This window comes from Euprymna scolopes, chromosome 36 (genome assembly GCF_053919585.1).
Source record: "Euprymna scolopes isolate OS-2025 chromosome 36, ASM5391958v1, whole genome shotgun sequence".
NCBI classification, from domain to species: Eukaryota; Metazoa; Mollusca; class Cephalopoda; order Sepiida; family Sepiolidae; genus Euprymna; species Euprymna scolopes.
Genome location: NC_136517.1, coordinates 90,280,940 through 90,353,028, shown reverse-complemented (window position 1 = coordinate 90,353,028; position 72,089 = coordinate 90,280,940). Strand labels below are relative to the sequence as shown.

Here is a 72,089-nt window from a genome sequence, read left to right as displayed (position 1 = left end):
GGATTCAAGCCTTTACGATTGCATTGTTGTCTCTTCCTCCTCTCGTTTCTAAGAGGGTTTCAGCTCCTAGTGTGGCCGGCTCAACTCTAAGTCGCTCTCTGACTGTGTTTCCTAACATCGACCCTGTCTCAATATATTGCAAATCTCCTTTCTTTGTGACGTCAGAGGTGAAATTAATTCTCATGGATTTCACCTATGTATGTCCAAACACACTTTTGGCAAACAAAGAATTCCCAATTTTAATTGTTCAATATCTAACGTATTTTAATCATCATTTATAATCTCGCATTGCTCATTCTTGTAACTGACATATTAAATATCCAATTGTTTCTAGAAGAATGAATAATCGACTGAATTCCTAAATTAAATATCTATCTCTAACATAAACAATATTGAGTTATTTGCGAGAACAATGATAATCCTTCCGCATTCCTAGGATTTCAATATATATATATATATATATATATATATATATATATATATATTAACTTTCTTACTGTGTGACGTGATCATTTTAGGGTGCGATTTGCCCCCAATTAGGGAGGTTGAGACCCCCCTAATTCCTTAAGGAGGCCGGGAAATATGCTAAGATATGCTGAGATTGTCTGTTGAATGTTAATTGAATCCTTGAAAAAGAAAACAGACATATATTTTATTGTTAAAATCAACATATATTTTATTGTTTGAAAACGGAGAGACCGGAAATGTCAGAACAAGGTGGAAATGAAGCCAGGCCTATGTTGGTCTCGAGGACACCTGTTCAGACGAGCGCTTTCTGAATGACGGGTTTGACCCCTTGGGATCGTGTAAAAAATTTTATTGCTGGTCTTAGATTTTCAAAACGTGAACGGTTTGCTGAATTGCGCACACGCAAAATGGCTGGGGATTTCCCAGAAAACGTATTGAACTCTGATTGGTAGAGTGGATTTACGCCGAAAATCTCGAGAAGAAACAGCTCCCAGAAACGCCCGATGCCCTCCCTCTCCGCCTATCCTGACCAGCCACCCAATGAACGAAGAAAAAGATTTGTGAGAGTTAAAATGTTTTGATGAACTGAACAATTTTCATATGTAAAAATTATGTAACTTTTGTGAAATTTTAACAGCTAGAAACCAAGTACGGCCAAGGATGGAATACTGTTGCCATATCTGGCCAGGAGCTGCCAAAAACAGCCTATCATGCCTTGACAGAGTACAAAATAGACTTCGTGGCTTAGTGGGGGATGCCCTTTTCTCTACCCTGCAACCCCTCTCCCACAGAAGAGACGTTGCGAGCCTATCCTTGTTTTATCGTTATTTTCATGGCAGGTGCTCGTCTGAACTCCAATCCCTGGTCCCCCCTCGCCAATCTTTCACGAAAAACACCCGTCTATCTGAATCCACTGTGAAAAATTTCCCCCACTCTATATCTGTGCCTAAATCAAGACGCGGATTTTATGAACAAAGCTTCTTTCCTAGAACTGCGCGCCTGTGGAACTCTGTTCCGTCTGCCTGCTTCCCTCCGGACTACAACTTGGATGTCTTCAAGTCTAATGTTAACAAATTCCTAATGAACCGCCCCCCCCCTAATTAAACACTTCATCAAATCTCCTCACTAACGTAATGTACTTGCAATAACCCTTATCCCTGAGTGGCTTCCGGCCTTGATAAGTGGTGATCTCTGTGTAAAAAACAAAAAAAAACAAAAAAAACCCTGATTTTGTCTGTCTTTTCTTCCCGCGCCTGCAAAGCTTTGCTTTTGCTTTTCAGCAGAATTCAAACTAGAGACGCCGAGAATCCATGTGAAGGATTCCCAGTATACTTGACATCACGAGCCACAGTTTCCGAAGAAGTTAGAAGTCAGTTGCTGACCTGAGCACAGGAGTCCCGCCACAACTGGATTCTTTTCTAACTTTTTCCAAATATCATTTTCAGTTTATCTTTTTGGTAAACTGAACGATGTACATGTGTAAAAAATCTGTAACTCTTGTTTATCTAGTTTGCTTTTTTACTTACTGGAATATGTTCCTTTTCATTACAATGTTACATGACTTTCAGTATTTCAAATATTTCCATACATTCCATAGAAAAGCTATCAGGTATCACAATGTATGCTTTGAGTTTTCTATACATGACATGCATATAGGAATATATGGGGGCCTGGGGTGCTTAGTGTGGTAAACTTTGGGTCAGCAAACATCCTGGGAGCAGCAACCAATGTAATAATATACGTTTGCACTCCTCTTCTCAACCTGTGTTACAAACGACCGTTTTCCGGGGAGAGCCACTTGTTCCGTCATGCGAACGACCACATGCCTCACCGGTTTTAATCAATTATTTCTGTGTGGTCACGTTGTTTTTTTTTTTTTTTTTTTTTCACAGATTAGAAAGAGTTGTGCTTTTTAACAGGTGTATTTTTACGTGTTTGTCTTCGTTTAAGGATCGTCTAGAATATTTTTTACCTTCGCAGGGTCGAGCTTATTCTTATGCGAGAGATAATCTTGGTTTTTACGGCATCCATATGAGAAGATATGGAAGCATTAATTGGTTTACTTTGGGTCATGAAACGTCTTGGGAACGGCCACCAATATAGTAATATATGTTTGCAGGCAGGGTGTAACCTAGTGGTCATTGGCACTCTGCTGCTTCTCTGGTGTTACAAATAATCGTTTGTTTGGGAGAGTATCTTGTTTTTTTTTAGGCGGACGGTTCCAGGCCTCGCTGGTTTTAACAAACGGTAGAAATGGAACCGCCCTCGCTCGTTTCAATGCACTGTAACGTCAAGTGTTTACGATCTGTGCAGCGAAAAACTCTCCCACTCCTCCAAGCGACCTGCTTTATATTACATTCACCCACGTGAGTCTCGCGTGACCTCGTGAGATCACATGATATAATTTCTGTTAAATATCGCACACACCATCTTGGTTTCTCTTTTTCCTGTCCGACGCGCATGGCAGGCAGACAAGTGGGCGCTTCACAGGTAGGCCGTGTGTATGCCCGTTTCTATTTTCCCCACACAAACGGTATTCCAGAAAACAATAAAATAGTTAGATTTCTTCTCATTCGTTCTTTTCCGTCGATAGTCGTAATGGCATCAGTTTCTTAGGGGAAGGAGAGATTTTCTTGTTTTTTTCAATAAGCTCCCGTATGAAAGTCTTTAAAAATCAAATGGAGACGTACCTCTTTTGTCGGGCTATCGGTGTTGGTTTCTGGTTGGAATGGCTGCTGGCACCAACGTACTCGACGAACAATAACACGCAACACAGTATATAAAAGAATTTTAGCTATTCATTTTACAAAAAAAAATACGATATATTACAATTGAAAAATAATTAATGACAATGAAACTTCTAACGGATTTAGCTACTCTTATTGCGTTTGGGGGGAGGGGGAATTATATCTGCTTACCCCATGCTGGCCGGGTGAAACAAACTGAGTAAAGCAAAAGGGGATCCGAGCAAAAACCACTGTATTTCTATGCAGCAGTACATTCCTACGCACGAAAAAAGAACAAGCCGTGGCAGAAAATAGTGCCAAATGCATAGATTTGTGAATGTTCTCTTACAACCCCTAAGTAATCTCCTATCAATAAATAATTGATCCTTAACCCCTCTACTAAGTCGTCTCCATCACTTTTGACCCTAAGCAAGATCTCGTGCTCGTCACGATATTGATAGATCTCATTTGCCCAAATACCTGTGAACAGTTTCCACATAAGTAGATTGCAGGTGATGGGCCGAAATTTATTCACCACAGTGGTCTTTGAGTATCCTTTGGAACACGTATATCAAATCAATTGCCAAGGTCACTTGACAAATGGTTGGATCCTTCTACCGCTCTAGTAGATATCTCACTCCTGATGCAATCCTCTACCTGTATAAAAGTCAGGTACAGCCAATGATGGAATACTGTTACCACATCTGGGCAGGAGCTGCTAAAACCAGCTTATCGTGCCTTGATAAAGTTCAAATTAGACTTCGTAGCCGACTGCAGGATGCCCTTTTCTTTTTCCTGCCACCACTTTCCCCGCAAAAAGGGACATCGACAGCCTATCTCTGTTTAATCGTTATTTTCATCTTAGCTTCAATCTATGGTCACCCTCCGCAAAACTTTCACGAAAAACCCTCGTTTAGCCAACACCACTATCAATAATTATCACACTCTTTATCTGTGCCTAAACCTATATGTAGATTCCATGAACAAAGTTTCTTTCTTAGAACTGCACGCCTGTAGAACTCTCTTCCGTTTTCATGCTTTCCAGCTGACTACAATCTGATTGTCTTCAAATCCAATGTAAACAAGATCTTGATGAACCGTCCCCCTATGTAATCCCATTTACAAAATTCCCACTACTTATGTTTTCTACGTTATAATCACATTGACTAATGTATACCCATCTACCCTTATCCTCGAGTGGTTTCCGGGCCTTGATATGGGGTGATTCCTGTGTAAAAAAAGAGCACTATTCTTCAGCAAGTGCTCTAAAAGAAAAGAATTGCATCTGTTAAGATGGCGTCAATTTAAGATGGAATCCTTTCATGCAAGGTGGTGAAATATTAACGGATATACCTCTGTATCTCCTCTTTGGAGTTTTGTTACATTGTTTGCTCACTTTCTCCTTGATCGATTTCACTGCATCTTGTGGTTGATTTAACTTACTTTGCATTTCATTTTTTAAAAAATATTTTCAAGCTGCAAAGCACTTCCATTATGTTTCTTTTTTTTTTTTCACTCCAAATACCACTCCAAAACTTTGAAGATACTTCTGACTTTGGTACTTCACTTAGATAGCATTACAGTCTATTATATACTTCATAGAACTTTCTTTCACTCTGTACTATCTTTTTCTTTTGTTTACATAGGAGTCACCACTTATCAAGGCCCGCAGGCCACTCGAGGATGAGGGTTAATTAGTCTACACGAGTCAATGGGACAATATCGTAGTAATCGTTAGTAGTGGAAATTTGGTAAATCGAATTACTTAAGAGGAACGGCTCATCAAGAACTTGTTTACATTGGACTTGAAGATGACCAAATTGTAGTCAGCTGGAAAACAGGCCAACGAAAACGAGTTCTACCGGCGTGCAGTTCTAAAAAAGAAGTTTCGTTCATGAACTCTATGTTTATGTATAGGCACAAATAAGTGTGGGAGACATTGATATTGTTTTCAGCTAGACAAGTATTTTTCGTGAAAGTTTAGCAGGGGGGGACCAGAGATTGGAGCTCAGACGAGCATTTATAAAAATAACGATAGACAGGCTATCGACGTTTCTTCTGTGGGAAAGCGATTGCAGGGAGGAAAAAAAGGGCATTGCCCAGTAGGCTACAAATTTTATTTTGAACTCTATCATTGTAGGATGAGATCTTCGTAGCAGCTCCTGCCCAGATGTGACAACAGTACTCCATCGTTGCCCGGCTCTTATATGTGTAGAGAATTGCATCAACTGTGAGATATCTACGGGAACGGTAGAAGGATCTTACCATTTTTCTAGCGACATTGGAAACGGATTTGATGTACGTGTTTTATTTCAGATCAGGAGTAAAAGTCAGTCTCAGAAGTTGGTCAAAACATAGCGCCTCTCAAAGACGAGAGCCATTCATTTCAATTCATGCCAGACGTTAAATTTCTCTGTCTTTCTTTCATTCAATTATTCTGACAACTTTTCGGATAACTTTGTAGTAAAGGATGGCACAATAATAATAATAATAACAATAATAATAATAATAATAATAATAATAATAATAATAATAATAATAATAAAAATAATAATAATAATAATAATAACAATAATAATAATAATAATAATAATAACAACAACAATAATAACAATAATAATAATAACAATAAAAATAATAATAATAATAACAATAAAAATAATAATAATAGTAATAGTAATAATAATAATAACAACAATAATAATAATAGTAGTAGTAGTAGTAATAATAATAATAACAACAATAATTATAATAACAATAATAATAACAATAATAATAATAGTAGTAGTAATGATAATAATAGTAGTAGTAATGATAATAATAGTAGTAGTAGTAATGATAATAATAGTAGTAGTAGTAATGATAATAATAGTAGTAGTAGTAGTAGTAGTAATGATAATAGTAGTAATGATAATAATAATAGTAGTAGTAATGATAATAATAATAGTAGTAGTAATGATAATAATAATAGTAGTAGTAATGATAATAAAAATAGTAGTAGTAATGATAATAGTAGTAGTAGTAATAATAGTAGCAGTAGTAATAATAATAGTAGTAGGAGTTGTAATAATAATAATAATAGTAGTAATAATTTTAGTAGTAGTATTACTACTAATAATAATAATGATAATAATAAAATAAAATACGCCTCAAGTGCGCTTGAAAGCCAAATATTATGAAAATAAAAAAATTCTACATGTTTTCTTGTTATGTCATTCTTTATTTTTATTTTTTACCTTGGTTCATTTCTATTCTAGTGTACTTTTTTATTCCATTTCTCCTCAACTCGAACGGTTATTTTTTTCTGTGGCGGTCCTGCATTCCACATACTTCATTGCTTAATTTCTTTTGTCTTCAGAGTTTTTTCCGTCTAGTTTTATAAATATGATCCTATTATTTATTTTCCCTATTATTATTGGTCCTGTTATTTCTTTTTTCCTTTTAACAGAATGTCTTTCAATCTTTCAACGACCCCTCTCACTTCCTCAGTTTCCTAATCATTAGTTTCCTTATTATTTCATTGTTTCCTAATCATTTCCTGCCCTTTCATCCACATCTTCCACTTCACGTTATATCCTTAAATTCTTAACTCCTCAACGTGCACATTTCCTTCGTTTTCCTTCTGCGGTCACCTGTCAATACCAGCTATGATAATCATAAATAATTTCGAATTGCTTTAGCCTGATATTACGCGTGCTGTTCTGTTGATTTAAACATTTCACGTTCTCTACATTTGCTAACTTCTATATTCTTCGACGAGCTTCCTAATTTCAACATAAGGAATGCTTTCAATGAAGCATTCTATGATCACCTTAAAAGGATGACGGCTGGGTTCTCACTGCTGTTCCAATCAATACTGTAGTTTGTCAGTTAGATTACAGAACCACAAGCGTTTCGTCTTTTTTATTTTTGATGGGGGACACCATCTCTAGTTATTTTAAATCAAACTTCTACTTCCCTTAAATGGTAAGTCTTATCAGACTGTCGAGCACCAACTACAGAGTACTACTAGTGTAAAAATTTTTTGACACGTATGAGACGAATGGATTCGCCAATCATTTTTATAACCAACGACTGTGCTAAACAACCAATCAAAACGTCGCAAAATTATTATAAAAATCGTCGAATTTTCGATTCAATCAGTTCGCCATTTGCTACGTCACGGACCGAATTTAATTCTTCACCGCCATCTTGGTTACTGATCTGAACTATGCTGCCATCTTGGTTACTGATCTGAACTACGCCGCCATCTTTGTTCAACATAATATCTCTGAACTTAAGAGGTTAACTACGCGACGGATCGCATTTGATTCTTGGTCGCCATCTTGGTTACTGATCTGAACTACGCCGCCATCTTTGTTCAACACAATGTCTCAAAACTTAACTAATTTGAAGGCGCCAGTTATATATCTGATACCTCCCACTTATCAGTAACACAGGCCCGTTGGGCTTAGAGAACAAGCAGTGCGAGAAGGACAGGGGTAGGACTAGATTGTTGGAGGCTATAGACTTTAGCCTTGGGAGTACTTTATTGAAAAGTATACATGGTTTTCGATGCAGGTTTCTGTGTGTTTGATGTTATTTTCTGTTTTTAATGAACATGATATTATAAATTAATTCCCCTATTACTACGTTAAAAATACTAAGGAGACTGACTCCAAAACATTTCTCATCTCATAACAAAACATACATCCATTCTTATCGTCTACCAGTATTGTATTTTCCTAAGCTAGCACGAACGTCTGGCTAAGCCCGATCGGAAAGACACGTAAATATGATATTTAAATTCTTGGAGATTTCGTATATCTTTATAATTATAAAACTCAAATTACCTTGTAACGGGTGTTGTAACCCAACATTCGGGTTACGACTTCCGGTTGCGCATGCGTGCATAAACATAACCCCTTAACAGCGTAAACAAATAAACACAAATCGCTGGACCCGTTTCATTGGAACAAACGGACGTCCTTAGAAAAGCGAATATCTTCAAATTATTGAATAAAAATCTTGAAAATATGCGGAGCAAACGCAAAACGGGATTACAAATAATACTTATAATCATCGACCTGTTTCATATATACGATATATATTATACTAAATAATCAATGCGACAATTAAACGTATTGTTTTTCCTGGGTACGTTTTCAGCGTCCCATTTTCCCCCCGCATTAAAATTATCCAAATAAACAATTGTTAATACTTTCTTTTTTTTACATCGTTCATTTCCGTATTACGTTTTAGTTATTTCAATGCAATTTTTCTTGACGCCATACATAATTTCCACAGCTAACGTAACATACTGACCCAACGGGTCAGGGGTAGTCTAGTATTATTATAAAGTTAATGTTCTATCGATTTTGATATATGGATTTGTGATTTCCAAAATAAAACAATATTATTGACTTGAGTGCATTAGCTTAAATCGAAACCGAAATAAAATCTTATGAATATATATATATATATATATATATATATATATATATATATATATATATATATATATATATATATATATATATGTGTGTGTGTGTGTGTTCGTGTGTGTGTGTGTGTGTGTGCGCGTGTGTGTGTTTTCAAGTATTCTTTAAAAGTTTTAGTTTCGGTTTTGATTATGCTAAATGAACTCAAATTACACACACACACACACACACACACACACACATATATATATATATATATATATATATATAGTTGGAGTTCATTCAGTATAATCGAAACCGAAACTAAAACTTATGAAGAATTCTTGATAAAATTATTTATAAAGAAAATAGACGACTTAAGTGCTATCAGCTATATTCCTAACCGAAATCAAAACTTATGAATTCTTCTTCTTCTTCTTCTTCTTCTTCTTCTTCTTATTATTATTATTATTATTATTATTATTATTATTATTATTATTATTATTATTATTATTATTTAGTAAAAACTTTTATGACAAGAAATATAAGTACATAACAATTAAACGACCCGGATGTGAGTGTGACGCAGAAAATAACACACGCGCTATCGTATTAACATATAGATAAGGTAATTTTTTGTACCTTTGAAGTTGTTCAAGTGCTTACACGTTTGGCAATGACATGTAAATTGCTTTTTGAATAAGAGAAGAAAAGCGGAAATCAAGGAGCCCGTGATCAATCAACTTACTTAAATTGAACTAAGTTCGTGTCGTAATAGTGTTATACCAACCTGAACGATTATTATTACAATCGGATTTGATGTTAGGAGACTCCCACCCTCCCCATGCTTACGTCCAGTCTTGAACGACAAAGGATACCCCTTAGGGGTTGTAGCGCGTGTAATTGTGAGGCAAGGGTTGCGCAATCCCAACCACCCCTTTCCTGAATCGGCACTGTTTTAGTCCAGTGGAAAGGAGTAGACCAGGACGACTGGAAACAATGCCGAGATAAGCGGAGAGCACATACATCACCTGAAAGTCCCCAATGGTCACTCATTTAGTACTGGCCATGTTCAACATTGCTTAACTTCGGTGATCCAGCGCGAACCGGTGTGTCAACGTGATTATGCCGTATATTAGAAAAAAAATGTTTAGAAAATATGCCATGAGATGAAAGGTATTTTACAGTTAAAATATGTTAGAAATGTGTACCGGAAATGTTTACAAATGAATGTTAAAACAAAAACAATGTGTATTATTTAGTGATGACATCATTAAAGCTACGTGCACGAATGAACTAATGAGATAGTTTAGAAGAAACACATACAGTTTACTTTAGAGTTTGGAATCATACGGGAATGGTCGGACTAGTTAGCACGAAAGATATCGTCTCCGCGTTTGGAAGCAGGGAGAAACGCGACTTTAACATAGTGTAAAAAGTGCAACGTTTGCAGCTCCAACGGATAATAAAGATCCGTTAATAAAGTTATATAAAAATATGACTTCGATTTATTGTTTTCCTCCGGAAAAATAGCTTCAATTGCAGACCAACCGAGAGGAAAAAGGTATGTGTCCAAGGGTTTGTTATGTGTTGCCATGTAGTAAATGAACGGTATTTTTATGTGTAGTCATTCTCCCGCAGACGGCCACTTTATTATCAAGAACTTATGTTTTACAAATCGGTCACCGCACATCAAGAATCTGAGGACACTTGATGATAAGAGTTAATGTGTGTACAGAGATCATAGTGTAGTATTTGTTTGTGATCATTTGTATAATTAGATTTTTCACGACGACGGTTCAAAAAGAACTTGTTTTCGCTGGACTTGAAGACAGGCGCACAGTTCCATAAGCTTTGTTACTGGAATCCACGTTTAGGTATATGCACCGGTATAGAGTGCGGGAAATTATACTGATTTTGACTAGACGAGTGTTTTATTTTTGTGAAGGATTAGCGAAGAAGGGGCATACATTGGAGCCTAGTCGTACACGTACTATGAAATGACGATAGATCTGTGTGAAAGAGGTTGCGGAGAAAAGAAAACGGCATCAACTAGATTACGAAGTCGGTTTTGAACTCTGTCGGAGTAAAATGTTCAAAGCGATTGAATGTATACATATATATATATATATATATATATATATATATATACACACATTATACTCACTATATGATACCAGAGACATATATATATATATATATATACACAAACATTATGTACGTAAATATATATAAAAACATTTTATAGAGACCAGTATAAAACAGTAGTACCAAGTCAGAGAGGCTGATATAAATAAATTAATGACATAAATGAAGAAGTTGTTTATTAGTAATAGCAAAACTGACATGGAAACGAACATTTTTCTCTTTTGTATTCATGTTTATATTTTGTATATCTCTATTATTTTTCTTATTATTTAAATGCATTTAAAACAAGCTTTTCTCCTTTAACCATAATCGCTCTGGCCGCCATATTACCTTAATTGAAATGAATGGCTCCCGTCATGGGGAAACTCCATATCTTTAGAAACTTCTGGAACTTACCATCACTCCTGATTTGAAATGGAACACACATATCAAATCCGTTGCTGAGATCGCTGTAAAATGGTTGGATCATTCTACCCCTCCAGAAATGATATAATTTCCGATGCAATACTCTATCTGTATAAGAGCCAAATACGTCCTAAAATTGAGTGCTATTGCCTCATCTGCGCGGGAGCTGCTCGGCGCGCACTGTCCTGCATTGTTAAATTAAAAACCGGCTTCGAAACCTAGTAGGCGATGCCCTTTTCTCTTCCGTGCAACCTCTTTTCAACAGCAGACACATTGCGAGCCTGCCACTTCTCTATCATCATTTTCACGGCAAGTGCTAGAGTGAGCTTCAATCTAGTGTCTCACTAGCCAAACCATCATAAATACATTCGATTAGCTTAAAAAAGTATGTACTATTTCCCCACCCTGTATCCGTGCCTAACTCTAAACGCAGGTTACATGAAAAAAAAATATTTCCTAGAACTGAACGCCTGAGTAACTCTATTCTGCTGATGTGCTTCCCGGTTGACTACAACATGGTTGTCTTCAAGTCTAATATAAACAAGTTCTTGTTGAACCGGCCCCTTAAACAATCAAATACGACACAATATTCGCTATTATCAAGTACTACATTATCACCTAACATTTATTAATCCTTATCCTCGCGTTGCCTTCGGGCCTTGATAAGCGTTGTCATCTATGAAAAAGTATACTTTGCACTTTTCTATACTCAGTAACTACAGAGTTATGAGGTGAGTACGTTTCATAACGAGAGAATTTATACGGTTCATTAAGTTGCCGGTGAATATGTTAGCGCAGTTTATTTATATGTTGTTGAAACATTGGAAGTGCACTAAAATTACTGAATTCATACTCGCGGATTATTAACTAATAATCCCGTTAATCCAATGTTATTAAGTGCAGACAAGTGCCTTTCTTCCTGTTGGATGTTAATGTATAAAGCAAATGAACTAACTGATCTTGAAGTAAGGAGTGTTTGGGGGGGGGGTATTTTGGAAGATGTGTCCACTTTGGATCGGTTTCTCGTGTATAAGTCGAAAATAAAATTTTGCCCAATTTGTCAAAGTTAGAAACTAGCAGGACCCGTTAACCGGCGTTGACCGGTGGAAGCATGTAACCCTCTCTAAAAATTAAACTATGGTTGTTGTTGTTGTTGTTGTTGACCAATATTCAATGTTCTAATATTAAGCAAGGGTTTCGGAATAGGCACCCCTTTTTATATAATTCGTGATCGTCTTCTTCCGAGAGATTTTCACATAAATTCTCAGCGTCTCAGGTTTCGTGTCGATTCTGCTGAAAATCAATTAGCTTTTCATGCACGCCAGGAAAGCAAAACAGAATAAGGAGTTCTAATTACGAAAAAATTAATTTCACAAAAAGTACAAGTTTTTACATATGTATATCGTTCAATTTAATTACACCAAAAACATCAAGATTCTCCAAAAATCTTATTCTTCGTTCTTTACGATGGCAGTGGTGGCGACGGCCGGGTAGGAGTGATATCTCTTGGTCAGGTCCTCTCTCTCGGAGGCCAGGCTTAATCTGTAAATTCGGCCTTTGGTATTTGCTTAAATACTAAGGTAACGAGGTTGGTAGGGCAATCCGCCCAACCAACCAAAACCTAACACGACAAACGGGAAATACCCGACTCTCTTGCGTGTGGTGTTTCAACAGGTCGTCCATAGTCTGCGAATCCGAGACAAAAACTAAATTTCTATCACACGCGCTCAAATATGTTCAACCCAAGATAGGGAGCATTATATCATCCACATACAGTATTTTGTCACGTCTGAGCAGGTGTTCCTTAGGCCAACGAGTGCATGGTTTCATTTTCATATTATTCTGACATTTCCTATCATTGGTTTAAACAGTAAAATAGCTGTCTGTTTTTACAAAGCACAATACATTTGTTCCTTTTTATAGGTCACCTGCCGCTGTCCGGGATTCAATCCACGTTTTACGGACAACCTCAGCATATTTACCCTGGCTTACTCATTGTTTTAGGGGAGTTTACATACATGCACACTATTTTTTCATAGGTAAATTGACGAAAAAGACCAATCAATAGAGAATATTGTACATCATAATATAAGGGAGTTTCGAAAAGTAATGGCTCCTATTATTTCTTCCGCTCCGATGGATCAAATTGCATTGTAATGGTGATTTAACGTATGCATTTATGATTTTCACGTTTTGTCTTTCTGTTGCAGATATTGACAGTGTAAAACTATAAGAACGCACCCCCTGTCATGGACGTGTATCAGAAGCAGGTGTGCGCCCTTAAATTTCTACTTGCCCAAAACAAAATAAATGTATCAATATTCATCGCCGCCTGGAAATCGACGAACCCATCTTCTTACTTGGATCAACTGCATCGTCTACGTGAGCGTACAACAGGCGCCAATGTATGTTACTTTATTCATTTTCTTCTGAATGGAAGAATACAATCAGGAATATCTTGCTTTCATGGAAAGTTTTCTTAAACTCTTATACCGTCAGTATTTGAACAAAGCGGTGAAATGTTCAGGCCATTAATACATAAGTTCAGTCATCATAATAATATAATTTGCAATCCCTTTTGATCTGGAATAAAAAAAATGGAGGTATACTTTTGGAATCTCCCTCGTATATATATATATATATATATATATATATATATATATATATATATATATATATATATATATACTTTCACTACACCGATGAAGACTGAAGGATCGGTCGAAAATTATGTACTTATAAAAAAAGTTAAAAAAATTTATTTTCATAACATTATTTTGTATTCCTGCACGTCACCAATTGTAAACGAATAAAGAAAAGTTATAAGCTTTTATACTTTTCGTATTCTTTTTTATTCATATATATATATATATATATATATATATATATATATATATATATATATATATATATATATTTATACTCATCCACATATAGTACTGTCTCGCTGTTTCAGTGCAGTGCGGCTAGACAGGCAACTGTCTCAAGCCAGGATCGAAACCCAACCGCCCAAATGACAGTCAAGGAGTCTCACCATTACGCTATACGGCTGCTGCTGTGTGGGCCATGAATTAACGATCCTTTGACATCGTCCAAAGCCTCCGCTCAATTTTTTACACAAAGAGCATCGCTTAATACGCTAATGGCAATTTGTATATCACTTCCCAATATGATCAACCCAAGATAGAGAGCATTATAGTCATCCACATAAAGTGCTGTTTCGCTGTTTCACAGCTCATCAGTGCGGCAAGATAGGCATCTGCCTCAAGCCAGGATCGAAACCCGACCGGCCAAATGACAGTCAAGGTTTCTTACCAATTACGCTATACGGCTGCTGTTTATGACTGTGATTCTGATTCTGATTGACTGTAACTTCGAACCTTGTCTTAATATATTGAGAATCTCCTTTCTTGATGACGTAAGAGATCGGCTTTTCACGTGAAGTTTTTTTTTTCACGTGGATATTACTTATGTATGTACAAACACACTTTTGGCGAATTAAGAATTAACAATTTTAATTGTTCAATATCTAATCTATTTTTATCATTATTTATAAACTCGTATTGTCCATTCTTTTAACTGACATATTTATTACCAAGTTATTTCTAAAAGAATGAACAATCGAATTAATTCCTAAATCAAATATCTATCTCTGACAATGACAATCGTTTTGCATTCCTAGGATTTCAATATTTTCACTTTTAACCTTTTCCAAATATCATTTTTAATCTTATCTGGTTTGCCTTCTTACTTTCTGGGGTCTGTTCCTTCATAACAAATGTAGGTGGCAAAAATGTATGATATATATATACATATATATACATATATATATATATATGTATATATATATATGTATATATATAGGTTAGTGCTTTAGAAGAAAAGAGTAAGTTTAATTCTATAAGAGGAGACTTATCGGGATAATATAAAGCTCAACAAGTATGATTGGAGCTTCTATAGGAGAACAATAGGAATGGGAAATGAAGTCAGAAAACTATATATTGATAAATATATATTGGTTCATTTACTCAATAAGGGGATACAAACAATTAGTTTGGGATAGAAAGGACTCTTTATGCCAAGGCAATTCGAAGCCTAATGCTTCTCATCAGACTGTCCTTCTCTCTCTCTCTCTCTCTCTCTCTATCTCTCTCTCTCTATATATATATATATATATATATATAAATATATATAGATATATATATATATATTTATATATATATATATATATATATTTATATATATATATATATATATATATATATATATTATGATTCTTTGAGGGGTGCAACATTTATATAACGCAATCATGAAGGAAAAAGTCACGATTAAAAACGTTTAAAATAAAGTCAACGTTCAAAATAAAGTTAACGCGGATGAAGAGGAGGAAAGAAAAGCTGCGTCGAGGAATTTGTTTTGGACAAGAAAAAAACTATTTGAAAAAGAAAGTCGCTCAACAAAGTTCACGTGCATAGATCATGCTTTGGTAATCATTAGATAACTATGGCCGGAAGTATACGACATTTAAAAAATAAATGTTAAATTTTCAACGTTATTTCTCGCGGTTTAAATTAGCCGTGAGGTTCTTACTTGCTAATGGAGTCAGCGATGGCTTCGTGGTCGGGTTCTAATCTCCCGACAGGTAGTAATCGTGTCACCCTGATTTCCAAAAGGATTAAACACTAGTGTCCGTAGGTATTAAAAATATGATTTTAATATATATATATATATATATATATATATATATATATATATATATATATATATATATATATTATTAAAATAATAATTATATATATATATATATATATATATATATATATTATTAAAATAATAATTATATATATATATATATATTAATATCTTACCATTTACCTATCTATCATTTTACCCTTATATTTCCACTTTGAATCTATCTATCTATCGATCTCATTATATATATATATATATATATATATATATATAGATAGATAGATATTTATAATATGTATATATGTATATATATGTATATACACATACATTCATACACACACACACATATAAATATATATATATATATATATATATATATATATATATATATATATATATATAATCTGTGAATATGTGGCGTGGGTTTAATGCATATAATTGAGTTCTTGTTTACGCAAATTCCGTGAAGAATAAATATATCTGATTATTTGAAAATTGACAGAAACATCAAATGACTCATGAAGTAATAATTTTCCGAGTTCGGTAAAAAAAAAAAAAAAAAAAAAAAAAAATCCCTTGTAATGGCGAATTGATAAAGTGGAATCGCCTTGAATATGCTTCTTGCGCTTTCACGTGTAAGATGGATTTATCGATTTTGGTTCGATTGCTTTACACTTGATTGCGGATGAGGGCGGATGCGAAACAGGAGTGATACAACGATTAATAATAATAATAATAATAATAATAATAATAATAATAATAATAATAATAATAATATAAGAAGAAGAAGAACTCGTTAAGTGGAAATAATCCGTAAAGAGGAAAGAAAAGGGGAAAAATGTATGCGGTTGGAAAATATTGAATGTGGTCGCGTTGGAAATCATAAAAGACACAAAAGACAATAGCAAAAACATAGAACTACCTGAGATTTGCAGAATTAAATAAACGAACAAACGAAAGAAAAAGAGTATATATAAAAAAAGAAAAAATGCATCAGTAATTATAAAAGGAAAACTTGTAGAAAAAGTATGGAAAATACGAAGGTTAAAGGAAATAAGTTTGGTTGTTTCGTTTGGTGGCATATCAACACTTTCCGAGTTGTCTATATTATTTTGTTTATTGAGATAAGTAATTGGTATATTTCTTTGTTTATTGACAAGCTGTAATACTAATCTTCATATTTGTCGTTCTTTCACCACGTTTCGACCAGCTTATCTTCTAGCCTTCCTCAGGCGGTTAACCGTGACGAAATAGGTGAGCATTTTCTGTAGATAGCGGTTTCAATCCAACTCAAAGCTAATGCAGTTTGAAGTCTATCCCACGCATTAGCCTGACAACTACTCACGAGGGGAAAACGCGTGAAATTCTGTGTAGCTTTATATTCCTATATATTGCCATCGTTTTCTACCTAGCTTTGATGAATACACTTATTAAAATTGACGTCCGCCTAATTGGGCTCAGCCTCTCTCTCTCTCTCTCTCCCTCTCTCTCTCTCCCTCTCTCTTTCTCTCTCCCCCTCTCTCTCTTTCCCTCTCTCTTTCTCTCTCTCTATATATATATATATACACACATATATATATAAACATATGTATATATATTCAATTTTTCTTTACATAAGCAGTAATTTGTTGCTACACAGTCATGAGCATGTTTCAGTCTCCTAGTGTTTAGCAACAAGATACCTCTTCAGGCAACAATCCTATTTACGAAAGCGGAATTCTCAATCTAAAGTTTGTGAATTCCGCTTTTGTAAATAAGCACTGTTGCCTGAAGAGGTCTCTAGTTGCTAAACACTAGAAGATCGAAACATGCTCATGACTGTGTAGCAACACATTACTGCTTATGTAAAGACAAATTGAAAATGTGACTTGCTTTACTTCCGTATTGACCACTCTCGTATTAACCTCGTTATATTTCATCGGTTACTCTACTTTTGAAAAATAGCAACCTCAAATTATATATATATATATATATATATATATATATATATGTATATATATATATATATATATAATAAAGTTTATTTATACAAACATTAATGGCTACATATGTGCATACATGTTTCTGTAATCACCCACGTTGGGGGATTACGACTTCAGGCCAAAAATTACCGTCAAAAGTGATATTTCCACCAAATACATTTTTCTATTTCGTTTATCAAGTTAGAATACAACCTGGGTGGGAGTCATAAAAAACGGTAAAAGGATGAGTGAGGTCTTTGAAGATAATAAACATCTTTTTCATTTCCCCTTCCCCCATCCAACCTAACTTTTGGTCTTTATGGGATAAGGTACTTGAGAATTTAGTTTTCTTGCCTTAGAGTCTGTAAGTTAAGAACCTTAGCTATGGTCAACTAAGTACTGACCGGTGCCTTTTAATCTACCTCCACCCACACATACATGCAACACACATACAACACATATATACACAGACACCGCCACACACACGCACACACACATTAATACATATATTCAAAAGCGAATCCATGCTGCACGCTTTTTATTTTATTTACTGAAACTAGACAATAACTCTGAAACTACGCAGGAATAAAGTAAAAATTACATTAATGTATTTGTATTAATGTGTGTGTGTGTGTGTGTGTGTGTGGCGGTGTCTGTGTGTTGTATGTGTGTTGCATGTATATTTTGCATTTTCGTCATGGATTCTATTAAAAAGATGCGTATCACAATTTCCATGTTTTTTTTTGTTGTTTTTTAAATTTTCATTGATACAATTTTTGCGACCCAATTATGACACTTTCTATGCTTTCTATTCTTAAAAAACTATCTACAAAAAATGGGGGGGAGGCATGCTCGAAAATTATTTGTTATTTTGTCGGTTCTGTTCTTCTCCTAGGAAGATTGTATCATTAAACATTCATTTATTTAGACATTTTATGTGGAATTTTACACTTGCTGGTTTTCTAAAGTTTCCAATTTAATATTATGCCCATAGTGTATATTTTCCTATTTCGTATACACACTAATATATATACACATATTTCGTACATTGTTTAAGTCACCCTGTATATAATGTATATAATGAAATATGTATTACAGTTAAGTTTACCAGAATGATCCAAGATGGTAAAACTAAAGTATATTATAAATATTAAAGATTTAATATTTATAAAGTAATCTCAACCAGATGTAAAAGCTCGATAAAACCAAATAGGAGATAGAGCTTATAATAAGAACAAGTAGTTAATAAAACATGTTTAATGTTAAAAAGGAAGCACAAAATAGATAGATAGTCCTACCGTCTTATGAGAAGGAAAGTTTTTCTCCGAAAATCTGCATATTAAAGACTATCCACTTATTTTGTGCTTCATTTTTAAAATTAAACATGTTTTTAACACTTTTTTAAAAGTGTTTTAACATGTTTTATAAACTACTTGTTGAAATATATCTTCATATATATATATATATATATATATATATATATATATATATATATATATATATATATATTACACTTCTTGGCCTTCGGGACAAGATTAAAGTGTAGTATCTCTTCCGGCATATATAGCAAGCAAAGACCATGTGTGGGAGCAATCCCACATATAAGACCTTGGTCAATGTAGGGGCAACCCTTCATACCAATTGTCACTATCCAGTTCCCCTACTCCCCGGGGAGTTGGTCCCCATTTCCCCTTCACTCCTCACATTAAAAATCGGCCTTCTGCCTAATTTGCTCAGTGGGGGAGCAAATAAATTCCTCAAAGTGTAGTATCTGTTCTGCAGATGCTGCATTTAAGATAATTTGTACCAGTCAACGGAGGAAAAACCCTCTATACTGGGCCAATTAATATTTTTGGTAACCAGAGTGCCTCCTTTTTTGCCTATTTTAGGGGAGCTGGTTTTCTCCCCATATTAAAAACGGACTTGTGCCTAATTTGCTTTGGTGGGAAAGCAAATAAATACCATATATATATATATATATATATATATATATATATATATATATATATATAGTTTAACGTCAATATATATATATATATATATATATATATATATATATATATACATATTTTTACATAGGCATCACCACAATAAATGTTAAAGGGCGATAATAGGGGTCAAAGTTAAAAAAAATTGACTGCATTTTTTTTCTTTTTTTCTTTTTTATGCTCAACTTACACCTCCAAACACACGGGCAACGCCGGGCTAAAATACTAGTATATATATACATTGGATTTTAGTATTGTGATTCACAATACTAAAATCACAATACTAAAATCAAAGAATCAAAAAAAAAGATATCAAAATAGAATGAAAGCACCCCTACCCTTATTTCAGAAGAGCCAGTCCTCACCCTCCCCACACATACACGTTAGTAACGACCTCGGACCACAGCCGCCTTCCTAAAGAAGCAAATAACCCCCAAATACTATAAAACAATATACACATTCCCAAACCAATAAAAGCAAACACACACACGCACACACACACACACACACACACACACACACACATAAACACACACGCACACACACACACACCCTACCCCACCCTAAAGGAAAAGAAAAAACATTAGCAGAAAGAGATAGCGACTACAGCGAGGTAAACGTCTCCCTGGACAACCCAAATAAAAGAGCAATAAAAATTCAGCATACAAATGAATAATAAACACTTACAAGCCTCCACCCATTGGAAAAACTTCAAATTAACTACGAAAATCGCCATTTTTACATCTCCAACACATTTGAAAATAATTTCTGAGGAGGACGCATCACAGACCGTCTGAAACGCGCGTAAAAACGATTTCAATGACTTAAAAACATTATTACAATGATCCAAATATAATTCTCAGTGAAAAACCAAGACACAGAATAATAAAATAATGTGAAAAAATACACATTGTTGTTGACTACTCCCTTATTTAAATATACATCTTTCTTTCGTTGGAATTTCTTAACCCATTATATATATATATATATATATATATATATATATATATATATATATATATATATATATATATATATATATATAAATTGAAATGATGATGTACAATAAACACCCAAAGTTGAAATATCGAATATAAAGAAAAAGTCACTAAATAATTCCACAATGAGTTGCGGTTTTCTGCTGATGTTTTCCCGCGCGCTCATGTGCACGACGGAAATTTAGAGTAAAATTATGTATCATTTAAAGAACAAATTATTGTTTGACAAAAGAATGCAGATAATTATTAAAGTATTTTCCTCAACCCATGGAATTTCAATAAAACGCACATCTCATCAGAGGAAATGTTGTTAGCAAAATAGAGACGGTTAATTATGAATTTTGCTTATAAACACATACATTGAAAATTAAAATAGGGGTGATTGTCTAAAAAAGAAAACCGAAAGTTGAAATAATAAAAATACAGAACAGTTATAAAAGCGAATGGATACTGGTATATTCCAGAAAGAATTGCGGTGTTTTAATATCATATTACAGGCTGGAAAGTTAAATGTAAGTCATGTATATTTGGTAATTCATTATTTTCAATGTTGTAGAATCCTTCGAAAATTCCTTTTAATAAGTCGATATTCGTGCAGTTGAATTACTTGAATACGTGAATTAATTGAAAACCATTTATGTACTTTTTACCGTTAGATTTCCTCGTCTCGAACAAGAGCTTACAACTCAAAGCGACATCTCACAAGTAGGAATCTTATACTCGCTAGGACAATGGCATCCATTATGCAAACCCAGCGATCAATTAGTAATATAATTTTCAGAATACGAGAGAGTATATAATTAATTATAATTCATTACGGAGTAGGTGCATTTCATAGTCGGATGTTACCGTGGTTTTCTTGAACTTGGTAAGATAATAGACGTTCTTGTGTTTAGACCCATTTCTCATGTGACAAGAAGCTCAGGTTACGAATCCAGAGGCCGGATATATCTAAATGATTATCCCAAAAACTCGAGTATTATAATTCCGGTTTATTGGCTGTCGTGGCTCTTGTGAGCTGCGCCGTTTTTCACTGTGGAAATATATATATATATATACATGCATGTATATATATATACATATATACACATACGCATGTATATATATATATATATATATATATATATATATATATATATATATATATATATATATATATATATAAATTCAGGTCTGAGATATTCAAAAGTAGGGACTAATGAATGCAACGAGTTTGTAAAATAGTGCTCGATGACAAGAGCAAAATATTTTTATTATCTTTTCGAGGGTGAACACTTACATTTGGTCACTACAAAGAGCCATCTGTTTCAGTCAGTGAGAGTTGTCCGGCGACCTTGAAACATTCGGCGCCATAGAAAAAAAAGAAAAGGCTGAGCTCTTCAAAAAACAAAACAAAACAAAGACTATAAATGTTGCGAGCTCTCTAATATAGACGGATGGGGAATGAAAAAAATCGAATTTCAACCTTTTGGAAAATTGTTCAAAAAGTGCTGGAATTATATATATAAAAGACAATACAAATTTGAAATGATTAAAGAGGGCAGTAATTTTACCGGACACAGTGAATTGTGCTAATGGGTGGGTGGGGGAAGTCTGTTTATAAACTAATTTTTGCGTGCCTAAATAAGGGGTTAAACAGTTACATTTGGTCACTACAAACAGCCATCTGTTTCAGTTAATGAGACTTCGTCGAGCAACCCTGAACGATTCGACGCTATAGAAAGAAAGCCTTTCCTATATATATATATATATATATATATATATATACTAGCAAAAGTGCCTGTCATTGACTGGGTTCAAAAACAGCCTACAGAAAATGGACTCTGATTTATGAAAGTATAATAGGTTATTAAAAGGAAGGGTTGTAAAGAGATAGCTTCGAATTTGTGGGTATCAAAACCAAAGCAAAATATGATGAAAGTAAAAATAAAATAGATAAACCCCATCATTTATTATACCATACCTGTTCACACTGAAACACTTATCACAATATTCTGTGGATCTATATTAAAAAAAACCTTGTTAAACTTTGTGACATATTTCCATTCTATGGAGGTCAGGTGTGAACGAACGCCCCATAATTTTATTATACCATATTTCTTCAAACCAAAACATAATTATCAAAGTATACTTACGCAGATAGATATGAAAAGTCTTTATTAAAGTATGTGCCTATTTCCATTCTATGGAGGCCAGGCGCGAACGAAGACCCCACAATTTTATTATACCGTCCTTATTTAAGTTAAAGCATACTTATTAAAGTATTCTTATGCACATCTATATCAAAAACACTTGTAAACGTTTTTTTTTTTTTAATTTCTTTTTTTCCATACTTTGTGGACCAGGCGCGATATCAGACCCCCGCAATTTTAATGAACCACCTTTCTGCAGGATCAAACCTACCCATTCCTGTGTCTCGACACATCTTCTATCATTATATGTAATCATTCTTTTTTAAATAGTCAAGCGTGTAGGAGCCTATTCGTTACCACACATACGCACACATACACACACATTCAGCTTTGTCTTAGATATATATATATATATATACATATATATATATATATATATATATATATATATATATATATATATACATAAATAATTATTTACTATAATAATTATTAAATACCTACAGACACTGCTGTTTAATCTTTTAGGAAATCATCAGTGCAGGGTTTCACGATTAACAGCGGTCAACAGATTCGGACCCGGCAACAAAAGCTATCACTTGCTCCACACACACACGCGCGTGCGCACACACACACGCACGCACACGCGTACGCACCCCATATATATATATATATATATATATATATATATATATATATATATATATATATATATGCTGCAGTATATTTTATAACTTGTCAAAAAAAAAAGTCATCTAATATCGATATTATATCGTCCAACCTGCGGTATATCCGCGCTATTAATTTAAGAAATAAAAAAAAATATATTTTCAATATTTCTCTTGGTATTTTTATTTTTTATCTAATGTAGACTGAAAGCGCTTTATCAAATCTCACATTTTATGCTATTTCTTTTTCTTGAAAAACTAAATGTCAAATTATCAAATGATTTCGCCAACGTCCTTCCATATCCAGAAAAGAAAATCGCGCCGTTATCGCGCCGTTATAATGTCGATTTAGGAATAAATTAAAATGAGCAATTACAAAAATAACGCTCGCCTTTTTTTGTCTTTTTTTGTGTTCTGTTTTTGTTTCTCTCTGAAAAAATAATTTGAAATATGAACACATTTGTGAACGATATCTTATAAAATTGTTCGTCCAAATATTTTTATTTAGTGTTTGTTTTTTTTCATTTTTTTTTTTTTTTTGAAGTTGAAAATCCTTTGGGTCGTATTATTTTCAAATCGCAATTTTAGAAAACAAAAATTACAATAAAATAAAATAAAATAAAATAAATTAATACTCTTCCTCATACATATCAGCAAGCAATGAAATCAGCTTTTTTTATTTTAAATTAGACAGCAGAGAAATATTTTCGAATAAAATGAGAAGTGTGAAAAATACGCGCTAAAATAAATATGGCTTAATTTTATTTGAATATTTTTCTTTAAATTTCGTGTTTTTTTTGTTTTGTTTTTTACTGGGTTGTAATGTTTCAGGAATCTATACGTTATAAAAAAAACAAAAAAAAACAAACACTTCCAAATGTGTATCACAAAATTACTTCCGTTTAATCTACGCGCTTAGCGATGAAAGTACTACTTCTAACATAAGTGTGACAGACAAAAGAAAATGATATTTCAAATTGAGTGTGTCAAACAAACAAGAAGTCCGTTTAAAACCTAAGCATAACGGACAAACAAACAGTTAATTCCACACATACGCCTGACGGACGAATTAACATTCTAAGCGTGACGGACACTCAAAAATTTTATTTCAAAACCTAAGCGAAACGAACAGACAGAAAATGTATTCATAACCTAAGCGTGACGAAAAAACCACAATTCTTTTTTAAAACCTTAAGGAGACGGACAAAGCAAAATACTTTTTCTAGCTTAAACGTGGCAGACGATCAAAATGCTAGTACAAACCTACGCGTGACGAACAAACAAACAATCTATTCAAAAGATAAGACTTCGCTAACATCGAGCACGTAATGACAAATTTAAGCATGACAGACCGCCGTCAACACTAGGTGACTTCAATAAGTTTCCAGATTTGTTTAGTATGGTTACTTTCATTGATATTACATACATGAAACTCTAGTCTCCTTCTAAGCGATATTCTCCGGCTGCTATGCACTTTTTGTGCAGTTCCAATAATTTCCGGAAGTCCCCCTGGAAGTCCTCTTGTATGAGCATATCAATGACCCCCATCACTCGTCTCATAACAAAAGCCTCAAAGGTTTCCGTGAGCTTAAGGAATAATCAAAAGTCACAGGGAGCAAGGTGTGGTCCAAAGGGAGGGTGAGGAACTGTCATTATGCCCGTTTTTATTAAATAGCCTATGAAAGAATGGAGCTCTCTTGAGAAAAACTTGCGCCAATCTTCCGCATCCTCAGTTCCCACATTGACATAAAACTGTGCACTTATTATCTGTATAGATACATGACGGTCCTTACGCATGAAATTCTTTATTTGGCCAATCAACTCTGGTGTTCTGACTTCCTTACTCCCTCCCCACATCTCTCATCATCTATCACTGACTTCCAGTCCAAAAAAATGTCTGCAAACTTATTGAAGGCACCTCGTGTATTTAACAACGTGTTTGACAAGTTTCCAATAAGTCTTAGAAATTATAAAACCTGTACTTTCAGGAATTGACCAATAAACTTTGTTTTGAACTAAATCAAAACTGAGGTTCTAACGTAAACGAGGCAAATAAAAGAAACGGTTATTTCTAAATTACGTGTGTAAGAGAGACGACAGTTTTATTCCCATCTTTAATATGGCAGAAATAGGACAATGTTATTTTAGATATAAATTCTTGCAGATGTGCTTTGAATATTAGTTTAGTATAATGTATGAAAGATAGACTAAAATCATAAATGCAGGTTGGTTTAGTTGCTAAGCTTACGGCATATTTACCCTTTTCGGATTATCTAGGCCCAAATATTGTCATTTACGTAAATTGTTTATTCTTTAAATTCTTTACATCTTCAAATATTTATTGTTTCTTTTTGGTGTTTTGTCTGACAGAATTACAACACGTCATACTTGTCATTTCCGTAAAGGTTTTCATTGCAAAGTTTTAATAACTTCAAATACGAGTTGCATTACATGAGTTTCAAGATGATTTTGATACAGGCATTTAGAATTATCGTAAACTCTAATAAAGATGGAGTAACGTTGCCATCTGAGCAGGAGTTGCTAGAAGCAGCTTATCCTGCCTTGACAAAGATCAAAATAGACTTCGTAGCTTAGTGGAGGATGCCCTTTTCTCTTCCTTGAAGCCTCTTTCCCACAGAAGAGACGTTGCGAGCCTGTCTCTGCTTTATCGTTATTTTCATAGCAAATGCTCATCTGAGCTTCAATCTATCACCCCCCCCTCGCCAAACTTTCACGAAATACACTCGTTTGGCCGAAACCACTATCAATAAGTTCCCAAACTCCTTGTCTGTGCATAAATGTAGATTCCACGAACAAAGATTCTTTCTTAGAACTGTACGCCTGTGGAACTCTCTTCTGATTGCCTGCTTTCCAGTTGACTACAATCTGATTTTCTTCAAGTCCAACATAAACAAGTTTTTGATGAACCGTCACCCTAAGTAATCCAATTTACAAAATTCCAACTACTTATGTTTACTACGCTATAATCACATTAACCCTTAGCCTCGAATGGCCTCCAGGTCTTGAGAAGTGGAGATTCCTGTGTAAAAAAAAAACATCATATGAGATGAATTACCAATTTTTATGATTCCAAGTTCAAAGAGATAGTTAGAATAGGAATTCGAACACCCTCTACTAAAGCCTGTTTGTCACAGTTGGTGAATTTCAAAAACGTCATCTGGATGTGAGGACATTTTAGAAGAACGATGTGCAATGAATTTCTTTGTTAAATTTGGAAATAATGCTACAGAAATGTATGGAATGCTTTCGACTGCTTTTGGACCATCTTGCATGAATCGATCAGCAGCTTTTCAGCAGTATAAGAGATTCAAGTAACGTAAGGAGTCCGTGAGAGATGACCAGAGGTGTGGTAGGAGCAAGGACGCCAGAACATCAGAATTGGTTGGGAAAAATATAAATTCATTGATAACGACCGTTTTTTCGTCTATGGAGACAATTCCTCATCCTCCCTATAATCAAGATTTTGGTCCAGGTGACTTTTGGTTGTTTCGTAAGCTTAAGGATAACATTTGAGGTTGCTGTTATTAGACAATTAAGGGGCGAAAGAGACTGTGACGATTGTCATTTATAGGTTCACACAAGAGGACTACCCTGGTGCGTTTCACAAGGTTTTGGAACGGTACAAGTGCATTGCAGCCGGAGAAGATTACTTCGAAAGAAACTAGACTTTACTATCCATACTATCCATAAAAGTGCTCATACGAAAACGTCTGGAAACTCACTGAGGGCAGCTCGTATTTATAATGTTTTTATATATCTTTATTTATTCATAGTAATTTATGTAGTTGATATATTTTACAGTATATTAATCCTTTGCGGGTTATTTAATATATAATGCAGGTATTTCTGTTTCATATTTCAAATAACGTGGTTTGGTTTTACTGTTTTAGTTTACAGAATTACAAACCATTTAAAAAAAAATATTGTTATTTCGTCTTATTTTACAGAATAACAAACCATTTTAAAAATATATATATATATTGTTATTTCGTCTCAAACAAGGTACACAGCCACTTAGTCATGAGAGATAACTATTTGGGACGAGTTTTTTCAGGAGTGATATTACATACATGAAACTCTAGTGTTCTTTTCCGGCTGCTATGCACAGTGCCAATAGCTTCACTTGTCTCTGATACCATAATACTTTGTTCAATGCACCCTGTTATAGCACACGTCAATACAAAATGTCAGCCAGATAAGTTTTCAGAATAAATCTCTAGGCTAACATGAGATTTTGGTGACTAATCTGTATTAATTCCTATAAATCTAAAATGTTGTATCGAACAGATACCATATAACTTAGCTCGCTGCACCTTATCATAACTAAGGTCTTAACAAAATTTCAGTTGTTATACGAAATAGTTTTCGAGAGAAACGTGGTACGTCAAGACATACAGACCTAGTCCATACATGAAATTCCAATCCTCTTCGAATTAATTTCCTCCGGCTACAATGAACTTGTACCGTTTCAACTTCTTCTGGAAGGCCATATGTAAGTCATTTTGTGTACGCGTGTCAGTAACATTCCTTAAAACAGCTTTCATCTGCTCAATTGTCTCATAATGACGGCCCCGAAGGTTTTCGTCGAGCTTATAAAATTATCAAAAGTCACAGGGCACAAGGACTAGACTATAAGAAGAGTGATGGACTGTCTTGGTGTCCATCTTTGAAGAAATCTCCTATATCTTCAGTTCCTCGTGAATAATTGTGTGTAGAGTTCCCACACTGACATCAAACTGTGTATGTATTGTCCCTACAGACACGCGACCGTCCTTATCAATGGAATTCCTTTTGGGGCCAATAAACTCTGGTTTTCTGATTTCTTTATCTCTTTCACACCTCTCGTCATCCTTCATGGAGATGCGCCGCTGTACAACTGATGCCCTCTACCGATTCAAGTTATGGAAACAGGACCATTACCAGCACCCTCAAAATGCAAATCCGAAATACCCACGGTTAATGTGTTTGGTGTGGTTTCAAACGAGGACCATATCATGCCACTTCACATCTTTGGAGGCAGAGTAAAAGTCAACAGCAAAGTGTGTCTGGACGTGCTGAAGGCTGCGTTGACTCCCTGGTGAAATCAGGTGGCATCTAGCAGACCCTAGGTGTGACAACGTGACTCGGCGCAGGCCCACAATTCCAAAGAGAGCCAGAACGATTTCATACGTTTCTATGACATATTTTCCAAGTTTTATAACAAAGTTTTATTGCATACCGTTCTTCTAAAGTCTCCTCACGTTTGTAGATTGCATTTTTGGAATTCACCAGTTGTGACAATCAGGCGTCAGTAGGGTGTGTTCCAATCCATGCTGTAGATGTTCATCTTAACCTGAAATCATAAAAATCGATTATTCCTGTCATAAAATGTACAGCAATAAGGGACTGAATTTTCAAGAGTCTGCGACAATTTTAAATACCTGTATAACACGTCTGGATACTTATTGTACCTATTTACAATGCCTCACTCAGGGGGCAGAGTTAGACACCAGGGTCGTTTTTTAACGTGTAAAAAAGGTACAAAAATAAAAATTGTCCCAGTCGTGAAGGATTTCTCCTCCACTGAAAGAGAACAAGAAATGAAAATGCAGCATCTGAAGAACAGATACTACACTTTGATGTAAGCCAAAAGGCCGTTAGCTTGTGTTTTACTTATGTTAGCAGCTTGTACTAAGATAAATACAATATATATAATAGTCGTCTATATATATATATATATATATATATATATATATATATATATATATATATATATATATATATTGCAGACTTTGTAATGATCTTGCTATAGAAAGATTGGCCGGCGGCTTGGCAGTCTGACAGACATAGTCACTTTTAAAGAAAAGTAGACGCATGGAAATTTGGAATTTAAAAAACATTTGAAAACAATAGAAATCATGAAGATTCTTTAATTTCTCATGAATTGTTTTTAATGGGAACAATGCCAGCAGTGATGTATAGGTTCTTGTACACGAATACACCGAGAAGCATTATTAATCGGACCGACCGAATGTCTCAAATTTAACCCTTCCCAAAGCACTTAATTATGATACAAAGTTTTGACGAATTGTTTATGAGTCGAGACGATACTGCTATATGTTCGGGTCGGGTCGATTGATTTGTACATTCCGTTTATTTATTTTCCGAGTGCGGGGAGTGTGAACAGCTGCCTTAACAACAAAATGGCCGCTGTAGATTAAAATGGCGACAGACAGAAGAGGTTGTGTTTGATCGATTTCAATTTGAAGAGATAATTTATTTCTAATATTATTTCATTTTTTTTCTTTTATGAAGTGTCATTCTTTTAAAAATAACAATTAATAGGCATTTTTTCGCAGGGGGTCCTTTTCCCTGCTGTGGATGTTGTTTGCATTTACTCACTAACCCGGTACTTTTATATATTTTCCCTGTTTTATGTTTATTTCCTTAGATTCTATCTGCATAATTATAAAACTCTATAGACCGTCCGGTCGTACTTGCTTGCTTGCTTGCTTGAATCTTGTCAATCGAGCTATTCGATCTTTCACAAAAAAGACAAGTGAATATATATATATATATATATATATATATATATATATATATATATATATATAAGTAGTAACCTTCAACCTGTACAACTATCAAGCATATATATATATACACACACCTTTTTTTAAATTAAATATGTTTAACTCTTTTTCAAAGTGTTTTTAACATGTTTTATTAAGCACTTGTTCTTATATATATATATATATATATATATATATATATATATATACATACATATGTATATATAACTACTTCATTTACTCACATAAAATTAATATACGAAAGTATAGATTTATGCGTAAACTTTAAGTATTTACTTCAAAAGTGCCCAATACGTAGGTAGAGCTAGTTATATCTATAAAGTAGTAGCGTTCGTGTGTGTCTGTGTGTACAACTACCAATCACCAAAGAAATATAAAGGCCATATGTGCGTATACCTCCTGGTCAAGAAATATTAATGCCCATATTAGGATACTTCTGTCAAAGGAGACATTACATTGTATACGCACTTTCAATATATAACATTCTTCAGACCACTTTTACATTATTGAGTTATGGTCATTAACATTTCACATTAAATGCAATCTATTTAAATGATTATCTCGATGAGATTACTTATCCGACATAATAGCTTTGTTTCAACTGTACTATAAAAAAATATTATTTAGTTCATTTAAATTTAAAGTTATATTTGATTTAACTTACTTTATCTGAAATATTAAACCGTTTCATTTTCAAACCAAAACCCAGAAAACCAAAAGGGGAAATAACTGTGATAGTTTAATTGAAAAAATCTTTTAAACGCAGCACGTTATTAAATATTTCCTGTTTTTGTTTTCATTTCGAAATATTATTCTAAGCTGAATTATTATTTTTATTTTTAATCCGGAGGAATTATTTTTCGCTGATTCTTAATTTTTAAGTAACTTTGTTTATTTGTTAGCGAAAAATGTCCTCATTTACTTGCATCCTCAAGAGGGCAGAGACACATGTGAACAAAATCCATCCCCTGTTCTTTTTTGTTTATAAAGTTTAATCGGTGTTGCCCAGGATTTATTATAATAATTATACCATAGCAAGTGTGTTTAATTGCCTGCGAAACAGATTTTCTTTATAATTTATTTAATATCTTAAATTAAAAATGGTCAATTTTTACGATCTGACCCAGCGTCGTTTAACCCCTAGAAAAAATGGTCAATGTCAAGTTTCTATCCAACTCCTCAAAAAACTTGAAAATGACGACTTTTAATGGTTTTCGATTGTGCTGAAAACGAATATCATGATATGAAAAATTACTTTTCCAAAAAGTGGGGGATCAGTCACTTTCCTATATAAGTTTAACGTAAAATTGGCACCCACTTTCTAACCACCTAATAACTTCTTCATATCATAAAACAAATTTAACTGTGATATTCGTTTTCAGCACCCCCGAGAACCGGTGCTGTTTTTTTACTAAGAGATTTGTTTATTTTTCATAACTTAAGACGTAAATAATGATGTCAGTAAGCTTACATGAGCGGTTTACAAGAATATATTTTTCCTTTTCATTATTGTTTTTTTTTTTAGGTGGGTATTTAATTATAGAATTTGTATAGATTTTACCAGGTGCTTCTGTAGTTTACTTAACCGCCTCCTGATGTACACAGAATTTAATGAAAAAAGAACGAAAAACAAAAGTATGCTTTAGTAAATTTACTAACAACATAATTAGCGTCCTAAAGTATGAGATGAAAAAATGAACGCATCTCTTAGTAAAAAAAACAGCGCCAATATTCGGGGGTGCTGAAAACGAATATCACAGTTAAATATGTTCTATGATATGAAGAAATTACTAGGTGACCTAAAATGGGTGCTTATTTTACGTTAAATTTATATAGGAAAGTGATTCCAACTTTTTGAAAAAGTAATTTCTTCATATCATGAAAACTACTAATCTGCCCCAAATTTAAACGTAATATTCGTTTTCAGCTCTACCGAACACCATTAAAAGTCGTAATTTTAAAGTTTTTGGGGTAGTTGAAAAGAAACTTGACATTGACCAAAAAAAATTAAGACCTGTTTTTGTGGCCTAATACGTTTAAGCAGTCTTTATAAATAATATCATAGAAGAAATTTTGAAAACAAATTGACATGTTAGCGTGGGGGTTAACTTTTCTATATAAATTTAACGTAAAATGAGAACCCATTTCTGGCCACAAAGTGTTCATCTAGACATGCCATCTCTAGATTTTTTAAAGTCTGACGATTGAGGGGGTGGACAAAACATGGCAAATATAAAAATGTTTAGTTGTTTGTGGTGGTGGTGGTGGGGGGAATTACATTTGAAACATAAAATACCGATAAATTTAATTAATATTTATGAAACCGTTCTGTAATTTCACTTAAAAATTTTATAAAAAGAACGAACCCCAAAATATGACAAATTCTATTTTGGGGGAGGGGAGGATTACATTAGAAATATAAAATGACGAAAATGTCATTTAATTGTTTTTTTAATTAATTTTGGTAGATCTTTTTTTTTTTCTTTGTTTTTTTTTTGCGGGCATTCACTGCTATTTTTATTGAAACAAAAGTTGTAATGATTTATTTTGAATTATCTTTTCTTTTTGGGGTCTTTCCAGTTGTCAATATCCGGAGAATAATTTCTTCTCTTTGTAGCCCTTATGTCGAAATATCTGGTGGAGAGGGTATCACATATTTTTTTTTGGGGGGGGGGGCGATTATATTTACATGTTTTCATCCGTTCTTTTATTTTTTTTGTGGAGGTATCCACGTTTCCCATGATGAAAATGATTAGTATAACGGTGTGTTTCAAACAGAACTCATGTCAACTCAGGGAACGCTGGTGACCCATGCTAGTATATATATATATATATATATATATATATATATATATATATATATATATATATAAATATGTATATATATATATATGTATATATATAATGTGTGTGTGTATATATATATACACTTTGCAAATTATATATATATATACACTTTGCAAATTATATTTTATATACATTTGCAAATTATACATGGACATATACACTTCAGAAATTATATATATATGTGTATATATATATATACAATTTGCAAATTATATATATATATATACACACTTTGCAAATTATATATATATACACACACTTTGCAAATTATATATATATATATATATATATATATATATATACACTTTGGATTAAAATATAAATAACCATATTTATATTTTATTTTGGTGTTTGCTTCTCTTTGATTAGTAAACTCCTTTGCATAAATAATTCTGCTATATATATATATATATATATATATATATATATATATATATATATATATATATATATATATATATAAAATGGTAATTAGTTAAACCTGGCGAAAGTGCTCAATACTATTGCAGAGCAAATATGCGTTTTATTTTTTATCTGTTTAGTTACACATGTTTCGGTTACCGTATCGTATTAGCGATCCAGTAACCCAAAATCATAGTAACCATTTCTGTAAAGTCTGGCGAGGTTACTGGATCGCTAATATGATCCGGTGTAACTAAACAGATAAAACAGTAATAAAAAACGTATATCTATATCTATATCTATCTATCAATCTTTCTATCTATCTATCTATCTATCTATCTATATATATATATATATATATATATATATATATATATATAGAGAGAGAGAGAGAGAGAGTGACCCCCAACCCCAAAAAACAAAAGCTAAATGGAGGCCATCTAGAATATATGTTGTACCTATTTACTATGCCTCCCCACGGGACAGATTTAGACATCAGGGTCGTTTTTTAACGTGGAGAAAATGTACAAAAATAAAAATTTTCTCAGTCGTGAAGGATTTCTCCTCCACCGAAAGAGAACAAGAAATAGAAGTGCAGCATCTGAAGAACAGATACTACACTTTGATCTTGACCAAAAGGCCAAGAATATATGTTGTAGAACGGAGAAAAAAAGGCCAAAGACCCTAGTGTTTTGATGTGAGGTTTTGAATATAATAAACTAGTTATGACCAAAGTTTCATTTCATTCGGACAAAACACTAAGAAACGGGGCTTAATTAGCGTTGGGACCCGTTTTTTTGAACGGGGTTACCCTGTATATATGTGTGTGTGTGTGCGTGCACGCGCGCGTGTGTGTGTAGAGAAAGAGAGAGACAGAGAGACAGAGAGACAGAGAGAGAGAGAGTAATAGTAGCCAAATTCGAATAATAAAATATTTCATAAATAAAAATAAAAGATGCATATACTTTAAGGACAACAACCTCATCCAGATTAAAAAAAGCTCAATATCAATGATAGAGCCTAATATGAGTAAAAAAAAAGTCAAGATATTGTAGAATTGAATTTACAATGACAAAACAAGGAATACGAAATAAGACGTGAAAGGTTCCTTATTCCATGGATTTTAAAAGAAAATATTTAATGTAGTAATCGATAAAGAATTATCATTATATAATTTTATAATTCTCTATCGATTACTATATTTAATATATAACAATGCGAACAGAACTATATATATATGTATATATATATATATATATATATATATATATATAGTTCTGATATATATATATATTTAATATAATATAATAATCGATTGCTATATTAAATATATAATAGTGCGATCCCAACTATATATATATATATATATATATATATATATATATATATATATATATATATATATATATATATATAATAAGCGAAAAAGCGAACCTTCCGTGTAGAAAAGTGGTCAGTTGAAGGTGAGGAAATTAAGGTTTTTGCCCAATTTTTCGATATTCGCTTAAACTGTTTTATTAACTTTTTTTTTTTACACATTGATCACCACTTATCAAGGCCCGGAAGCTACTCAGGGATAAGGGTTATTGCAAGTACATTACGTTAGTGTGGAGATTTGATGAAGTGTTTAATTAAGGGGGCGGTTCATTAGGAATTTGTTAACATTGGACTTGAGGACATCCAAGTTGTAGTCCGGAGGGAAGCGAGCAGACGGAACAGAGTTCCACAGGCGTGCAGTTCTAGGAAAGAAGCTTTGTTCATGGAATATGCGTTTTGATTTAGGCACAGATATAGAGTAGGGGAAATTTTTCATAGTGGCTTCAGCTAGACGGGTGTTTTTCGTGAAAGATTGGCAAGGGGGACCAGAGATTGGAGTTCAGAGGAGCACCTGCCATAAAAATAACGATAAAACAAGGATAGGCTCGCAACGTCTCTTCTGTGGGAGAGAGGTTGCAGGGTAGAGAAAAGGGCATCTCCCACTAAGCCACGAAATCTATTTTGTACTCTGTCAAGGCAAGGCACGAAACGTGCTTGTAAATTTCTCATGGTCTACTTTATGCTTCTATTTTCCCTGGTAAATTTTGCTCTCAAGTTGTTGTCCTATTTCTTTTTCTTTCATTCTTCTTCCCATGACGTCAGCACGTGCACGCCTGCATAATTTTCGTATGCGCTAAGATAGCTGGTGCTAATCTTTCCGCTAATCAGCTATCTTACCGCTGCTGCTGATTTTTTTTTACACAAGCGTCATACGGGCTATGTTACTCTTCTTGTCCACCTTCCTCTCAGCTTCCTTTTTATCTCCCTCCAGTTATGTTTTCAATTTTCTTTTGTTCTCCCGGCCAAATTGTCATCAACCCAAAACAATTAAACTAATTAAAATATAAATAAAAATGCTGTTATTTTCTATTCTGGCCATATACCCTACACCCAACCACCCACACCTAAACCACCCACAACCAAACACCCTAAAACTAAACGCTCCACAAGCAAACACCCACACAGAAACACCCCACAATACAAACATCCCAAACTTAAAAAAAAACACACACACAAACACCCGACAACACAAACTCGTCACATCCAGCATCCTACCAACTTTATGACTTTTCCACTTGTGTTCGTGTTGTCCTCTTTGGTAGCTTACATATTATTCCTTCATTTTAATCTGTATTTTCAAATGCGAGCCAATTAATATCACAAAACTCGTTTCTTTGTTTTATATTTCCATGTCTACACCCACGTAAATTAACCCTTTTCGCGCGATTATTTTTCTTGATCCAGGACTAGAATTCCAAAACCCGCATCTTTCCTCGAGAATACACGAGCAGATGTCCAGGACTCTATGTTTATTAGGTATTCAAGTACTCTCGTAGAGAAAATAGAATATTTCTAAAGATGCCACGCAAAGATATATGAACTACGAGTTGTAGTTAAAGATAGGAAAAGTACCATATTCGCAGGATCTTGACGACGAAATGTTATAATATAGGGTTTATATAACTGTGCCTATAGAGAGAATATAAAAGGAACAAAACGAGTTATGTGTTCATCAACGTTCCGTCTTATTTAGATGAATTCATCCTGAGGAAGTCTCGAAATAAAGACGAAACATTGATGAACACATACCTCGTGCTTTTTCTTTTTATTTTCTCTATTTTTTACGAATATTATTTCCATTATTCTTATGAAATGTATCTATGTATATATAGGATCTTGACGACGAAATGTTATTATGTAGGCTATATATAGCTGTGTCTATGTATGCTTAGTGCATATAAGGTATACGTGTTTCTGTAATCGATGCTCGACTATTGTCTAATGGTTATAATTATAAGGACATTTACTTTTCTTTGTATATGGCGTTTCTGTACTCGTCGATCTACTACGTGTATATTTAATAACCTTTTTATGTGAATGTGTTTTACACTCAAAATTGATACGTGCCTTATTCATTTTATCCCTGCTCTCTGGCGGCAGGCACCTGAAATGAAGGCATTTTCTTCCGAATGGAAAACCCAGAACGCCGCATTATCATCTCTAGGTCTTTATTTCAAAATCTGCCACATCCCGGAGTTTGCAGCTTTTAATTTTTTCCCGTGCATTTTTTTTGTTGGCTTCCCTCGGGCCACGGAGTCAACTCCTGTCCGTTAACTACCCCAGTGGGTCGCTAACTCCCAACACTTTTCTTCAACTCTGCGTAACAGACTCACCCCTAATTCTGATTTCTCTTAGCTTATGTGTCTCTTACGGCAACTAGAGTGAGTAATCATTTTTGTTACGCAAGCCACATCGTTGTCTACTAAACAAAATTTCAAAATAGTTTTGTTCTTGCTTTTTCTTTATTCATAACATTTTTCCTTGAGCCAGATATTCCCCAGTTTACTATTTAACATAAGTATTTTAACTAAAATTCTTTTCTTTTAAAATATTTGTTCTTAATGTTTAATAGTTTAACAATGTTTAATAGTTTAACAATGAATCATAATAATCGTTCTGACCCTTGACACTACACGCAACAATATGACACAGATACTACGCTGTGATCTTATTAAAAGGATCACAATATAACAAACATAGTGAATTAAGATTTTATAATAGGATGTTGTGTAGGAGAAACCAGCTGTCTAAAAAATTTCTTAAACATAATACAGTTTCCTTTTCTTGACTATGAATCAAGAAAGGTTGCATAAGTACACGACTTAAACTTTACGACTTAGTTTTCTGACGTCACCAGTGCAACAGCTACCCCCTCCCAAATTAGATATCTAAGATCAGTTAACACTCGAATTAATTTTAAGAAGCGAATAATGCAATGATAGTAAGGTTCGTAATGTCGGAGCTTTGCGAGAGATGCGGGGAAGAAGGTTCCCGTTTTTACTCCGAGGAATTCTTCGAAGATTAATGTCTTCCTGGAGTCCTATTACATGTCTGTACGCAGTTGACTCTCTAATTGTCTCCCTTGTTTCGCTCTTCAGAACCACCAAAAAAAAAAGAGAAAGCAAAATATGAGAACCAAGACAGCCGTTATATATGTTTAAGAGATGAGGAATTGCCCTTATCGTATTTCCGTTTCCCGTCTTACGCATTGTCGAGATATGAAAATTAGCTTGATAAATAAATGGATTTTTCAGCGGGAAATGGAATGCAAATTTCAAATGAAAAAAATACGGAATTAAAATAATTACATGAATAAGATCGTGCGATATTTTTTCAAAGGCAGCAAAAATATAAAATAAGTTTTATATCAGCATGTTTTGAAATGAAACTGCACTTATTCATTTTTGTAATAGGAGTTCATGGTTAGCACAATGGGTATCTTCCAAGGCTATGAAATCAACTTTTTTATTTGGTTTGTTGTTTTAGTTTTACGGCATATCAACCCTTTTTGGGTTATTTAATGCCGAATTCAAATATTTTGAAGACATTTTTTAAAAATATTTGTTATTTTCACGTCGGTTTCTATTCACCCCATAGTTGGGACCCTAACAGGTACTACCACTCCGGGTCAGAGTAGACCTGGGAGCAATGGTAATTAAAGTGTGGCTCCACACTCCCCAAAGCCCACAAGCTGGGGGCTCACCACTGGATATAGTTTAAGGTCATATCCAGGACCGCAATTTAAGGACTTTTACCCTCTGCAGGGGGTCAGTCGGCGCATTCTAATGCCCCACCGACAGGGCCAAACTTTTTTGGATTTGTAAAATAAAAACGTATAAATAAAAATTTGCTGTCTCCCTGTCTCTGTCTGTCTGTATGTATGTATGTCTCTCACTCTCCCTCTCTCTGTCTCGGTCCTGGATATGACCTTAAACTTTATCCGATTGTGAGGCCCCAGCTTGTGGGCTTTGGGGAGTGTAGAGCCATCCCTTAATTGCAATTGCTGCCAGGTCCACTCTGACCCGAAGTGTTAGTACCTGTTTGGGTCCCAACTATGGGTTGAATAGAAACTGACTAAAAAAAAAAATACAAATATATTCTATTAAAAAAAATTCTTCAAAATCACTGGGTTTGGCATTAAATGACCTGATAAGTGTGGAAATACCGTAAAACAAAAACACCCAACCAACCAGGTCTCTGTCTCTTGCACCCTCTCTCTGTCTCTCTGTCTGCTTCCCTCTCTCTCTCTCTCTCTCTCTCTCTCTCTGTTTCTCTTACTTTCTAACAGAATCCATGTATCTATCTCCCTGTCTGCCTCTTTTCCCCGTCAGGGATAAAATTGGAAGAAAAGCCCTAAAACAAGATCAAACACAACTTTGTCATAACTAGGGCTGTGACAACAGCATATTGTTTTCATTGCTTTAACTCTTGTTAATATCTCATGATTTTATATTAGTGTGGTTCTCGCTTGATTAAGTGTGTCTAAATGTGTCGGATATATACCAGAGAGTAAAAAAAAAAAATGAAAATAATATTCTGTTGGTTCGTTCAACATCGATAAAACCATATTCCTACATTACCAATTTAATTGTAATTTTCAGAAAATCTATCTGTAAAATCAACGAATGTTTGCATGTTATTAAAATAATTTAACATTGCGAATTATAAAAATATTAATTAAAATATAAATATTTTTCGTAAGTCGTTTCTGCGAGACTGTCCGGTCTTATTTCCGGTAACTTCCGTTTCAACTACTCTCGAATTACAAGATGAGTAAAAAAAAGGTACTCATGCGGAGAGTGATCCGTGCTTAAATAATAACGTTAAAAGCCATTCTTAACATGGGGAAGGCAGGGTGTTTTTTTACCTATTCTATACTTTAACCTTACAATTGAATGAAAAAAACATGTCATAAAACTTTAATTAAACGTGGGAATACGATTTAAAAAATAGCGCGGATCACTCTCTGTATTAGCATATTTTTAAATTTTAAGTCATTTATGTATCTCACCAATTTTTTTTTATATTTAATTCCTTTATTTATCTTAAGGCTTTTCTCTCATGAAACATTACGTTTTAATTGTTTAGTTTCTTTCACGGCATTGTTTACTTAAAAAGTTTGTTTTAACTTTTTCTAAACTGTTTCATTTTTACGACATGTCTGAGCGTATTATAAACACCCTAACCTCCCCATGTTAAAAACGGCTTTCAAATTAAACACGCCCTTCCATAAACCTAGAAAGCCGTTCTTAACATGGGAAGATTGGGGTGTTGCCTCCACTTTCTCCAGGACTTTGTTGATCCAATAATTTCAGATGTTTGATGACAGCGAGATGAAGCAGCTTCCAACTGCCATGGCGATAACAGCTTTAGAATTCAGTAACTACAAGATATACAGTTATAAGACTCGGCATTCATATGCCGTTGCAGTTAATCACCTGTAGAAGGTTTTCCTACTTTTCGTAGTGAAACAACTAAGATGAGGATAACAGTCCGCAAAAAATTATCTATATATTAATACGATAGCGTGTGTTATTTTCTGTATCTCGCTTACATCCGGGTCGTTTAATTGTTATGTACTTCCATTTCTTGTAATAAATAATTTTACCAAGGAGTCTTCATAGGTTTTGGTTTCGGTTTCGATTAAAGCTGAAGGAACTAAAGTTATATATTCATAACTTTGGGATTCGGTTTCGTTTCGATTCAAGCTGATGAACCCAAGTCCTGTAGATATATTTTTTCTACTTTTGAAATCATAACTTTATAATATATAAAAATCGATAGAACATTAACTCTGTAATAATATAAACGAAATCTGTATTTTACGCCCCTGGGAGCTTGGATAAATACTTTTGCAATTTTAACAAAATAGCTACAATATCAGAACGTCTCTATGTACGCTGAATATCTACAAAATGGCAGCATCAATATATTACATATGAGTCGACTGTGCAATTTCCACAGGCCCGCTAGTGAATGCGCAAATGTATAAAACTAATTAATATACACTCTTATCTTTTTAATTTTTACTAAGTATCGCTTATTAAGGCACGAAGCCATTCAAGAATGGGAGTTAATGAGATTAATTGATGTCGGTTTCCAAAATATAAGATTAAATAAAATAATGGAATGGACAAAGTTTGGTATATGGGAACGGTTTATTCGTTGACACTGGATTCGAAGATGCAAAGTTGCTATTTATAGGTTATTGCAAAAATTGCTTGAAATTTATTTATTTGACAATAAATCTTGACAGTTCAAAAGAATATTTAAAATTATTTATTTGTTCGAAAAAAAAGAAATTATTCTATAAAAGTCCGATGTTGCTTTCCTTTCAAAATTGTTTTCTTAAAATTATATTTTTACGCAAACTTTTCAATCAATGTTTTTACAATTATATTTCGATTCCCAGTAAAAAAATAAATATAATAAAAACAACCCACTTCTCCGTTAAAAAAAACCCAAAAAATCATTTAAATTAATTTGTTTATGGCCTTTCACAGTTGCTTTAATTGAAAAAAATGTATAAAATTATTTATTTGCTTGAAAATAAATACACCCGCACACAAACGAAAAAAATAAACAAACAAAAAAAACTAATAAATGTTTAGTTTAAAAGGTTTTTGAAAATAATCAAATTATAAGAATTCCACTTGACTGAGTGAACGAGCTAATCTTGCAAGGCAATACAAAGACGTCCACGCTATTATTCAATGTAAAATTCCAAGTAAGGTAGTCAAATACAAATCCATCGACACTGTTGTAATAGCAGATAAAGTGGTTAATTATCCAACAGCTATATTTGCCATTGCAACTGAAATTTGGTGTACTAATTATCAAGTTGTGAAATATAAACCAATCCAAGCTTTGCAATGGCACATAGCTTGCAGTAAAAAAAAAATTAACAAACAATATCATAGAAACAACAATCTTAACAGAGCCTTTCACAGATGAATATATCTTAATTCCATACATTCCTATGATTCCACCGGATACACTTTAGGAAATTGCACTTTCCAATTTTATTGTCGTTTGCAATAACCATCAACAAAGCACAGAGAACAATCTTTACAATTGTGTGGCTTACAGTTACACACTGACTGTTTTTTCACATGGAAAATTTGTTACGTATTCCACCAAACCAGAAAATATCTATATCAGCTAAGAAAATGGAACAAAAAAAACTGTGTACCCATACGAAATGGAACATTATAACTTATAAGAAACATGCCTTTTCTCATTTGGGAACTTTTTCCGTTGCGCTAATTTGAGCCACAGCAACCCGTGGCAGGGTACAGCTAGTATATATATATATATATATATATATATATATATATATATATATATATATATATACATATATATATGTATATATATGTATATATATGTATATATGTATATATATATATATATATATATATATATATATATATATATATATAGAGAGAGAGAGAGAGAGAGAGAGAGAGAGGGAGAGAGATTATTAAATGTGTTTCGTCGCTCTGGTATATCCAGATTGTTTATTTTATTAGTCTAATAGTATCCATTAATTCGTTGTTTTGAAAGTGCAATGTTAGTCCTAGAATTCACATTTGAAATTCTTCCATACTTTGAACCAATACTCTCCATAGACCGTCTTTCTCCCGACCTGCTCAATCTCACTCCATACTCTTGACTGTACTACATTCCACGTATCTCAAACAGACCAGTCTTCCTCTTTTAAATGGCGTCATTAGTATTCGTCACTAAGATAATCACCTGATGTTTTTACATGTTATTATTTCTAAGTTGTCAACTAAATTGTTGGGATAACACTTTGAAGTTACACTTCTAAATTAATGTAAATAAATATTTATTCTAATATTTTAGCTGACAAACATTTTTGGCTTAAATCATCATAAAATCATCGACCAACACACCTTCGGCATTGGCCGGCCAATATCTAACAAATCTACTATTCTCACGACCCCTTATCTCTCGTCTCACCAACTACCTGCATTAATGACCAATTACATATCATACGAATCATTTCTATTGCTGGTACTCAAAATTGGCGGAGGATTTCGGTAGAGTTTTCAAGAACACTCCCTGTGATACATCACATTAAGATTGACAAGATCTCCATACGAAAATGGTTTTGTGGAACGAACTGGATTCGAATTTGGAACACCCAGAAGTCAGTCCGTGTCGTTAACCACATTGCGTACAAATCATATTCTATTGGCGGAGGAGTTTGGTTGGTTGGTTGGTTGTTTTTTTTTAACGGCATATCAACCCTTTTGGATTATTTAATGCCGAATCCAGTGATTTTGAAGAATAATTTTTAAATAGAGTATATTTTTTTTTTAAGTCGGTTTCTATTTAACCCATAGTTGGGACCCTAACAGGTACTACCACGCCGGGTCAGAGTGGACCTGGAAGCAATGGCAATTAAAGGGTGGCTCCACACTCTCAAAAGCCTGCAAGCTGGGTCCTCACCATCGGATATAGTTTAAGGTCATATCCAGGACCGGAGGAGTTTGGTAGAGTTTTCAAGAATACTCACTAAGAGACATCACATTAAGATTGACAAATCATATTCTATTGTTGGTATGTATTTTTCTGATATTTTTCTATTTAGCATTATTTATCGAAAGACAGTATTTACGCGAAGGACTACGTTATGGTTGCAATCATATTTAAGTTAAAGCTATATCATGGAACGAACTAGATTCGAACCGTCAGTTCGTGTCTCTAATAGCTTAGCCGTTTTCACCTTCTGTAAAAACGATAACGATCATTACATTTCTTTCTTATCAATCAGTTAAATTAAACTGAAATTATAGAACCTAAATTATGCTATACAGTGTGAGCCGATAAAGTAAAATAACACTACAGCTCTTTTTTAAAACTTTTATTGAAAAACTCAATTCAAGTAGTAACCTTCATTCTCAATCATCGCCTCGGTCCGGAACTGGGATCATATCTTTTCCACAAGCACCGGCAGGAGCTCGGCGAATACTTGGCACATGGCGGTGATCAGGCTAACTTTGGTGTTGACAAAGTCGTGTAGGTGATGTTCTCGACGTATGACTAACCGAAGTAATTCAGAGAGTTAAGGTTGAGTAGGAGCGGACATAATAGAAGGGTACAAAGTCGTTGCATTCCTTCTGAAGCCAGGTTTGGGACTCTTTACACTTGTGGGCCAGCGCCGTTCTGCTGCCATACCCAGGGTCTGCCAGCGGCAACACTCTTTAGCACATCCAGGTGCTTCGGCGATGTGAGGTGGCATGATATGAGCCTCACTTGAAAGCACACCAATAACCAAAACCGTGACAGGAAACTGTGTTTCCCTCGCTCTGGGCACGTCCATGTTATTCGTGGCATCTCAGCGATGCATTTTAAGAGTGCTTGCAATAGTTCTGTTGTCTGAACTTGGATAGGTAGAGAGCATGAGTTGTACAGCGGCGCATCTCCGATCTTGCTCATTGAACATTGTGTCTTGGGACACGGACACAACTAACCAACTAGTAGTTGGTCTACAAAAAAAAATGAAAGAAGAAAAAGAAAATCGGTTCCCATAATACAGAAATGGAATCAGGTCGTCTTTTCAAGGGGGGAATTTCATCGTTCCATCCTATATATATATATATATCTATTTTTCGATCTTCTATTAAGTTGTCTGGAAAGTTGGTAAAGACTTTCGAAAAATTGATTTTTTGAATGAAATTTTTATTTTTTTGTGTGTGTTTGTTCATATTGTTCTATTCCAAGAATAATATAAAAAATATAAAATATAATATAAATAAGAGCTGCTATTGAAAGAGAGGTCGATTTGTACACAACTGGCCAACTAGAAGATGGTCTCAAATAAAACAAGACCGGCAGCCATTATTCGCGTGCTCTCGTGTAATGAATAAATGCGTGAATGTAGGATTGACATGAAATTCTTAAAGATAAACTAAAATGACCGAAAAATGGGCTGAAATAACTTAAATAAATAAAAAGTAAATGACTTAGAATGACTTTAATGAACTTAAAGATGAATTGAATGACCTTAAGAATGACTTGAATGCTTAAAAATAACTGGAATCCTTCAAAAACAACTTGAATGATCTGGAGAATGACTTGAATGGCTTTGAGACTGTATGGGTGTAAAATGGATGGTCATTTTACATTAAATTAATACAGAAAAGTGATCCCCCACTTTATATCACAATAAGTACAGCATGTAGTAAGAACAGATAATACACTTTGATCTTTGCCAAAAGGCTAAGAAAAGAGTGGTATTTATTTGCTCCTCCACCGAGCAAATTAGGCACAAGGCCGATTTTTAATGTGAGAAGTGAAGGGGAAATGGGGACCAACTCCCCGGGGAATAGGAGATCTGGATAGTAACAATTGGTATGAAGGGTTGCCCCAACATTGACCTAAGTCTTATATGTGAGGTTGTCCCCACGTATGGTCTTTGCTTGCAGTAACTGCCGGAACAGATAGTATTTATTTGCTCCCCCACCGAGCAAATTAGGCACAAGGCCGATTTTTAATGTGAGGAGTGAAGGGAGGGGGAAGGGAAAAAGGGGACCAGCTCCCGAGAGGTGGGAAATGGGAGCTGGTTAAAGGTCAGGCATGTGGGGTTGCCCCCACATCTGGTCTTTGCTAGTCATAGCTAGTCATAGCTTGCAGTATCTGCCGGAACAGATGGTATTTATTTGCTCCCCCACCGAGCAAATTAGGCACAAGGCCGATTTTTAATGTGAGGAGTGAAGGGAGGGGGAAGGGAAAAAGGGGACCAGCTCCCGAGAGGTGGGAAATGGGAGCTGGTTAAAGGTCAGGCATGTGGGGTTGCCCCCACATCTGGTCTTTGCTAGTCATAGCTAGTCCTAGCTAGTCATAGCTTGCAGCATCTGCCGGAACAGATACTACACTTTGATCTTCGCCAAAGAGCCAAGAAAAATGTATTTATTTGCTACCCCACCGAGCAAATTAGGTACAAGACCGATTTTTAATGTTAGGAGTGAAGAGGAAATGGGGACCAACTCCCCGGGGCGTAAGGGAACTGGAAAGTGACAATTGGTATGAAGGGTTTCCCCTACATTGACCAAGGTCTTATATGTGGAGTTGGTATTTATTTGCTTCCCACCGAGCAAATTAGGCACAAGGCCGATTTTTAATGTGAGGAGTGAAGTGGAAATGGGGGAATTGGTATGAAGGGTTGCCCCTACATTGACCAAGGTCTTATATGTTGGGCTGCCCCCATATATGGTCCCCACTTGCAGTATCTGCCGGAACAGACACTATACCTTGATCTTGGCCAAAAGGCAAAGAAAAGCTTAAAAAGCTAAGAACAGCATCTATTAACAACAGACCTTTGATTTTAACCAAAAAGGCCAAGCACAAAAGTGTTACGGACAGACCGACTGATCGACGGTGTGACTTATAAAGTCGCTTGCACGCGGCTAAAATGTAAACCGGTTTTCATCAAACGGAAACGGAATCATGTGGTCTTTTATAGGGCGACAAGTTTATCGTTCTACTCTGTATATTATTTTATTATTTAATTTAATTTTTGGAATCCTTTGGGATGTAGCTACTGAATTTGTATTCATTCTTTTTAAGGAATATTATTCTCACTTTCATAGTAAACTATCTGAAGAAGGCCAGAGGATAAATTGGCCGAAACCTGGTGAAACAACAAGTACAATAACTATGAGGACGAGAATAATATCTCGCACAAACAATGAATACGTAAATTATATTATTTGCATCGATGAGACATGACGGTCGTCGAGTGGTTAACGACAGGGACTGACGCCCTTGGTATTCGAAACTAGTTCATTCCACATAACTCACTTTTAATTAGGATACTGACAACCTTCACCTGGTGTCTTTCTAGCAACTCAGTAGAAAAATATCGGGGAAACCAATGCCAACAATAAAATATTCAGATCCGTAAGATATTATGTTAATAATCCGGACCGAAAAACATGGAAATACTGAATCAACCGTTTGGAATTCAAGAATATTTTTTTTCTAATAATCTTGTTATCCGTTCCTATTTTACAGTCAAATATTTTTTCTTTCGTCAGAATATTCTCAACGTATCTTTCTCTTGAGAATAAAACAAAGAATAAAGAGAACTCTCAATATCTCATTAATGCGAAAGAAATTTGACATTTCATGAATGTACGTTCTCGAAAGGATTTGGAAATTTTTTTCAATTGCCCGTCATTAAGTTAATGAATTCATGATATTTTTTTTACCAATATGACGAGACGTGTTTCTTGAACGGACTTGAAAGTCAGGAGAAAGTAATGTTATCTTATTTAATGATATCGTTTCCTTTAATGGTATTATTTCCTGATATATATATATATATATATATATATATATATATATATATATATATATATATATACTAGCAGTCTATCCTTTACTCGAGCCCTATGCACTGTTCATAACTTTATGTGCATATGTGTATATATATTAAAGAGTTTGACTCATGTCCAAGTAACTTACATCTAAAATTTCAAGTGTTTAGACCCAAAATTGGCGGAAGAGTTTGGTAGGATCTGCAAAGGTCAACTCTTTCAAATTTGACAGCTTGGCAGACAAATTTTCGCCCTACATATGATTAAAAAGCTTGCTGCATATCTGAATAGGCTTTATGTAAAATTCAAATGTTTAGACTCAAAATTGGGTGAATAGTTTGCTAGAGATTGCAAAGGTCAGATCTTTTGAACCTTGATCCTTTGGCAGTCAAATTTTCATCCAAACCCGATTAAAAAGATTGCCTTATGTCTGAATACACTTCATATAAAATTTCAAATTTTTAGACGAAAAATTGGCTGAGTAATTTGGAAGATACCGCAGAGGTCAATGTTTAAAAAAAATTTTGACCCCAATTCTGACCCTTTAAAATGTATTGTTTTGGGCTCAAATCAAATTAAAAGCATGATCCATGTCCAAGTAATTTAGATCTAAAATTTCAAGTGCTTAGACCCAACATTTATGGAGGAGTTTCGTAGAGTTTCCAAAGGTCAAATCTTTGAACTTTGACCCCTTTGTATCAAAATTCCTGGCCGAAAACCGAATAAAAAGATTTTCCGAAAAGATATCAAATTTCGAGTCCGTAGACTGAAAATTGACAGAGTTATTGTGTAGGGAAATATAGACACACATACAGGTATACTCTTTCATTTATATATATATATATATATATATATATATATATATATATATATATATATATATATATATATACTAGCATGGGTGCCCGGCGTTGCCCGGGTGTTTGGAGGTGTATATTGGGGAAAAAAAAGAATAAAAAAAATAATGGTCAATTTTTTTTATTCTTTGACCTCTATTATGACCTCTTAAAATTTATTGTTTAGGGCTCAAATCAAGTTATTAAGTTAGATCAATGTTCAAGAAACATATATCAAAAATTTCAAGTGTTTATATCCAAAATTGTCGGAGGAGTTTGGTAGAGTTCTCACAAGTAAAATCGTTGAACTTTGAACCCTTAACAGCAAAATTTCCGGCCGAAAACCGATCACAGTACCCTGTATATCAAATTTCGAGTTAGTAGACTAAACATTGACAGAATTTTATCGTAGGTAAATGTACACAGATACACAGACAGACAGACACACAGACACGTCCACTTTTATAGATATATAGATAGATAGATCCATTTAGCTATAGATCCGTTTCATATATTTCTTTCTATCTTAGGTTTCCGTGAAAAAAACAATGATTATACCCGCATATTTTCACCAACTTAAATTACACTTGTTGGGGTTGGGCTATAGATTTTTCTAATACTCTCCAATCAATAACTATTGATTATTTTAACATTGATTAATTCAAGCAATTGAACTTAAAATTTTGAAGAAAACTAAAATTAACACCAATTTAAAGTATCATATTTAGCTTCAGAAAATAGGCTCATTTTTTCGATTCTAAAATCGATTTCTTAAACTCTAAAATGCTTCCTGTCAAAGATTTTATCGTTCGGCCAAAAAAATCAACAGAATACTAGACCATTCTTTTAATGACCGTCTCCCTGCTGATTTCCGGTGTAATGCCGGTCCTAGCCAGTTCTAACAAATCTACCCGCCCAGACTTTGATTTCTCTCTTTGAAAAATTGTTAGTTTATTGCGTCAAGGGTGTGACAATTCCAACATTTCAAAAGACAACGGCTGAGAGACAACGCGCGACTCTTTACAATCATACGTTTTTCCCCATCATTACATAATGGCAAGAAAGGAGAAAAGAAAAAATAGAAAAAAAAATCATTACTGAAGATGGAGTGTAACTCCGAAATATATTTATGTTGTAAATTTCAAACAAGTAAAATATTTGTTTATTTTCCTAATATTATGTTGCGATTTGGCTTTCAAGCGCACTTGATGCGAATTTTATTTTATTCAAATCAAATCAACGTTTCTATATGGAACTCACACCCTTAACGTTATTCTCGCGTTGCCTACGCACAGTTCTAACATTTCAAAATACAACCGCTGAGAGACACTGCGCGGCTCTTTAAAAAGAGACTGTTCCTTCCCTAACTTTACAACATAGCAAGGAAGAAGAAAAGAAAAAAAAGTAAGAAAACAACTAAGGATAGAGTTTACCTCCGAATTATATTTATTTTAAATTTAAAACAAGTAAAATATTTGTTTATATTCCTAATATTGCCTTGAGATTTGGGTTTCAAGCGCACTTGATGCGTATTTTACTTTATTCAAAAGGTTAGTTTATTATTAACTTGCATGGATGCCCGGCGTTGCCCGGGTATTTGGAGGTGTATATTGAGCAAAAAAAAAAAGGTCAATTTTTTTAAAACTTTAACCCCTTTTATGACCCCTTAAAATTTATTGTTTTGGGTTCAAATTGAGTTATTATGTTAGATCCATGTACAAGGACCCTATATTTAAAATTTCATGTGTGTAGACCCAAAATTGTCGGAGGAGTTTGCTAGAGTTCTTAAAGGTCAAATCGTTGATTTATTATTTTATTTGAAATAAAATTAACCGCGCCGGAGACTTCTTGAATCTGCGCTTATCGCAATTTCAAGCACTATTAAACAACGTGGAGGTTTCTATAACATAGCGCCATTAATAAGTAAACTGTTATTAAAAGAACATTATTTAACTGTGGACACAGGTTAACTTTCTCACACCATTCAAACACCCCCTGTAATAATTAAGACATAATCTCAATCAATAAATTACATAAAAAACACTCATTTCATTTCTGTTACAAACTTATATTTGAATTTCAACAGATATATCTTTTTCCCAATAAGAATATAAACTTGCGTTCATAGTTTTAAAATTAAATAAACGACTATATGACGTCACTAAAATGTCCTTCTCTTTAACAGCGCCAGCCCCCCCCCCCTTTTTGAATTTCCAACATCAATTTTCCGTTTCTCTGAAATAGAACTGCGTCACACTGTGCACGTGAAACATTTTCAAATATTTTATACTGGTATATTTTTTGGTTTCTTAATATCATTCATCCAGAGGAAGTCTCGAAATAAAGACGAAACGTTGATGAACACATAATACGGTTTGTTCCTTTTTATTTTCTCTATTTTGTTGGAATACTATTTCCATTATTTTCATCATATATATATATATATATATATATATATATATATATATATATATATATGAATATATATATATGAATATATATATATAAATATAAATATATATATATATATATATATATATATATATATATATATATATATATATATATATATATATAGATTGCATGTACCAGGGAATGTCGACGATGTCGTCCATGCATCATTTGAGGCACTGACTTTTCAATCTCACTTCCCTTACCTTGTGGCAGATTTCTTACTGTAGCGGAGCTATGAATATATTTCCGATTTCTGATTCCTACTCCAAACAATCGTCCCAACACTAATATAAACGTTTTTATATATCCTATATTACATAGAGGGCACTTTCTGTGTATGTGTGTACGTGAGTTCGTTCCCTATGGGCTCGAAAACGACTGGTCCGATTTTTATTAAAATTTCACCCGAAGGTACTTTATGTGCCTGGGAGTGTTCTGCGATAGGGCTGTGGCGAAATGTTTCCTATATGTATCGATAATCGAAATAATCCACTGAGAGATAAACAGATGACACTGACTAAGGTTAACATCTTATATAGCCTAACATCACAAGTGCATTTCAAAAATTTAATTACTACACAAGCTGAAAGACTCGATATATAAAATAAACAGTAGGTTCTTTGATATGACAGGGGTTCATTCGAAACGAAAGATTTTGTTTAAGGCTACATTGAAACATGCTACATGACATCTTTTCATTTTAAACTTAAATGTAAACTATCATAACCGCGAAAGCAGTAAGGCCAGGCATATAAAACAATCAGTAGGTTCTTTGATATGACCGGGGCGCTTTCGACATCAATATTTGTGTTTAATCGCAAATGAATACTTTAATGTTACTTTATTTCTGCATTCGACTTTAATTCAAGCAATTATATATAAAAAATAATTTCATAAAATCAACAGTAAATTCTCTACAGTGCAATGTAGACTACAATGTATTGTGAATCAAGTCACTGTTAGGAGGCATGTGAAGCTTCCTCCCAGTGCACCGCAAAGGGTCCCCTACTAGAGCAGGCACTTGACTGAACAAAATGGACGATTTAACTGATTTCGATGACAATAAATATATTGGAGTGTGAAACATTCGTTGATCACTATTCAGTCCCGGGCAACGTCGAGTGTCCCTGTTAGTACTTGCTATAATTTATGTTCTTATCTTTGCAATAATATTTAAATATGAGAACCTTCTTATGTAATATATTATCTGTTATTTATAAAAATATTTTGTTTGCTTTTTCGCAAATATCATGAGTCGGTATGAAATGCACACCGGATTCTGCTTATTAGTATATATTTTTTATTTTTCATTTTCGTATAAACGAGAGAGAAAAAAAAAAAAAAAGAAATATGGCCGCCGGAGTTGAGGATACTATATCGCTGAATTACAAATGCAGTCGATGGAAGCACGTGTTGCAAATCGTTGAGGAAGCTGGAAACACGATGAACATCGCTTCAACGAAGTGCATATTCCTGAGAAGACTAGAGGCTATCATAATAAATACTAGACGAAAATAAAGAACGTTGTGGTTTTTTTAATGAAAAAAGATGCAGACAGGCTATAAAGCCATCAAATGTAAAAAAACTAAAAAAAAAAAAAAACCCTGAAGGCAAAAAATTAGAACAAAAAAAAAAAAACAAAAATGTTTTATACATATATTCTAATCCGAAAAACAGCACTTCTGCCCCTCGTCAAAAACATAGCTCATGGAATACGAGAACTAAAGGAAGATATAACCGAATCGAGAATTACAATACAGAGTTAGCATTTTAAAATTGTACAGGATGGTCGCTAGAAAAGCGGGAAATCTGAACTCGTAACTTTTATTAGTTTTATTTATTGAGGACCATTTTCCTCATCTTTTTTTTAGTTGTTTCACGAAGTTTCGGCCGACTATTCCTCTGGCCTTCATCAGGTGGTAATCGCGACGGATAGGAACTGCTATTACTGTCTTCCGTTGTTGTCATCTCAACACGTTTTGGGGTTTTGGTAATTGCAGTGGATGCAGTTAGGAGATTCAGAGTTCCTATCCGTCGCGGTTACTGCCTGACGAAGGCCAGAGGAATAGTTGGCCGAAACGTCGTCAAACAGAAAAAGACAAGGAAAATGATCCGAAAATAAAAATAAAAAAAATAATAAACACAATACTCATGAATAATGAATTCCGATTAAATAATATATACTCCTAAATTTTATTTTGTTAAAATTTTATTGCGTCTGATTTATTTGCTATTTCAATCTTGATTCTCAAAATTATGGTGACAGACTTTTAAAGGCATAGGATTATTCTTTTCAAATATGAAGTCCGATTTGGGGGACAGACAAAATATTTAGTTGTTTTATCAATTTTTTTAACGATTACAAAGCATCACTTTGATAATATTGCAACAAATTTGATACATAAATGTCTTGCTTGGGTGGTTGTTTTTGTTTTACGGCATATCAATTCTTTTTAGGTCATTTAATGCCGAATCCAGTGATTTTGAAGAAAATGGTTTTAATAGAATGTATTTGTTTTGTTTGTTTTTTAAGTCAGTTTCTATTTAACCCATAGTTGGGACTACCACTCCGGGTCAGAGTGAACCTGGGAGCAATAGCAATTAAGGGGTGACACCACACTCCCCAAAATCTGCAAGTTGGGGCCTCGCCATCGGATATAGTTTAAGGTCATATCCAGGACCAGAATGTCTTGAAGGAGTTGTTACTTGTCAAAAAGGAACGAGTTAAATTTAAAAAAAAACAAAAAGAAAAAAAAGCAATGACGCGTTTTTGTAAAAATATATTACCATTTGACAAATTTCTCGCTTTTTTAGTGACTACCCTGTAGTTAGGTTTATAGATAACGACGGAGAAAAAGTAATTATTCCCCTTTTACCCAGAAAAATCGCTCATGGAGTACGAGAACTAAAGGACAACATAATGAAACAAAACAGCAATTCTCATCCCTTTATCAGAAGCAACGATATAAGATCTTCAGAATAAAGAGCAGAGTAAGGGGGTGAGAGTTACGAAGATGTTTAAAGTAAATCCAATGAATACTTAGTTAGCTCGATAGATTTGACTCAGAAAGCAGCAATTCTTCTCCTCTTATCAGCAACATCGATTAGGAAATGGGAGGGGTAAAAAAACAAAATAAGGGAAGCGTGAGTTATGAAGCTGCAGAAAGTAAACGAAATGTTATATAAACAGCTTCTCACCCAGTGAACAGCAATTATTTTCCCTGCTTCAGAAACATTGCGCATTTAAAAAATAATAGAAGCGGTAGTACTTTGCCCAATGCGTATTTAATACTTTTTTTGCATAGCAATCACCACTTATCAATGCCCGGAGGCCACTTGAGAATAAGGGTAATGGGTGTGCAGTAGTCACTGGGATTATAGCGTATTAACAGTAAGTAATGGAAATTTTATTAATTGGATTACTTAATGGACAGTTTATCAAGAATTTGTTTACGTTAGACTTGAAAACAATAGTTGTAGTCAGCGGGAAACAGGCCAACGGGACAGAGTTCCACAGGCGTGCGGTTCTAAGAAATAAGCATTGCTCATGGAATCTACGTTCAGGTTTTGACACAGAGTGGGGGAAATTATTGATAGTGATTTCAACTAGACGAATGTTTTTGTGAAAGTTTGCGAGTTGGACCATAGATTAGAGCTCAGACGAGCACCTGCCATGAAAGTAACGATAAAAGGGAGACAGGCTCGCTACGTCTTTTCTGTGGGAAAGAGATTGCAGGGAAGACAAAAGGGTATCCCCACTAATCTACGAAATCTATTTTGAACTCTGTCAAGGCAGGATAAGCTGCTTCTAGTAGCTCCTGTCGAGATCTGGCAACAGTATCCCACCATTGGACGTACTTAGCTTTTATATAGGTAGAGAATTGCGTTAGGAGTGAAATATCTACTCGAGCGATAGAGAGATCCTATCATTTTATTCAGCGACCTTAGCAACGGATTTGAAGTGTGCGTTCCATTTCAGATCAGGAGTAAAGTTCAAGCCCAGAAGCTTGTCAGAACATGAAGCCTTCCCAAGACGAGAGCCATTCATTTCTATTGATGCCAGATGCGGAGCAGAGCGGTGAGGATATAAAGATTAGAACTTGGTTTCAGATGCATTAAAAGTAACCAGCCACCGCTTTCCACATTGTACCACGTGCTCAAGATCAGAGGACTTGTTCATTTACGACCTTTGGTGTGTTGTACTTTCCTAGTACAGGCGGTGTTTTAAAAGTAAAGTCTCCTCTTATAATTCCGCCTGAATGGATCAGAGCGGTTTGCAAATTGTATTGATATTATGACTGGACTTTCTCCTGATCGTAAAATACGTTTAAATATGATTTTTTTAATTTGTCCAAATGTCGTATATATTATTATAGAGTCGTGATTTCCAAAGTTTTAAAAAAGTTTTTGGGTGCCATCAGCTAGAATCGAAACCGAAACCAAAACTGTAGCATTCAAAGCTAGTAACGTATCGACTGTACCAACCTGACACGCATATGAACGGATTAAAAATTAAAAATAAACTAAGATTTATATAAAAATGTATAACAATTATTTTTCAATTTTAACTCATTCTTGACCCCATAAACTAATGGTCCATAAAAATCCGATCATTTTGGACCCCCTAGCGCCGATTTGTGACTTTTAGTTTCGGGGGAGATAGAGTTTGAAAAGTATTACCAGGGGGTCAGATTACATGTTATTAAAATCAAAAGTAAAAAGTAAAAATAAAGATAACAAAAAAAGGGGTAATGTTTTTTTTTAATATATGGGAAGAAGACAAAAAAGGGCTGTGGATTAAGGTTTGTATTGAAATAGAGAGAAAAAGGAAGGAAGGGAAAAATATGAATAAATAAAGGGAGGGATGGACGAGGAAATTAAGAAAATAATGATAATAATTAGATAAAAAATATATAAACCTATTAAGGAAGATATATATATATATATGTGTGTGTGTGTGTGTGTGTGTGTGTGTGTGTGTGTGCGTGCGTGCGTGACAGCCGCTAGCAACGGAAATGTGTCAGATATTTCTACTTCCTAATATGTCAATCCGTAGAAACAGATGATAATTACCATCTATAAATTCTTGTAAAAAGACCCTAGAAATAAACCTCCATTAACCGGTGATAAAAAGTGAATTTGAATCGACTCGAATTTGCTATGGTCAGAATAAGCTAATAATGCGACCAACTCCAACATCCCGGCTATTAGCGACAGAAAAGTGTAGCTACCCTTAACACTAATACTACAGACTAATACATGCTGGGGAAAGATTAGACATGGCTAAAAGTCCTTCGCAAGTGTCCGAAAAAAAAGGAATGGCCCGCCTACAGTTACGTACGCAAAGGATGTAATCGTGAAAATTACTAGAAAAACAAAAATAGGAAGAAACCTTAACTAGAAATATCACCAAAACCATGCATGGTACATGAAGAAACCGTTTTTTTTTTCACTCTGTGTGCGGCATACAGCTATATCGGGCACCGTAACACATGTAAATTGACTATGGACCACCATCTCTACAACCAGCTGTTCGGCGTGTGGTCCAAACAGACCTAATGATCACAACAATTTATCAACGTCATGACACCCGTTGAGACGATGAACAACTCGGTTTTGGCCTAATCCTAATATCTCAGCCTAAAATGGTTGTTGCTGTCATTGGCTGATAATAGTTGCCAAAGTTGCCTGGCCAATATCATGGTGATCCATCGATTGGGACTGAAAAAGTATAACCTCATTCCTCTCGCCATGCTCTCTATCCTATACACGACTGAATTTATGACCTGAATGTAGACGATTACAAAAATGATTTTTGTTCATTTTAGAAAAAAATATCAAAAATTGAATTTATATAAATAATCTACATGACGTTGCGAGCCTGTCCTTGTTTTATCCTTATTTCCATGGCAAGTGCTCGTCCGAGCTCCAATCTCTCGTCCCCCTTCGCCAATATTTCACGAAAAACACTCGTCTAGCTTAAACCACTGTCATTAATTTCCCCCACTCTTTATCTACGCCTAAACCAAAACATAGATTCCATGAACAAGGCTTTTTTCTTCTGTTTGCCTGTTTCCCACCAAACTAAAACTTCGATATCTTCAAGTCCAACATAAACAAATTCCTGATGAATCGCTCCCTTAAGTAAGACACTTTATCAAATCTCGAATACTAACTATTACTAGGCTACTATCTCATTGATTACTGTACACACACTAACCCTTATCCCCGAGTGGCTTCCGGGCCTTGATAAGTGGTGATCTCCATGTAAAAAGAAATGATAGGTACACTACATAAAATCCTAAAAATTGAATGTAAACCATTGCAATCTGGAGGAATCTGGCATCTACTCAGATACTGAACTAATACGTACAAGGCGTTTTTGAATCAATTTATCTTTGCTGTTATATTCATTTATTTGCGACTGAAAGAATTAGATCAGTGAGGTCATAAAGGATAATTATAAATACAGTATTAATTTGCATATGAGGAGAATAACTGTTGTAAAGGCGAATGATGGGGAAAGCACAAGTCTTTGTTTTGGGACAACTGAGAGTGAAAGTAAGTGAAAATGGTCGATGAAGGTTATGTAATGTTATGACCCTTTTAAGCTGTGATCATAGCGTAGTATCTGTATTACCTGTGGCAAGCAGGGCAAAGGGTCAAAACATTATTATCATTATTATTATTATTATTATTATTATTATTATTATGATACCGGCCTTCCTGTAACAGAGGAATGTACACCGATTAGCACTATAAATAGCGCTAGTAATTCCAACACCGGTGAGAGAGATGCGACTGCACTTCAACTGCTAGCCGAGTGCCCAGCAAATTTTCTATCTTTGTACAGTATTGTTAATACACTTGTTCCTTAACCGAACCTCGACTTGATTGTTCTTATTTTCACTGTTGTTCCACGGCACAACAACAATTATTATTATTATTATTATTATTATTATTATTATTATTATTATTATTATTATTATTAATAATAATAATAATAATTGATTGATTTGAGCGTCGGATGGTCGCTGGTTCAGTTATTATGATTAGAAGAATAAACAATTAAATTGGGGAAGAGATGATTGACGTGGAATCGCAAAAGGAATGCGAAAATAGAAAATAGATGTAAACATTATTTTGGGGTTTGGATAAACAAATACCTAGATAGGGACATTAGGTTGGTCTTAGACACGTAATGAGGTGACGTAAGAGAACACGTGGACAGACAGATAGCCAGGGAGCGAGGTGTAAGAATAGAAAATGTAGACTAACTGCAGATCCTGTGAAAACCATTTGAGACAACTGTAATAAATTTATATTATAAAAATATAAAAACGTTGTTTTGTGGTTTCACAAATAAGAACAAATGTCTAAATTGGATGGTGCTGGTTGTTTCATGGTTCGTCACGGAGCAGCAGGAAGATAGAAGAACTCTTCAAGAAAAAAGGTATGAAGCATATATTATTCTTCTTATATATGAACTGTAAAAATATTCCTGTGCAATAAGTCTGATACAACATGACTCAGTTCACAGGTTAATATCATGTCCCCTGGCTAAACAACATACATACGATATATACGTTTATTATCTGTGCGTAAAAAGAACAATATCTCACATCCACTAGATAACACATGACACGTTTTAATATATCATCTCTTCCAATATAATTATAATTACAGCTGAAGTCGGGAGTTGGCAAGAAGAGTTGGGACAAATATTCATTATTATTTTTGTATTTTTAAATGCCAGTTACCTTCAATGTGAAAATTCCTGTCAAGCGGCGGATTCGAACATTGCCGAGAAGCCATATTTGAATCCATTTGTTAAGCCTCCACCTACAGAGCACCAAAACAATTGCGACGAAAATGAAAAGAATTTAAAATATACGCTCAATTCACGCGCAGACATTAGATAATCTATAGTGTTCGAACGAATATATATATATATATATATATATATATATATACATATATACGTTTTATTTTTTATTATCGTATCTTTCTGTTCGGTTACATTATTGTTTCAGCTCCCCGTGCGTTTTTGGCCATCTGTAGCTTCCTCAGACTTTTACAGAAATGTTCGATATTATGGGATGAAAGAGTGAATGATGTCAGGGGAGGAGTGCGAGAAGGGCGGAAAAAAGAGGAAGGGAATAAGGGGGAAGGTGGGAGGGGGTTCTTGGTATGTCGGTAATGTTTAAGTTTTGGAGTTTAAGGAACTTGTGAGGGGGGTCTCGGAAGTTCATTTCTGGTGTGGCTGAGGGCATAGGGATACATGGAGGGGGAAGGGGAATATGTGTGGGTAGGGGAATCGGGTTACTTTAAAATTCGAGTCTTAATGTTAATGTTTTTGGCGTCTCTTTGGTGAGATGATTTCTTAAAAAGTATGTCTTGACCTGTAGGTTGTTCGCTTATGTTCGGAGGCGGGGGGGCTATGATTCAGTTTATTTATTTAGTTTTTATTTTGTTGTTAATTGTTTGGAGATGGTTAGCTATATATATATATATATATATATATATATATATATATATATATATATATATATATATATATATGGCAGCAAGTCATTATTGAAGGATGTCCGATTGACACGACGGAGTTCTTTTTTCCGATTTTGTTGGATCACTTTTCAATTTGCCGAGCGATCCTTTTTTCCGGCTGGCATGCTGTATATTATGGCGCCCAGTAGTTGTTGTTCAGCCATATTCTTCTCAAGCGCTTTCATCTTCGTCAGGAGTGATTGTTGTTGCTGTCATTTTCTTTATTGAGACTCAGTGTATTTATGATTAATTATATTTTTTAGACTCGTGATAAAGGTTGTTATAGGATGGTTAGGGGCGAATTATTTATTTTTAATTTTGATTTTCTTAATTTATATTTTTTTTTGTTTAATTAATTATTAATTGGTAGTTGTTAAATACGGTTTGTATATTTGCCACGATATTAAATGGGATCCGGTAAATCGGGGGCTAGACCCACGTTTATAACCAATACAAAAAAGTAGAACTAATTATGAATACACTAAGCCTCAATAAAGAAAATAACAACAACAACAACAGCAAAAACAACAAAACTACCGATTGAAAGCGCTAAGAAGAATATGGTCGGACAAAAATTACTGGGCGCCATAATATACAACATGCCAGCCAAAATATAAAATACCACTCTGCGAATTGAAAAGTAATTCAACAAAATCGGGAAAAAGAAGAACTCCGTCGTTCTCATTCAGGCGCTTATATATATATATATATATATATATATATATATATATATATATATATATATATATATATAAAATAAAAAAAATACAAATTTTTCTTATTTATATTTATATCTCGGCAGTAGAGTGAAAGGCATATCTTTTTTTTCTTTTATTAATATTAATGGAAGTTTTTCCTTTTTTTTTCTTTGTACGCATTTTTGTGAATTTTTTCCTGGATTTCTGCCTTTGGATTATTATGGACCATTTTCTTCCAATTACGGGGTTTCCTTGGATTTTACTTGTGCAAATGGAAATTCAATTAACCTTCTTGAAGTTATATATTTGGATTTTAACGTCACCGGATTATTTATCTTCCACCAGACTATCCATTCATGTGTAATCACCTTTTTCTTCGCCATATTCCCTCTGCTTCACTTTTTTTGTTTTCAAGTAAGATCTTTGACTTACTTGTTGTTTCATCAAATACTTTTGCATGCAAAATCCGATCCCGCATTTTGCTAATCCCCACTCTCTGATGAGAAGGAAAGTATTTCTTCGAACCTCCGCGGATTAAGGACTATCAACTTATCTAGTGTTTCCTTTTCAGATTAAATATGTTTTTAACTCATTTCAAAGTTTTTTTTTTAACTGGTTTTATTAACTGTTTGCTCGTACACACACACACACACACTCACATATATATATATACATATATACACACACACACACACACACACACACACACACACACACACACACACACACACATATATATATATATATATATATATATATATATATATATATATATATATATGATGAAAAACATATACGCGCGCATGGTGCATTCTTTAATTGTCAAAGACACGTGCCTTTTCTGCATTCTTCGATGGGCAATGAAGTCGTTTGCTTCTGCTTCCGAAAGAGCTTTATCTTTGAAATTCTTTTTCGCACGCACAAATATTTCCTCACCCCATCCCCATCCAGTATATGTCCCCTAGTCAAAATAAGTCATCTCTACATCATTCATGTTTCCAACCCCCAGCAATAAAAAAAAATACATCGGATTGATAGCTTCACCACGCTCAATTCTAATCGACGCGAGAGAGAGAGAGCGAGAAAGAGGAAGAGAGAGAGAGAGAGAAAAAAAAAGAGAGAGAGAGAGGGAGAGAGAGAGAGGAGATAGGGCATCTCATATTAACTGAAAAAGCGGACGAGCTTCCGGGAGGTCTGCCTGATTTACTGGCTTCTGGATTAACACTACGACGACATCGGATACGCTCGGAGATAAGATCGGTTGCAGACCCCGACAGATAATCCTTGCGACTGAATTAATTCCTCATTATGCAATGTTGATAGATTTTTTTTTTCGCATCTTTTCACTTTTTTGCTGACTTCACCGGTCGAAAATAAAAGATGGATCTATGTAGAGAGGTTTATGGGGTGGGAACGTGTTGGTCTCAAATATGACGGTTTCAAGTTTATTTCTCACGTTGCAGAGTAAATAGTTGTCTTTCGAAACGATAAATTACTCACGAATCGCAGACGTCCTTTCCATGTTTGCAGAAAATGAGTTTAGTTGGGCTGGATTTTAAAATAAATTACTCGTTTTTCATACGCACGCACACACACACACACACACACACACACACATTAAAAAAAAAATTAAATGAAAAATTTTGAAAAAAATTTTAATGAAAAATTTTGAAAAACCTTTAAGGATCGAATATGATATATAATGATAAAATCATTTTTATTTTTATTTATTATTTTTTTTTTTTTGCCAATATTTCGTGTAAAGATAGACTCATCGGGGAAGATATTCCGGTCTAAGAGGTTTTCTTTCTCTCTTCTTTATTTGAGAATGCGTGTGAGGACACTTCGCAACATATATATTCAACGAAATTTTATCTACAGACATGAACTTTTGTATATAGGGTATTCAGACATGTGAAAAACTTTTTGGTCGTTTTTTTGCTGAAAAAAGACAGTTAAGAGGTCAAAATTTGAAAAATTGTCGATATTTCCTACCGACGAGTGGGGGGGGGGAGAAAAGACGTTTAGCTTGCAACGAAAAATTACCTCGTTGCTTACAAGCAAACATATTCTTGTAAATATAACGCGCTGTTAACAGTTGTCGTACCGGTCTGATAGATCTCTAACAACGACAAGAACAAACACTACAACAACAACAACAACAAGCCTACAAAGGTGACTGTTTTTATAGTCTCAATCTCTCGTTCAGCGAGATTGAAACGAGGCTGGAATGTCTATTTAAGCTATAAGGAATAGACATCCTATTTTCTTCATTAACAAACACCAGGCCGGGCCGTTCACAGCCATGAGTGTCTTTCCCTTCCCACCGAGCCACCCTCGGTAAGTCAATCAATTTAATTATCACAAAATTGGTACGTGAAGACCGTCGGATGTTTTTTTTTTGTATACGATCTGTATGACTTTTATCATGTAACAATACATGCTTACCAGAGTTCTTCTACTAAATCCGCCATTACCCTCACGAATACATCTGAGAAGCACGTGCCAGGCATTACCTTCAATATCATGCTCGCAAAAGAAACAAAATAGAATAAAAACAACTTATATTCCTTGATGAAAGCTTGTTATAAATCAAAATATCGAATTTTATTTTAATAAAATAATACGTTTGTTTATCCAAAAAAAAAAAAAAAAAATATCCGTACTTGTTTGGTATTTAAATGGTTAAACGCCAGATCAGCGTTCTTCTACGAATCGGACATTAACCACACCGAAAAATCTGAGAAGGACGTGCCGAGCATTACCTTCAGCAACATGGCACGTAAAATAAAAAAACAGAAACAAACAAACACTTTATATTATTTGATGAAGATTCTGTTAGAAATTGAAATATCGAATTTTATTTTAATAAAATTATATATAAATATGCATATATGTATTTGTTTATATAAAAAAAAATCTGCATTTTATGGTTAAAAAAAAAGACGCGGCCAAAAAATGGAAGAAAAACCACGTTGTTGTTTTTTTTTTTTTTTTTTTTTTAAACCAATTAAAATTTATTAAAATCCATTATTTGTTAGCAACTTTTTTTAAAGGAAGACAAATGCCTGAATTTTATCATATAAAAAAGCAGAATAAGATAAAACTTTTTTTAATTACATTTAATAGGGTTTTAAATTTTAAATTGTCGAAAAAAAAACACAATTCGCCGCCATTTTTTGTCTTGATGGATAACATGTATTTATTTCTTTTTACAAGGTGATCACCACTTATCAAGGCCCGGAAGCCACTCAGGGATAAGGGTTATTGTAAGTACAGTACGTTAGTGTGGATATTTAAGGCGTCTACTTAAGGAGGCGGTTCATCAGGAATTTGTTTATGTTGGACTTGAAGACATCCAAGCTGTAGTCAGGAGGGAAGCAGGCAGACGGAACAGAGTTCCACAGGCGTGCAGTTCTAAGAAAGAAGCTTTGTTCATGGAATCTACGTTTTGATTTAGGCATAGATAAAGAGTGGGGAAAGTTTTTGACAGTGGATTCAGCTAGACGGGTGTTTTTTTGTAAAAGATTGGCGAGGGGGGACCAGAGATTGGTGTTCAGACGAGCACCAGCCATGGAAATAACGATAAAACAAAGACAGGCTCGCAACGTCTCTTCTGTGGGAGAGAGGTTGCAGGGAAGAGAAAAGGGCATCCCCCACTAAGCCACGAAGTCTATTTTGTACTCTGTCAAGGCAGGATGGCAGCAGTACTCCATCTTTTGACGTACTTGGCTTTTATAAAGATAGAGAATTGCATCAGTAGTGAGATATCTTCTGGAGCGGTAGAAGGATCCTACCATCTTTCCAGCGACCTTGGCAACAGACTTGATATACGTGTTCCATTTCAGATCAGGAGTGAAGGTCAAGCCCAGAAGCTTTTCAAAACATGGGGCTTCTCCTAGACGAGAGCCATCCATTTCAATTGATGCCAGATGGGGATCAGAGCGTTGATGATGTAAGGATAGGAGTAAATATATTTTAAATAGATTTCGAATCAATTAATTCTTTTTCTTAAATAAGATTAAGGATTTTTTGCTATACGATTATATATTATATTAAAACATAATCACCTGAATTTAAAATAATTCCATCCTTTGTTTCACTCTATAGATTTCACGTGTCGAAATTAAAAAATACAACATTTTTTTGTTAGTGTGAAAGAAGTTACGGTAGGCATTGCAGAACGAAATGAAATTCATTTAGTCCTGTAAATTTTGTTTTGGCGATTGAATGAAGCATCATCTTTATAAGGGTTTATTTTCTTTCATATATATATATATATATATATATATATATATATATATATATATATATATATATTAAATTTATTTATACAAACATTAATGGCTACATATGTGCATACATGTTTCTGTAATCACCCGCGTTGGGGGACTACGTCTTCAGGCCAAGAATTACTGTTGAAAACTGATATTTCAATCAAAAAACATTTTCCTATTTCGTTTGTAAAGTTAGAATGTAAATTACAAACGAAATGGGAAAATGTTTTTTTATTGAAATATCAGTTTTCGAAGGTAATTCTTCGCCTGAAGACGTAATCCCCCAACGCGGGTGATTACAGAAATATGTATGCACATATGTAGCCATTAATGTTTGTATAAATAAATTTAATATGCCGGCTCTGTTCACTCATTGAGCACTCTTTGGTAGACACATGTTGTTTCATTGGATTTACTTCTAGGAAACTAAACTCTACTGGCTATATATATATATATATATATATATATATATATATATATATATATCTTTAAAACCGAATGAAAACACACGTGCCAATTTCTAAGCAAATGAACAAGGCTAAGGGACGCAGCTGTACTAGCACGGGGCTATATTAATACAAAATCCGAAACAATTGTATAAAATCGAGTCAATCTCATCTTGATCACATAAATAAATATCAGTTATTGCCGATATCACGGGTCCTTGCGCAAAGACTCGTGGCACAGTGGTTAGAGTACTGGGAAAAATCAATTGTAAAGGTGATATTCTCCTGAAGGTTGAATGTTCAATCCTCAGTGTGGGCGACTGAAATATACATTTACATTATATCAAGCCATGGCTGACAGAACAAGAACACGCTATCCCCATAAAGTAAACAAAGGGTTCCGCTCGAAATTCTGTCCAAATTCCCGAGTTTGACAGAAACATTCCCGAGTTCGACAAGATACGCCTGAAGAAGGTCGGAGGCTATATCGAACGAAACGTTGTGAAAATCACACTCAAGATGAATAATAATACACCTTTCTCCAAGTATTATTTAATCTAATAAGGCGTTGGGGACAGAATGGTCTGCTGTGTGATAGACGACCCCGTCCCCATGTGTGTAATAGTGGATGCATTTAATGGTAGAGGAACTGAAACGACAAGGTCGCATAATGAAGACGAAAATATACCGTTATATATCAACGAAAGAAATGCAATTTATTTGCATAAATATACATGAAGAAGCGATAGAAAGAATAAGAGTTCATTGAGAGATGAGTAACGTTACTTGCAGTTGACTGGCTAGTCAGGAACGCGGTGGTGGCCTATGGCCCCACCGGAGCGGTGTTTGTCACATCTTTACTACTTGAAAGTCCAGCGCAAAAGAGGAAGAAATATGAGGAACATGAAGTGACGTAGCTAGGTCGCTCTTCTGACTTAAAGGGCGACAATCGAGTTAGGTTGAGAGTTTTCAACTCCCACAATACTCCCTTCCTCGTTAGATGGAAGCTAGAGAAAAGAAAATTGGAGAAAAATATGCATATATATATATATATATATATATATATATATATATATATATGTGTGTGTGTGTGTGTGCGCGTCTGTGTCTGTGATTGTCCACTGTATAGAGAACGAGGGAATTTTTTTTTATTTTTAAGTAGCAGGGTGAAAAGATAGAGTTGCGACGTTAAAGTATATCAGGAATAAAGTGTTCAAACTTGTACAACTGTGGGAATTACGTTATGAGTTTGAGTGCAAGTGTTGCGGTCATAGACTGTATTGCCACGGAGTCTATGAAGAGTGCGCAAGGGTCAGCACGATGGGTTGAAGTTGGTTCGCGTTGATCGCGAATGTGTCGACTACACGCTTACGGTCACAAGTGGGTCTGCAACAAAATTTGTCCGTCCGTAGAGAGCGGTGTCAACGTTGTTCAGGTTCTCAGGCGTACTCAGTGGGTCGTTCCGGTCTGAACGTCCAGGATGGGTGTATCAGTGTGCATGATGCAGCTTATTCATGTTATCTGGAGAACTTCAGTGAGGTGAGGTGAGGTGAATCGTCCTGAAATCCAAACGTGTACAGTGTTTGGTGAACATCTTTGTGTTGGTTGTCACGTTTGTTGCTAAAAAAAGGTTGATATCCTGTGAAGTGTTGCTGGATGGGTTGAAATTCCGTGGAGAGGCTTGATGCGCGTACATGATGTTGGAGAGGCTTGTTGTCGCTTTTTCCTTTCCATAATTGTGGAAAACTGGAGTTGAAATAGCGTGAGAGTTGCTATTTGAGTTTTGCAGTGGGCTTGTTGCTTCATGTTCTCCATGACGAAATCGAAAGCTGAAATATTTTTTTTATATTCGCACCTGACAAAAAAAAAATATTTCGATAAAGTGAAGAAAGTCTAAAGTTTTGATACGTAGCTAGGTCGCTCTTCTGAGTTAAACAGCGACAATCGAGTTAGGCTGAGAGTTTTCAACTCCCACAATACTCCCTTCCGTCGGGGTCACCAGTATGTTGGGGACAGGATGGTCTGCTGTGTGATAGATGACCCTGTCCCGATGTGTGTAATGGTGGATGTATTTAATGGTAGAGGATTTGAAAAGACAAAAGGTCGCATAATAAGGACGAAAATATACCATTATATATCAACGAAAGAAATGCAATTTATTTGCATAAATATACATGAAGAAGCGATAGAAAGAATAAGAGTTCATTGAGAGATGAGTAACGTTACTTGCGGTTGACTGGCTAGTCAGGAAAACGGTCGTGACTCATGGCCCCACCGGAGCAGTGTTTGTCACATCTTGACTGCTTGAAAGTCCAGCGCAAAAGAGGAAGAAATTTGGGGAACATGAAGTGACGTAGCTAGCTCGCTCTTCTGAGTTAAAGGGCGACAATCGAGTTAGGCTGAGAGTTTTCAACTCCCACAATGAAGACGGCCATAGGAGTATGTTTTAGAGGATTTTCTTAAAGGGACCTGCAGTGGAATAACCATTGTTAGTGCTATTCATACGTTTGTATAGAAAGAAAGCAATGCTTATGTTTTAAACGTACAGTAATCTATTATGTGATGATGTTGATATCATTGACCGGTGTCGAATCATTTTGTCCTCCCTTCAAAATAATCCGTTTTTACACAATCCTCTATACCAGGATTTACGAACCGGGTCCCTACACCCCACTCTGGGAGGATACGAGGTTTCAGGTGGGCGACAGCCAACTTTATAGTATATTTTGACCTTGAGATCCTTTAGGGGGAAAACTGAGAGCTTCTAATAACATTACTAAGTATTTCTCAACCGATTTTCTTTGGAATTCACAATGTCAAAATAAATTGCATCACGCATATTTTTAATTGGAAAAAATAATTCAAGAATTACATCCTCTAATTTTGACAAAGCTTTTTAAGTGTTTCTTGAATCTGAAGGATTTCTAATTCAGATTTGCAATAGGTTTCTTATCTATCGAATGGGTCTTGGGAATAGAAACCGAATGGATGTATTGAAATGTGGTGATCTTAGACTTTTTATTTATTAACTATGGAACCAAATATTCTAAAATTAATTGTTGATAATCAAAAACAAAAATCTGCACATTGATTGGTGATTTCTGAGATTATTATTCTGATTTTTATTGATTATTGATTATTGTACTAAAAATTTGTATTGATTATTGTATCAGCAATTTTTATTGATTATTGCATGAGCAATTTTTATTGACTATTTATTAGCAATTTTTATTGATTATTATATTAGCAATTTTTATTGATTATTGTGTTAGCAATGTTTATTGATTATTGTATAATCAGTTTTATTGACTATTTTATTAGCAAGTTTTATTAATCATTGTATTAGCAATTTTTATTGCTTAGTGTATAAGCAATTTTTAATGTACTATTTTATAAGCAATTTTTATTGATTATTGTATTAGCAATTTTTATTGACTATTGTATAAGCAATTTTTATTGATTATTTCATTAGCAATTTTTATTGATTATTGCTTTAGCAATTTTTATTGATTATTGTATTAGCAATTTTTTATTGATTATTGTATTAGCAATTTTATTGATTATTGTATTAGCAATTTTTATTGATTATTGTATAAGCAGTTTTATTGATTATTGTATTAGCAATTTTTATTGATTATTGTTTTAGCAATTTTTATTGATTATTGTTTTAGCAATTTTTATTGATTATTGTTTTAGCAATTTTATTGATTATTGTATTAGCAATTTTATTGATTATTGTTTTAGCAATTTTATTGATTATTGTTTTAGCAATTTTATTGATTATTGTATTAGCAATTTTATTGATTATAGTATAATCAATTTAATTGATTATTGTATTAGCAATTTTATTGATTATTGTATAATCAATTTTATTGATTATTGTATAAGCAATTTTTATTGACCCCTTTGATGTATAGTTGTTGCTATTTCAATTAGATTGACATTGTAGAATTTTGTTGCATAACCTATTATGATTATTTATTTATTTATTTTCACTTTAATTATGGACTACCACTATTGGTAACTTTATTATGTAAGGACGCATGTAGTGAGGGCGGTAGTAAATATCTGAGTGTTCTGTGGAAGCGTTTGGCGAAAAGGATTGGAAAACCCTGATTTACATATATTCACTTCGCATTGAATTATTTTTATTGTGTCGCTTCCGTTTATACGTACTTTTATCTTGCTTCATCTTAATGTTCCTCGTATTTTGAATTTCTTTTTTTCTTTCATTTTCCTTTGTTTTGTTTTTTTCCCTTTTTTTTCTCTTTTTTTTCTAATTGATTTCTTCTTTTTCTTTTATTTTCACGACTCATTCTCTCTTTCTTTTCTTCTCTTTTTCTTATGTTTTTCTTTTTTTGTTTTGTCTAATTTATTTATTTTTTTTTACTTATTTGTCAACTTCTTTTTTTTCTTGCAATTAATTCATCCATTTTTTATTGTCCATTGTTTTTTCTGTCGCTGATTTTCTAATTCCTTTTTCATTTTATTTTTCTTCTTAAAGATTTTTCGTCTAAATAATTACTTCTTTTTACGCCATTTTCCAACCCTCATTTCTCATTTACTTTTTCTTCTTCGTTTTCCTGTTTATACTTCTCCTTCTTCTTCTCCATCTTCTTCTTCTTCTTCTTCTTCTTCTTCTTCTTCTTATCCTTCTTCCTCTTCTTTTTCTCCGTCTTCTCCTTCTTCTTCTCCTCCTTCTCCTTCTTCTTCCCTCCTCCTTCTCCTTCATCTCTCCTTCTTCTTCTTCTTCTTCTTCTTCTCCTTCTTCTTGTTCTTCTCCTCCTGCTTCTTCTTCTTCGCCTCCTGTTATTATTATTATTATTATTATTATTATTATTATTATTATTATTAATATTATTATTATTACTACTATTGGCTTATAAGGCGATTTCACACAGGTCTTCGGCGATATTTCCCTGAAAACAGCCTATGGTGTTCACTGGAAACTGAGTGACAACAAGTCTCCCCAGGTTTCCAGTACTCTCCTCCTCTTTCGGTTACATTTGAAAATAAATTTGCATCATCGCAACAGCTGCCTGGCATTGATTTCTCGTTGGTATTATTATTTTTTGTTGGTATTATTATTATTATTATTATTATTATTATTATTATTATTATCATTAGTAGTAGTAGTAGTAGTAGTAGTAGTAGTAGTGGTCTTTTTCTTTGTCTTCTTTTTAATCTGTTCAATTGATTTTATTCATAATTTTTCACGTTTGTAACTCTTTCTTTTTCGTCCTTTGTTTCTTGTTCTTTCTTTTCTCATTGTACATTTTCTTTCTCGTCATCTTTTTTCCTTTTTCCTTTTTTCCTTTTTCCTTCTTGTTCTTCTTTCTTTTTTTCCTTCTGGCCCTTCTTTTTCTTTTTCTTGCGTTTCTTATTACGCCTTCTTCGTATGTCTTATTCCATTTCATTTTTTTTTTCTCTCGTCTTCTTCCTCATTTTTTACTTTCTCTTTCCCTTTTTCTCTCGTCTCTTCCATCTCTTCGAAGATATTTATTTTCTCACTAACACCAAGTCGGTTCCATCCTACACGACAGTCCATAGTCCGGGAGCGAGAAAATTATTTGATTTCTTTTTCTTTTTGCTTTTTCTTCTCTTTTTTTTTCTTTCTTTCTTCTGAAGGTTTTATCGCCATTATTCAACGCCAAACCGTCATTTCGAAGCGACAAAGAAGATAAAAATTAGACTAGCAAAAAAAAACAACAACAAAAAATACAACAAAAAACTACACAATACAAGAAAATGAACATTGACGAATCGCTTTTTTTTCTATTTTCTTTTTGTTAATGTCCTTCTCTCGGATAACATCGGATATAGATAAACGAGGGACTGCAATTCCGAAGAAATTCCCAACGATTATCAATTCGGAAAATCTGTCACATGTAAGGTTAATGACAAAACGTTATTTATTGCAAATAGCTATCGAAGACTTGAGTTACAAAGAATGCTTCTACTGAAAGCTCCGTTTTCTATGCAAGCTTTATCTGTCATCTCCATGAGAGAGGGGTTGTGAGACTGAACGATTCTGGACCACAAAAGGTCGCTTGTTTAATGGTACCACTCCAGTCTTTGTAGTCTTTAAACTTTTTGACTTATAAAAATAAGAGTCCTTATTTTTAGAAACGATCCTCGTATTTGACCCTTTTACAGGGAGAAGACTGGGCCAAGAATCCAATAACTTTCTATGAATAACGGCTAGTCTCCCGTCTCTGTCCGGTCTTAAGCTACGCTTAAATATGATATTTTAATTCATGAAGATGACGTATTTTTTATTATAGAGACAACTTTCTGTTAATTGCTATATTGAACCTAATATATAATAGTGAGATGAAAACTTAAAATACATATGCATACAAATATATATATACTAGCAGGGGTTACCAGGCGTTGCCTGGGTGATCGGCCCCCTTCCCACTCCGAGGGGTAACAAAAAAAGTCACCCCTCTGGATTTACATGCTTGGTGCCGGCCTCCCCCCTTCAGGGAGAGATAATCCCCAACCCCACCTTTAGGGAGGAGGGTCCCTGGAGGCTTCTCCCCACCCCCCAAAGAAAAAAGTCACCTCCTCCTGGCCTCTTCGCCCCCCCACCCTTGGGGGGACACCGGCCCCCTCCTTTGGGGGAGAAACTGCCAAGCTCCCCCCTTTCGGGTGAGAAAATGCCAGGCTTCCCCTTTTGGTGGGGGGATGGTGGCGTGGCCTTCGTTATAAGTATGGTATGGCCGGCCAGCTGAAAAAATGACGTCATCGCCGAGGTCCCAACAAGCAAGATATGTGGAACTCTTAGACTGTCAATAATGAACAGTAATTTTTACACACAGCGTTACAAAACTTCAAAATTGGATTAAAATAAAGAAATAAAGAAAGAACACGGTTATTTATACTGAAACTCATCTAATATTAATAATAAAAAAAATAATTAAAAAAACTAACACAAGTTTGTTTAAGTATTATAAGCAATTGAATATTTCGTTGTATTATAGATTTTAAAGATTAGAATGCGTTCTTTAATTACTTATAAATTACATTTTAAAAAAAGTGAAGGAACACGATTTGATTTGTAGTAAACTTGAAGTTTATTTAATATAATTAAATGAAAATTATGCATGTAAGATTATGAATATTTGAAGCAGAACACAAGCAAAACATTTGATATGAGTTAAGACAATAAACAAATATTAAAATTAAACTATTTTTGTTAATCAAAATGAATTTTTTTAAATCAAAATGAATGTTGGGTTTGTATTACTATACACATAGATTCGAAAAAGTTGTCAAAAAACAAATCTATAACAAATAAATGTTATCAAAGGCAAGATAAGTAACTTTTCTACCAAACTGGATATATTTTTCGTATTTTTATTCAATGTAACATGTTTATTCAGCTCGAAAACCATACAGTGTTTACCGATGTATTGGAAAATTCAAGATGGCGTCTCACTCCCTCTTTAACATGGTAAGCTTGGGAAAAGGTGTTATAAATAATAAACTGGATAAAATACTGTTAAAAACTCGCTCAATATATGTTACCGTGACATAGCTTGACATATATTCGGCGGGTTTGTAATAGTATTCTTTCTAGTTTTTTATTTATAACACCTTTTCCCATACTTACCGTGTTAAAGAGGGAGTGAGGCGCCATCTTGAATTTTCCAATACATCGGTAAACACTGTATG

At 34.3% G+C, this 72,089-nt stretch overlaps 2 pseudogenes; both read right to left on the bottom strand.

Annotated features, from left to right (window-relative positions):
- Nucleotides 1-33,921: 33,921 nt before the first annotated feature.
- LOC145260822 (U2 spliceosomal RNA) lies at nt 33,922-34,076 on the bottom strand (annotated as a pseudogene).
- Nucleotides 34,077-44,938: 10,862 nt separating this feature from the next.
- Nucleotides 44,939-45,064, bottom strand: LOC145260863 (U2 spliceosomal RNA; annotated as a pseudogene).
- Nucleotides 45,065-72,089: the final 27,025 nt, after the last annotated feature.